This window comes from Cyprinodon tularosa, unplaced genomic scaffold (genome assembly GCF_016077235.1).
Source record: "Cyprinodon tularosa strain WSP-4 unplaced genomic scaffold, ASM1607723v1 ctg680, whole genome shotgun sequence".
Lineage (NCBI taxonomy): Eukaryota > Metazoa > Chordata > Actinopteri > Cyprinodontiformes > Cyprinodontidae > Cyprinodon > Cyprinodon tularosa.
In genome coordinates this window covers 305,868-375,319 of record NW_024039430.1, presented here as the reverse complement: position 1 = coordinate 375,319, position 69,452 = coordinate 305,868, and the positions used below count along the sequence as shown (strand labels likewise).

The 69,452-nt window shown below is 36.2% G+C and overlaps 2 protein-coding genes across 2 annotated transcripts in view; one reads left to right on the top strand and one right to left on the bottom strand.

The window, feature by feature from the left end:
• Positions 1-9,670: 9,670 nt before the first annotated feature.
• Positions 9,671-39,744, bottom strand: gnaz (guanine nucleotide binding protein (G protein), alpha z polypeptide; the record flags this gene model as incomplete). Its single annotated transcript, XM_038267674.1, has 2 exons — positions 39,396-39,744; positions 9,671-10,976 (listed from the first exon to the last, which is right to left on the bottom strand). A coding segment is annotated over exon 2 (723 nt), but the record flags the coding sequence as incomplete, so codon positions are not given.
• Positions 39,745-65,361: 25,617 nt separating this feature from the next.
• Positions 65,362-69,452, top strand: part of sppl3 (signal peptide peptidase 3) — a 37,629-nt gene continuing 33,538 nt past the window's right edge. Inside the window, exon 1 of the mRNA XM_038267678.1 lies at positions 65,362-65,849. Coding sequence (XP_038123606.1) covers positions 65,824-65,849 — 26 coding nt within the window. The 5' untranslated portion in view covers positions 65,362-65,823. The remainder of the gene's footprint in view (positions 65,850-69,452) is intronic.

The following is a 69,452-nucleotide window of genomic DNA, read 5'->3' as shown; positions in this document are numbered from 1 at the left end:
TTTATTTTTTTGAAAAGTTATTGCGCTTCGAAAAGTGTTGGCGAGTACGCCAACTTCGAGGCCTGGCCACACCCCTTTAAAATGCTGGAAAACTCAAAAAGTTTGATAAGTTTAGATCTCACATGCCTTATCTGCATACATGCCAAGTTTGAAGCCGATGGCTCACCGTCCCTAGGAGGAGTTCGATCAAATATAGAGGCTAAAAATGCAAAATCACAGTCAAAATTTGAAATTTGATCCAAGATGGCGGACTCCATGAGCATAATTTAGTATGACGTTAATTGACTTATTTGTAAGTGTGAGGACGCTCTACAAGTGTGCCAATTTTCATGTCTCTATGAGAAAAAAAGGTCAATGGGGAGGGTATTTTGAAAATTTTAAGGGGGCGCTGTTGAGGCATCTGGTTAGCAATTTTTACGGGGCCATTAAAATACGTAAATTTTCACCAGGTCTGATGCGTCTGCAAACTTTGGTGAGTTTTGGAATATGATAAAGCCTCCAAAAAGCCATTTTATTTGTAAGGAGAAAAATAATAATAAACACTACAGATACAATAGGCTCTCGCAGCAGCGCTGTCGCTGCTCGGGCCTAATCATAATAAACGGTACAGGAACAATAGGCTCTCGCAGCGGTGAGCTGCTCGGGCCTAATAATAATAATAATAATAATAATAATAATAAGAAACTTTCGAAATACAATAGGCTCTTGCAGCCTTCGCTGCTCGGGCCTAATAATAATAATAATAATAAGAAACTTTCGAAATACAATAGGCTCTTGCAGCCTTCGCTGCTCGGGCCTAATTATGGAGGATGACAGACAAAATGAGATAGCCTTTCTGGGAGAAACAAGTGATATGTAACCTGCAAAGCGGTTTTAGCTGATTCATATAAGATAAACCTTTATCAATATTTTAAGCTTTTGAATAAGTGAAAAAAAAAAACTTCTTTATTTTGTAGACTCATTCATGTGCCTATTTAAAAAGATTTACGCTGGTCAATGTCATTTAATTAGGTTACAAAACATGATTGTATTCTCTAAAGTAGGTATGTGTGAAGATGGCTTCATTTTATTTAGTCAGGACTGAAAAAAACACATTAGTTTGACCTAGAAATTAAATAAATATATAAAAACACTTCAATATCTTTTTCTTATTTGAGAAGAATAAAGAGAATTTTTCCAAAATGATGCTGCAGTCAGAGGTGATAAGTGCTAAACAGAAATAAGAACCAAACACAAACATTTGCTGCTTTATTTTCATAACCCAGACACGCCCTCTAATGCGGTTTTGCAGACTCAACTGTTGCATGTAAACCTCTGCTGCACATTCATCACAACACACCCATTAAACACTTTCACAGATGCATGCACATGCAGTTCTTATCCACTTTTTTCCCTTTACTCGTCGCAGCTCACCGTCAACAGCGCTAGGATTAGGAGCATTTGACTGGCCTGTTTCTTAGCAACAGTAACCATGACATCCGATTCATTATAAAGACAGGGATGGGACAGGGAAAATGCATCAGGGAATGAGCTGATGGGCAAATGTACTATAATTATTATGGAGCGTTTTCTTTCTTGTGTGACTTTGTGCGTTTGAACTAAACTGGTTTTGTTTTAGGAGCGATGGACGCTGTTTTCTCTTGGTGTCTCTATGCGTCTCCATGTCTCCAGATATGAAGAATGGGGTCATTAAAAATGATCACTGGACAACAAAAGGCAATGATGTGAAATGACAAAAGGGTTTTTCCATCGAAAATGTTTCACTGTCACACCATATTCAAAGGGTTATTTAAACTTTAGATTTTAATTCTCAACAAGCTATTTAATCAAATACATAGATATTTACAAAGCAATCATACATTTGTTTTAAACATTTTTTAAATCATTTACTCTAATTGTACAAATTAATTTGTACTTATGACAGGTAATTTAGAATTGACTTTTTGAACTGGACTTAAAATGTCAGAAATTGAATGTTACTTTGCGCTAAAAGAAAAAACTAAAACAAAGTAAGATGTTCATGTAATTTTGAAAAATAGAGCAAGCAAACCATAATAAAAAAAAAACATGTTACCAAGCTAGAAAAATACAAATCTACTTACTCAATACGTACCATCACCTCATAATAACAACAAAATGATTGCTTTGTGTAATTAAAATATAAAAAGTATGAATGTGAACGTTAGTAGACAAGGATGTAGCTTTGTGATACCTGTTTGTCAAAGTTAAGCTTCAACCTGGTGTTACACACAAAAATACTATCATAAAAAATTTAAATGTTAGAACTGGGGCTTCCAGCACATCACAGTGTCTGCAATCCACATCAATGAAAGAATCACGCAAAATGTGGTCTAACCGAATACTGGGACCAAAAGATTTTCTATTATATATATATTATGTAATTTTTCTTTACCTGCAAGCTGTAGAGAATATTTTACTCTATACATAATTCATCTGTATAATATCAAGTTTCATTTTTGGATTTGAGGGCCAAAAAAATTATATTTAAAATCAGTATACAGCAGAAAATGAGGTAAACAGCAGAGCACTTAAAGCGCCTGTTGCAACAACAGATTGACAAATATTTGCAGACAGCCACAAGTGTGCAATGAGTTGGTAGTTAGGAGTGATACCTATCTCCAACTGTTTTTTTTGCAAAAGGTGGGTAAAACCTCACCAGATGACCAGTCCATAAGGGCAACACAGGGACACACAACCATACATATACACACTCACATCTATCATTTTTTTTTTACTGCGGGAGGTAACCACAGTAGCCAGATTGAACTCTCATGCATGTACCACGAGAACATGAAAACTCAATGCCACCCAGGATCTTCCTCCTATAAGGTAGCGGAGAGCCACATTATGAGTGAGGGTCAAAATCAAGACCTAGGTCCATTGTGATTTCAGGTCATAGGACTTGAGTCCTGACCTCTGAGAGACCTAAAATATCTACTCCAAGTAACAACCGACCCAACGCTGTTTTACTGAGACTTACCCCAGCCTGAACCTTTATTTTTGCTACTGCTCTTTAACCAAAACCGCTGTCCTTAGTGGTTATTTTTTAACCATGGCTAAAAAATAGAAGAAAATCTTACATTTCTTGTTTAGGGTAAAAGACTTTTTTTTTTTAAACCAAAACTGAACTTTTACATCTATAATTGGACAGTCTGCTTTTGATCAGCATGATCTATTTTTATTCAGATTCAACGTATATCAGGGTTCATTCATAATATTAACTTCGAACACCCAGGGTTCACAGAGTTACTTAACTTGAAAGTAAAAAGGAAATTAGTCAGAGTATCATTTCCGAGTTAACTGATGAGTCAACTCAGATCTCGAATGACATGATAAACCTTTTTTAATAAATCTTTTTTGTCTTTATTATTTTACAAAATATTTTATTTTTATTTTATGTTTGTTTTTTTCCTCTTGTTATTTGCTCTCTTTCTGCCCTGGTTTTGCTGAGCATATTTCCTTTAAAAACTCTTTGATAAGAAAAAAGAATGATTCTGACCTAAATCGCTAAAGGTTGAAAACTGTAAATCATATACTGGTCTTATGTTTACATTTTATCACTGCTGCTTAAATTTTATCACTGCTGCACTTTAGAAATGCAAATGGCTTGAGAGCTGTACTGAAAAAAAGTTTTTTTTTGTATACATTGTGTTTACAAAATGTGTGTGCAAAATGAAAATAAAGTCTGTCTAAGTCTAAATAAACATATACAGGTATATTTCCCCTGGATGCATGCATAATACTTGATCCCGATCTAGGAAAAGTATATCAAAACAGAGTGAAGAAATATTAAGACACAGCTAAGAATGTTACATGCAGGTCAAGGTTGCACGCATCTATCCTGTGGTAGTGTCTTGTACATTTCAACCTTAAATGTTATAGCTGTAATTTGTTATGCACAGCAACATCCTTTCTAGACACCTCAATGCAGTGTTTCCCAAACTTTTCTTGCTTTGGCCCCACCCTAAGCATTTTTAACAGCTACAGAATCAATTGCAAAATTATAAATTGTAATAAATAAACTACTATCCCCTTTAAATCACAAAGCTTACACCTTTTAATTATAATTGTTTAAAGGTTTACTGTCTATTCTACTTTATGTGAAATATCAAAAACAAGCTAAATGGACTAAGTGACACTATTCTTAAAATTTTAAACAAATGTATTTCATGTACATGTCACCCACATTTTTTAGATGTTTGTTAATTTAGTGCCAGCTAATAAATATACATCTCAGGACTTTCAAAATAGCTTTTCATTTATACTTGACTATATCAACTTTGTATTTTGTGTTTTACTTTAAATTATCTTGCAAAACATTATAGAAAGGATGTGGGTGTATCTTTGGTTCATATCTTCAAACCTACGGTACCATGCTTTCCTATCTGTCTGTCTGTCTCACTCTTCAATGGGTTGAGAGAAACTATGAGTCATTTCCTTAGAAATATGTTTCTCAGAAAAATGTTGTACTGGTGAATTTTATAGTCAGTAACAGTAACTCTGCTAACTTCCCAATGTATCCACAAAAGTTACTTACTTGATAAACCTATAAGATGTCTCTTTTATATCCAGTCTTTCATAAGTAATGTTGATGACAATTAACACCTTTACCAAACAATCGAGCTAGGTGTTAGACTGCAGCTAATAAACCTTCTTTACTCACAGGATGATGCTCGGCTCTCTCACCAGAATACATCTGATTATCTTAGTAACAGATCATGCAGCTTAATCACAAAGCCTTCATATGCATGCAAGACCTTGTGCTCACACCAAAAGGAAATGGCCACTTGGATATCAATCAGATCTCTACAAAATAATTGGGCAACTTGGTTCTTAGCAAACAGACATTGTAAGCCCATGTTTTAACTTAGAAGCTCCTCTCTTTATCATTCACCTATGTGTGAATTATAAAAGTTGTTGTTTTTTTTTTCTCGCACCAGATAACTCCCGTTGCTACACGGCGCCTGTACCATCTGCTAATTCTCACAGGTACAACCTCACACTTTTTTCTGTGAACTCAATTAACACCATACTGCATTTTCTCTTCAGACTTTATTTTTATCCTATAAAACTAATTGATTTCATGTTCCTGCCTGGCACATTCAGTGTACACTGTACTTTATCCAAGTAGCTCGTAAATTATCAGGCCAGTTTGGTATTCAGCAAGGACGACTTTTCAGCTGCACTCTAGCTATTTCCAGAGTCAACTCATTGACATCAGGGTAAATCCTGGATACTTGAGCTCCTTTGGGAATGAATTGTGATATTGTTAAATGGAAAGCAAGCTTAGTTTTATTGATTTAAGTTGTCAAAAAATATCTGCTGTTGGCATTTTAATATTTGCACAACTATTCTTGAATGTACAGATAAGAAAAGTGGGAAAGCTATGAAGGGGAAATCATTTAGATTCCACAACAGTTAAGATAGCGATCACTGTTAAAATAGTTAGCCAAAGTAAAAGCATTTCACGTGATATGTATCTATAATGATTAAAAAGCCCAGATATGTTTCCACTCAAAAAAGAAAAAGAAACTATTGATATAAACACTAACTTGTGTTCTGAATCACATTTGATGCTGATGGCTGGCTTGATTCCTCAGTTCCTTCGCCTGTCTAGCTCTGCCCTGTTCCTCATCACTCATCAGATCCACCTTTTCCAGTTTCATATTTAAGCTGCCTGTTTCCCAGCCATCTGTGCGAATTTATTCATGAGCCTTTGGTGTCGAGGGTTTTTAGCATTACTATAGTGTTCTGTTTGTCTGATCCTGATCCGTTTCTGTTTTTGGACGTTTGAGCCTGCCTGCCCCTGTCTGATGTGTTAGTCTGCCTGTCTTCAGACTCTTGTTGGATTCTTCTGTGAACTGAACCTGGATCTGCCCCTTTGGATTATCCTGTCTTCCTTCATCAGCTCAGCTCTGATCTCCTGTCAGCTCTGCAGCCTTATAGTCATCCGCATCTGGAACTATCTGGCAGGGTCCGTTGAGTCTGTTCAGTTGACCAGCTGGAATCATCCTCTTTCACTGGTGACAGAAAGAACTGTCAAACCAGGTTAGTGACTCATGCATCCATAATCATCCGCCGTCAGTCATTAACCTGTTTTTCTCCGATGGATGCTCATGCCCTGGATGCCCTAGCCGCTGCAACCACTGTGGATCCGTGGATCCGTCTGTTTTGAGTAAACACTTTTTAAGAAATCCACTGTCTGTCTTGCCTGATATCTGGGTCATACCTTCTGAGCTATTACATATGTATACTAAGGATAGGTCCCTTTTTGGAATATAATAAAACTCTATACTGTAAGCACAAGAATTATGCATTAAAACTACTAGTTGTTTGCTTGAGTGCTGGCTTTTCTGAATTGTAAGAATGTGTGCTCACTTTACTAACCGAAAGCGCAACATATTGTCATTATCAGTGCGTATGAAATCGTATGAAAAGTTATGCACACTATTTCGTACGTTTTGGACGTTTTTCCTCAAAAAACCACATCAGTGCCCATGCGCTGGCAGACAGAAAAAAAAAGCAGATCCGCGGACGGACGTAAAACTGGGAAAAACAGTGCAGTCAGCACTTATTCATGTCTCTAACTACGTTGCTTGCTGTTTTATATCTTAGGGTTAGGGTCAGGTTTAGGGCTAATTGTAATTTATATTCTATATTCGTGAATGGTGCGTCAGATGCGCATGCGCATTCGACGAAAAAAACGTACGAAATTACGGTGCATAACTTTTCATACGATTTCATACGCACTCATAATGAGAATAGGTTGGAAAGCGAAGCAGCTGCTAACAGGTGTATAGCATGACTCTAAATTAGGTGCAAAAAAATTACTATATTTGTCAGGTTTGTACAAATCTTTCGTTTTCACAAACCTGTTTTAGCAGATAAAAAATCTATTAATAATTTAAAGTTTCTAAACAAATCAACTAACAACAATGAAGCTATGCAAAGCATTAACAGGTCTTTACATGGTGAAGATTACTTGTTTTAGTTTAAATCCAGGATCAGAATTGGCAAAGAAAGGTATTTAGGGGCTTTAAATGTGTATAGTTTGTGTTCTAAAGTCACTGACTTGAGTATTTTGAGAAATTGTTGGGGTAAACGCACAGAAGGACTTAGTCAGGCTTACAAAAACTGGTTAGAGAAAGAAAAAACATCCAGCAATCAGCAGGTGTGTGGATGAAAACAATTAGTTGGCCATTCAACAGGTGTTCTACAACCAGCTGTCACAAGCAAGGTTTACAAAGGCTAGTTATCCATCCATCCATTTTCCCTCACGCTTATCCCAAGCAGGGTCGCGAAGGGTGCTGGTGCCTATCTCCAGCTGTCTAAAGGCGAGAGGCGGGGTACACCGTGGACAGGTCGCCAGCCCATCGCAGGGCAACACAGAGACAAACAGGACAAACAACCATTCAAACACACACTCACACCTAAGGGGACTTTAGAGAAGTCAGTTAACCTAACAGTCATGTTTTTGGACTTTGGGAGAAAACCGGAGTACCCAGAGAGAACCCCCGCATGCACAGGGAGAACATGCAAACTCCATGCAGAAAGACCCCAGGCCGGGAATCGAACTCACAACCTTCTTGCTACAGGGCAGCAATGCTACCCACCGTGCAGCCCCATTCTAATTATACAACATAAAATTGGAAAAAGTTGCCCAGACTGATCATTCTTAATTTTAAGCTTAACATTTTCCTGATAAAGTCAGAATTTGATTTAAAACATAAAAAGCGTAGATCCAACCTGGTTCTTTGGCATGGTGGATAAAGTGCAACATATTGCATCTTAAATAGTCTTTCTTGTAAAAGCTGATACAGTCTAGTACTGTAATTCAATTCATGCTGTGTTTGAGTTATTTTCAAATAAACATCTCATCACATCCAAGTTGAGTATGTACTGAATACTGATAATCTTAAATCTTTGTACACACCTATCAAAAGGTTGAAAGATGAACCTAAAAAGATTTTTTAAATGTAAATATTTACTCTAAATCTACAGTATCAACTACTGTAAAAATCTAACAGGGGAGAAATTAGAACCAAACAGAAAACAATCTCTTTGTGTCCCTGCGTATTAGCGTGACCACAGTGGGGTTGTTTGTGTTGCAGAAGGGGATCTACAGAGAGGAAATGACACAGCAACATGTGTGTTCTACTCTCTTCTCAGAAAGTAAGACTTTAGTTTCACATATTATGTGTGACTGGGAACTTTTAGCTCTGTTCAAAATATAATAAAAAAAGTTCTGAACATTTAGAATTCAGTCTGAATTATGTACATTATAGAAAATAAAAATGTAATAAAATAAGTTTCATACAGGTAAAAAAGATTTCATGAGAGATTTACACTCACCATGGGAAGAAGTTTCTGCATAATTCTGTTTAAGCCTTTAAACATGGACTCCTAAGGATTAATTTAAACTATTTAATGTAAATTTATTACATAAATAAGACATGGGCTCACAGTTCTTGTTTTTTGGTGGGGAATTGTCCTCTAATAAAACATGAGAAATACAGTCTCAAATATATATAATATAAAAAATACATCCCTTCTTATAATTGGCTAAATGCTGCTTCAGCATATCATATGTTGCCTGGAAAAATTCTGGTGCTCATTTAAGCTGATAGGTTACCTGACAGAACTATACATTTTCAGTTGTACCCAGATCGTCACCTTTGGGAAGACCATGCAGAAGCTTAATGTTACACTGCTTTATCAACTTCTGAACTAGTTCCAACGTGTCCTTGTAGTCAGTGTCTTTCAGAGTTTTAATCATTTCACCCGCTGTCCCCCTTTAAAGGAAAACTAATTGTTGGTATGAGTGGCCAAATTCAGGAAAGACTAAGTCTAAAGTTAGACACAGAACGAGAAATGTTTGATCCCTTGCAAACCTGTCCAGAGTGACGCTCTCATATTACAGTATCAAGGTCTAAGAAGGAGCAGAGCAGTAATGCAGAATCTGCTCCTGAGTGGACATCATCATGCACTAATGACATTTGCAGCTGCCCACACAGACAACTCAAATCCCTTCTGGAGAAAAACATTACAGTCACAATGATAATAACTATTCTTGCAGAAGTCAAGGTAAAACTTGATATACTCATTAACTATAACTGTCATCTATATTTTAGTATCATCTTGGTGTTTGGTTGCTTTGCTACATAGATGCAGGTGCAGGTGCTAGATGAAGGTAGGAACTCGGTTGTTAGGCGGCCAAATCCTTACCATGATTGAATACTTCAAAAGGAAAATGGTCTCAAACACACATCTTGACGTTTTCGGGTTTATTTAAGTTGTTATAACAGGCTAAGATAATGCTTATATGGTAAAACTGTGGAAAAAGATTTGTGGACTATGTGGAAATGTCTTTCATGACATCATACATCATAATGCTTTTAGATAGACTGTACAAATGCTGCCAAGACCTGTCAGCTAGAAGAAGAATAAGCCAGAAATCTTATTGATGATTACATGTAGTTGCAGTGTAAGCAACATTTAACCAAATATTAGTGGGACTGCATGTAAGACAACATGTGATTTTAAGTATGAATGGATTTTAGAAAATAGATTTTGATCATTTTTTCATAATGAGTTTATGTGAACTTTTGACTGGAACCATAAATGAGTCCTTAACAAGAATATGTCTTACCGTTTGGTTGTCCTCGTAGAGTTTGAGGTCATAGCCGCTTAGTTCAACACAGAATATGATTGCAGTCACACCCTCAAAACAGTGAATCCACTTCTTCCTCTCTGAACGCTGTCCACCAACATCCACCATCTTAAAGGTGAGCTCCTTGAAGGTGAACTTGTTCTCCACGATGCCTGTGGTCATGTCCCGGGAGCGTAAGATGTCTTCTACAGTGGGGATATACTCAGGCGCAGAGATGCGGTCTAGGTCGTTTAGGTAGTAGGCAGTGTTATCCTCTAAGTGGTATTCGTTGGAGCGCTGAAAGCACTCCTGAACCCCTGCATCTGCCCACAGACGTTTCATCACCCCCAGCAGCTCTGGAGTGATCTCCCCTTTACTCTCAGCTGGCCCTGTGAGGGCAAAGAGCTGAACAGCGTCGTAGGCGCGGTCAGCATTGTGAAAGTCTATCTTAAGGGTTGTGAGGGCCCGGATGATGCGGGTGAGAGAGTCGATAGCATTGTATAGGATGAGAGGCTTGTACTCCTTGCAGGCTTCCAGGTTGAAGCCACCACTGTGAATGATTTTCATCTGTTTAACAATGGTGCTCTTGCCGGAGTTGCTGGTCCCCAACAGGAGAAGCTTGATCTCACGCCTTTGCCGTTGACTTTCTGAGCGCAGATGGCGGTCAATCCGCCTTGAGCGCCGAGCCGCCTCCTTCTCCTCCGAGCTCTGACGGCATCCCATGGTCCTCCACCACGTCGTTAGCACAAAGGAACTCGTGCTGGTGCTGGATGGGAAAGCAAATTATAAAGAAGAGGTGGATCAAAAGGAGGTGCTTGTGGTGGTGGCGAAGGAGTTGAAGACTAATTCTGTTGAGTGCAAAGACGCAGGGAAGGATGTAGACAAAAATCTGCTACAGATCAGTTTTAACACAAGACAGTAAATTGGCCACACAGAGGAGTGGCACAGGGGTATTCAATCTGTGATTTCTGTGTGGGCAAAACCCAGACTTGTGGGATGCCCACACAGTGCCTGGCACTGAGATTGGACCGCCTACTGAAGCCAACAGAGCTGAGGTTCATAGCAGGGGCTGCCTCTGAGGAAAAGTACTGGTGAAAGGCTGGAGAAAGATTACTGTATGTCAGCAGAGAACATGGACTTGTTGCTTCCAAATATGAATTCCCAATCACTGTCCTCCCACATGGCTCTGGTGCTGTGTTGTAACCATGCACTTTTGCTTGGTATTTAGCCTGTTGTGTTTATTCCAGGTGATAAGGAAAAAAATCTTCCTCTTCTCTTCTTAGATATTTCCCCAAGGATAGGATGCCTGCCAAGATAGACAGTGAAGAAAAATAAGTTTTTACATTCAGTTTTATACATGTGTCACAGTAAATTAGCTGTAAAAGGAATAGCTGTTGTGTAGAATCTAAGATTCATGTCACTCTAGTGTTTGACTTTTTGTATAAAACATCTTTAGTGGGTATTACAATGTTCTGAATCCATCATGCGATAGGTAATATGACAACAATAAAACATAAAATAGTTAAAAATCGGCCAAAGCAGAGAAATAATTTGATATTTTGCAGGGAATTCAAGCATTTTGATTTGTATTCCTATGTCTATGCTCAGAAACATCTGTTTCATTTTTCTATTTCTTTTCCTTTAGCATCATAAACAAGATTTAGTTTATTAATTCAATGTGATGTCAATTTCTACTCTTACAAACAGACACACTTCCAATGGGAGGAAAATATTACTTTTGCTTTAAAGGAAGTTGGGGCAAATTCCTAGACTTTCAGTACAATACAAGTCCAAAATATCAAAATAAAGGTTCTAGTTGCTTGAGTCTCATACTAGGAGAGGGCAGTAATTACTGTATATGAGATATCTCCACAGAAATTCCTGTCCTATTACTTCAATTATTTTAACAATAGTTTTGAGACAGGAGCAAACATACTATTGTGTCACTTGTCCGCTATGAGATCATGTACCTAAAAAGCAAAACATGTTTCTTCTTTCTTTTTTATGCTCTGATTACACCAAACCCATAGTATTTTGCCCAATAACAGGGTCCACCAATTAAGTTCAAGTGTGTTCAACTGTCTCCGTAGTAATGACAAAAAAGTTTAATGATTGCCATAACAAAATAGAATTTGCAATGAAACCAAATCCTGTGATAAGGCCATGAACAACACCACTATTATATGTTTTTTCTATCCACCTTGAACAATGAGACGAGCACAAGTATGAAAGTACAGCAAAGAGCCTTTAATACTGAAGGACAAAAACGGTATAACTGCACAAGGAAGCTTCACTGCATGCAGAAGGAAAAAAAATGACAAACACTGGTCTCTTCCACTAAGCTCCCTATCGTCAAAGCTAAGTAGGAAAAAGTTTGCCAGAGGTTTGCACTCTTGGTCTTGTCTATTTATCTCATTACCAGCTTGCCAAATGTTTCTGGACTCCCAGCTTTGTATTAAATGATCTACTTAATGTAATGTACTTTGTAATTTCAGGGGAGATTTTTTATTTAAAAAATAACAACGAACAAAAGGAAGCTATCTAGGACATTGATCAGATTTTCTTATTACCGTAAAAATAAAACCAACCGATTGACAAAAACCTGCTTTCTAAAATGAACAATAAAAAAGGTATTCCATCTCTACAAAGATCTCAAAATCATGTTATTAACGAAAAGGCTTTATACAATTAAGGTGTGGGTGGTTAGGTTGCACACAAGATGAATGATTGGAAGACAACAGCAGCATAATTTTATATGTCATCTTTGGTAAATAATTGACAGAAGAAAATCTTCTGGCTCCAGCAATCACAAAGCATTCTGTACAAAGCAGATGTAAGACTCCCTTTCCCAAGTAGTTATATCCCGTCTAAAAGGTTCCTTCAAAGAAAAAGGTGTATACCTCTATAGGGAGTCATCAGTTATCCCATAACCCTCAGGAATAAAGATCAGCCCATATTGTGTATATATATATATAAAAAAAAACACATAATATTGCCTGGGATATACAGGTTCCATATGCATCCAATGTAAATCAGAACATTTTGGGAGGTAAGTAAGGCACTCCCATTAAATGATTTAGTAACGACTATGATGTCTGTAAAACTGTGTGCTAAAGCAATACACACTATGATAAATAGGTGTTGTCTTGTATAAGAACAGTTTGGGCACCACATGATATTTCACCAACTTCAACTTTAAAGGGATGTGAGTGCTCAGCACAGCCAGCACTGATGAACTGTCCAAAAATGTTTTGGCAGACCGACACACAGCCTGAAAGGATTTGGTCCAGATTAAAGATTCAAATGTACTAACCCGTTTAATTAGAGGACTTACCACATTTGAAAAAAAACTTGATTAAAATCCAACTGCTATTGCAAATTACATCTAGCTGATGCTAAGAGTTTGATTCCTTTTGTGGGGGTGTTGATGCTTTGGAGATCAATAAACTGAGTACGTGGGAAATAGTCTTGTTTTGGAATTAAAAAATCCTGGGTTTTAAAGCAGAAAAACTAAACTTACGTTTTTAATCACAACTGTTACAATGAAAAACATACAGAGATGTAATTGGGACTCATTTGTAACAAAGTTAGCCAAATGCAGATGTTCATGTTTTGTCTCAGACCTAATGAAAGGGACCTGAAACCAGAAAAAAAATCCCTGAGAGTTTGTAGTATTGGTAGGTCTTTAATTTCTTTTCTGTTTTTTTTTTTTTTTGGCTTTTTATAAGGAAAAAAAAAATCTTAATTAATAAATCCTGCCTGACTTATCCCATAAGATTATCATCCACAAAGCCCTATGTAGCAGTGTCATTATTATTAGCTAGTATTTTTTTCAAAGTCAAAATATCACTACACTATCATAGTAAGGTGTAGATATATTAATTTGTATATCGAAACATATATGTTTACACCAACATCACTGCCTTAAAAACAAGAAAAATGTTTTATAGGATTTTTTTTTTACTCTTTTTGCCAGAACAGACCCTGGAAACTGAGTTTAATTTATAGAGTAACTTTGTTTACTGAGGTTAAATTATTCATTTGTTGTTGTTTCTTTCAGGATCTAAATCACTTCAAATCACTTAAGTTTTATTAAAATCAGTGACAGCATTTAATAATTGTGCATTTTAATGAAAATGCTGATGAGTCTTGTATAATTTTGAGTTAACAAAACATTTATATTTTGTGACTTTGGACTGATCCGGGAAGAAAATGCTAATGACATCTCACCAAGAAATGTTTAGCACCCTGACATAAAAAAGGACTAACTGTTATGGTTCTCCCCTTTTGAAATTTTGAGTTTTTAGTTTTCAGTTTTTGCTATCAAAGTAAGTCTGTTTTGTTGATCTTAGGTTTATTTTTCATTTTGTGTTATATTTAAGCCAGTCTTCAATTACTCTCTGTTTCCCCCTTGTGCCTGTCTCCTTTCCCCTAGCTCCCTTAGTTTCTGGAATGTATATTTCTATATTCAAACCAATCACATGATAAATTCCCTGACCTAAAAAAAAGGATTTGCCTCACTCATCTGTTTTTGGGTCGTCAATCAACCTCACCTAGGGTGGCCAGATGTCCGGCTTTAGGGCGGACAGTCCGGATTTTCATTGCACTGTCCGGCGTCCGGCGCTGCACCCAGCCGGACGTGTATTAGTCCTCCTTTACCCCCAGATTCCACATACTCCGTCAGCGCTCCGCCCCGCTCACGTACGGAGTACTTGTCTGTCATGTAAATCAATGAGAGCTGTTCCACATCCTCCGCTCGTCACCGCCCACGTACGTCTTCTCCGTCCTTCACCGTCAAAATACGGAGCTGAGCTATTTTTTGCTCCTCTCCGGTCCGTCCAGATCAAGACCCGCTATTGCAATCGCACCAAACAGAAAAAAGAATGTAGAGAAGACCCGGTTTGTCAAATTAAATTATAGTAAAAACAGATCGGTATCTAGAAATTAGAGCATAGTTTGTATATATTCCCAAAAACTAAGAGCAATTAATTAAATAATTGGATGCAGACTATTGGTGCTTCAACAGACCAGGAAGAAGTTGTGAGATTCTAGAGTGAATCTCACAACTTTAAAAGAAAATTCTTATTGCAGGAATGAATGAAGAGATGATGAGTTTGGAAGCAGAGAATAAACAGAGTTCATACAAACTATGTATGATCCTAGTTATCCCTGTTACAAAAATCCACAACAGAAAGAAAATATTTGGGCAGAAACTGAACATCTGCTGGATGATGATGGGGATTTTTTTAATATGTCAGATTAAATTAAGCGTTCACAGGTTTTATACAGGAATGAGGAACTCTAATTTAATGCTCTTTTAATGCTATTAGAAATAATTTTAATGCCATCAACAAGTATCATGTACACAAGTTATTAGTTTACATGAAATAAGGAGCTGTAAGCACAGTTCCATGACTCGTTTATATATATATATATATATATATATATATATATATATATATATATATATATATATATATATATATATAGATATATATATATATATAGATATAGATATGGATAGATAGAGAACATGGTGAAATCATCTTTACTCTCGACAGGCTGCAGCCATGTCATGAATTCCTCTTTTCCAGCCACTTTTTGCAGTTTGCATCGTCCTATTCTCTAGCTCTTTCTCGAGCTTCTTTTCCAAACAACTGCTTTATGATCAATTGCAGCAGTTCTGCGCAAATTAATCGTGTTAAAAAATGGTCACTTTTTAAACACCACAATGTATTAAATAAATACAAATGCTGGGAACCAATTCTTTTTTACATTTCTTTAATATTTTGTTCTATTCAGCTACACAAGCATCCTCTTTAAACTACTAAGAATTGTGCTATAAATGTAACTTTACCCGATTCTTATGTACACCTTAGTAATTTATTGATATGCCGCACAATGTCCTCCTTTTTGGTGCTATAGAAATGGCCACCCTAACCTCACCGCCCTTGTTGACACTAACTTCTAATTTCAAGGTTAAAATTTTGCAGCTAGGTTTTTACCATGGAACATTTAATTCAGTCACCTTTCTGAATTAATGTCACACTTTATTGTTGGTTTAGCACAGATTAAATTGAGGACATGCAATGTGTCCCTAAAGCTCTTTTTACCCATTAGATGAATAACATTGATGGCCCCAGTACTAATTTCATATGACCATTAAGAATTAGTAAACATCAACATTAATGTTTCTCAAAGGATTATAAAATCTAATCATGATATAGAGAGCATGCACAATAAATACCAAGGTCATGTGAAAAATTAATTTGTGTATAGCAAAAGTTTTAAGACAATGAGTTTTCATACTAAAATGTATATTTGTAAAACAATTATCTACCCATGCCCAGTGTCTGCTGCTCTGCAAAAAATGTTTTATCTGGCTAACATAATTAGTCACACTCCTCAGGACTGGCGTGTCAAGCTAATCTTTTTAGAAATAAGTGATCTGCTATCTGATATGTGAAATCAATCATGTGGTTAAATGTGCAGTTTACTAATGGGTGTAAACTCCCCACTACAGGAGCAGTGGCTGCATAGGCGGAAATAAATGCTAACCCAAAGAGCTTTGGCTGGCAGGTACTTAGAAACAGCTTTGCAGCCATGCTAACAAGAGTTAAAGAGATCTAAAAAAATGAATGGCAAAAATCTTACTTTCGTTTAATTGCATTTAATTTTATTTTTTCAACATACAGTTGTACTCGTGGTTAAAAATGGTGCTTTCATCGACAGCTGACATAATATATTTACTTCAAGCACATTACAGTAAGAGATTTTAAGAGGGGTAAAAAAAACTGCTTTAAATTTATAACACTATCAAATTGAAATCCTGTAAGATTAATGAATAATAAATAAGAAACCTGTTAGAATGTTCAGTAACAAGCAGGCATGAACAGAAGATACTTGCCTGTTATTGATTAGACTATATGGATAAATTCAACAATATTGACTGACGGACGGACGGCTAGTTTTCTTAATGTGTTGTTTCTGTTGTTACAGTTGGATATTTTACCAATATATTCTGTGATTGTTCCATTTACAATGAATCTTGAAAAATAATTGTATTTTTCATATATATATATATATATATGAATTAGGAATTATCCCAGTATCAAGACGTTATACTTGGAGTTTGCATGTTCCCTCTGGGTTCCCTCTGGCCCCCTTCCACTCACTTCTGCCTGACTTTGAGATTAATGGTCCTTAGATATGAGTGTGTAGTCCTTATGTTGTCTTGTGTTAAACTGGTAACCTTTCTAGGTTGCACCTTGATTTACACCACTTGATGCCAGGAACAGGCACCAGTCCCCTCCTCATGCTTCCTGGCCAGTGTTAATTTCAACTAAGGCCATTTAGGTTTTCTGTGCAGCGCTTCTTTTGATTTCTTCACTTGACTTCCCCACTCTCTTTGGCCTTTTCTGACAGATTCTGAACCATATGATAAATAAGCTAACCATATCTACCCTTTCCACATTAGCACATGCGGTTAAAACACACGAAATCAAGGTATAAAAATATAAGTATGGTAGACAAATGATGCAACTTGAATAAAATAAATATGTTTTTGGGGGAGTTTGCTCATTTTACAAGCTGGTGTTTTACAGCTTTGCTGTTGAGCAAAGCTGCAATATATGATTTTATTTTTTCTTGCTATCACAGTGAAAAATAACGAGCTGAAGTTGGCAGGTATTTTTCTTACTTTCATACAGCTTTAATATACTAGCAGAATGACTTAAATATTAAATGGGAATAAATCTCAACCATGGATCAAGTGGCTAGGATTTTTTTCTTTATTCTTGGATAAATTCGTTTTTTTAATTTTTTAAGAACATGCTCTCAAAGAAAAAACAAAACAAAATAAAATCTCAGAGGACAAAAACAGAAGAACAAAGCAATAACAAAACATCTGTAAACAAACAGAGAAGGGAACCTTCTTTAATAATTTTAGGCAAATAACCCTCCATTCAAAATAGCATATCCAGCCAAAGCAGTTCATTCCTATCATTGAATCAGGCAACCTTGGAAGCACTTTAAAGCTACTTGTATATTTTCCATGTTACAGTTTCTAAAATGTAAGTCACTTGTTTCAAAGTTTTACTTCAACCAATAAAATAAGTTTTTTTAATTTTAAAAAGATCAACAGAATAGAAAAGATTTTGAAATCAGTGCTCAGTAAAGATCACCATGATGCCAGATTAATGTTAGTATTAGCTCTATGTTGGAAAAAAAAAAAAAAAAACATGAAAACTCAGTGGGGAGAAAAAAGTTGCCCTTTTAAAATTTGTGATTTAAAGCATATTCTATTTAGTCATTCTATGTGACACTAATTCATTTGCACAAATATCAAATCTGCCCATCTGAGGGCAGCAACTTAATGCGTTTAGGCATCTAGAAATGGTAAAGAACCAGTTGACTTTTTCAGCCACAATCAACCTTTCGGTTTCTCTGAAACTGAAAAACTGAAAATTAATATCAAAAAAGAAAAACAAAATGTCTTGCAAGCAGAATTTGTGATGATTTGAAAGGTTTTGTGGATGCCATAGGTCAGGAAATAATTGGTAGGCTATTTGGAGATGACATAAAGGTAATAATAGCTTGAGTATCAAAGCATGCAGAAAACTATTACTGGAGGCATAGCATGCTGACCCTTAAGGAAAATGGGCTGCAGGAGCAGATCTTAATCCAAAAGTAATCCTTTGGCATGTGTTAGAATAGGACACTTGTATCACAGATGTGCAGCTGACAAATCTGCACCAACTACATGATATGATTATTTCCATATGGACATCAAATACATTAGAAATTGTTGGATTGTAGCAGTTTTTTTTTTTTTTAGAAAGAAAGAAATTATGTTAAACCTGGTAACAGAGGAGTTACCAGGTTTTATATAAATTATTCCTTTATCCAAAGTTATACATTTGTTTCAAGAGGAATTGTTACCATTTTAGCCTCAAATGCAAAACCTGACAATATAGAACTACAATGAAATAATTTCTCTATCAAAATGTTTGTTGCTTGGAAGAAAAAACAAAACAAAAACATTTTTATGCAGTTGTTAGTAAATGTGTTGTGCAAGTTAAATACTAAATTGTTTCTGCATTCCTGCAGCAGAAATAACATAACTTAAGGAACAATGTTATAAACTTCGTTCCAGCTATGTTATTCAATGTTTCATCCTCTGTAGAAGAGCTACATCTAATAACATTTTTGCTTTCATCTCTGCTTAAATAAAATGTTACTCGATGCTTAATGACTGAAATGACTGTTGGGTAACTTTTAATGTCAGTGTTTGCTGTCATCCACTTTCCATTATGCAATCCCTCTGTATTCTGCAACTACTTTAGTTAATTGGGGTGGGGCATTTTTCTCAGATCTGGGTTCTGACTTCACAGCTAATCAAAACAAAGCACATATTGCTGGGAAAACAGTGACCCAATGCAGTGCATAACATGCCTGCTTTTCAATGCATATTGTAGTTCTAAAGTGGTAAGACACTCTTGTGAGAATAAATTCATTAAATCCTTAGTGGTTGTCAACCCTGGGTTTGCAGTCAGTTAGCATTAATTCTGCTTTAATGACTAATAGGTACAAATGAGGCCAAATATATATTTTTTTTCATGAAAGGGATTCGTTGGATGCAGCAATTTCTTACTTAGATAACAATACAGTGGTTGCAGAGCATCAGCATTACATCAGTAATGTGTTTTGATTCAGAGAGAGCAGTTAGTATCAGTTCAGTACAATTAACCTAGCAAGACAGCCTAGTTTTAATTATCAGCCTAGAGTTGATAATTAAACTACACTTTAATGGGTTAAGCTTTAAATAACCCAATACTTACCACACACACATCTACATACATGGAATGGATTTAATCTTCTCATTAACAAAGATAACTTTACTAAATTGTTGCTGTCAAAAAGTCTTCCAATCAAACCCAGTATAACATGTATACTGAGAATGTTTACCAAGCTGAATGAAATACATTTAAACAAATTTGACCCAATGTTTTACTTCAGATATAACAGAAACATAACTGGAAATGTACCTATTAGACTGTGTAGTTCAAATGCCTCATAAAAGAAAAAAAACAGAAGAAAAAAAGGAAAGAAACAAAAAAGTAGGGAATAAATATATATGGCATGGAAATAGAATAAACAGGAATTGTTGAAGTGGTTTAAGATTTTATACTGCATACAGTATGATATATGTTTTATTATGTCTCCTTTACCTTTCCCCTAAAGTTAAATTCTCTACACACAGTCAATTAATGTCTTCATATTGTCAGATAATAATGGACTGAATGAATCAGAACAGAAGCCACATTGAAAAAACATCCTTAAAATTAGTAAAAATGCCTTAAAATAAATTTATTTACCATTAATCTGAGTATGAAAATACAATGATCTGCCAATGGAATGAGAATTTTTACCCTTAAAATAAGATAATTAGATATTGCCCACTTGGAATAAGAGACTGTCATTTTCTTTTTCTTTTTTAAAATGTAAATTGTCTAATTCCATTGGCAATTCTGCTTAATTCAAGAGAAAAATGCAGTTATTTTAGGACAAAATTACTTGTTTTGATTTACATTTTCTGCAGTGCAGTAAGCCTTGCTATCTGGCTTGTAAGTATTATTTCATTTCCATGTTGTTTTTATAGATATTTTTTATGTGGATTTTATAGCAGAAGTGAGTATGAGAGATAAAACGTGTTTGTCTAAGTCTGTCAGAGAGTCTATGTCAAAACAGATTGAAAAGTGTACCAGTTTCACAGTATATTTCTAGATACATTTATCATCAGAAAAAAAGACATTCTATAGTTTAATGGATTCAGGATTTAAAAAATGCTAAAATGCCTACTTTGTTGGTTTTTTTCCATTTGTCCTTCTATCTTCAAAAAGAAAATATGGCCATTGCAGAAAATTGTGCAGGCAAGAAGGGAGCCTACACTAATGAAAATTAAAGCTTGTTTTTCTTTTTCACACTGCCATTATGTAATTATATTTTGCAGTGAGCTTGTTTTATGTATTCCATACCAATTTTACATAATTATCTATCTTTTGATATGAACTTTTCTTGGCATCTATGTGCACAACACTTGTTGAATGTGTACAAGTGCTATACAAATGTATGGGTAATGACCTACTAATAACATGTCTTATTCTCATGCTGCCTTAAGTACGAGTTCTGTCTACACTGATGAGGGTTCAGTTATGTACCATAGTCCAAAGTGCTTTTAGTGGCTGAGGTTACAGGTTAGTTTGTTTCTGAATATTTCAGCTAATAATTATCTAACCGTTTAGGGGCTCTTATTGACTGTAAAGAGTATAACCTTCATTTTAGTACGCACATAATTTCTATCAAATGAGCACATCATTTATAAAATCGCAAGCATTGGAGAAATAATTGGGCTTAATTAAAAGATATGTATAGTTATTGATTATAGTTTTTAATAGCAACAAAAAAGTAGAAATTACACTACATTACTTACTCTAATGCCAGGATATGCATTCTTGATGTTTCACAAAATGCCCTCCATTCCTTGCATTGAGTCACAAATAAAAGTGCTGTTCACATACAAAAGCATTCTTTACCAGATAAAAACAGTATGAAGGCAGCTTTACCATGTTCCTAACGGAGCATGGTGAGATAAATGTAGGTCTTCAATAATCTGTGTAGGTCACAGTTAAAGTTGTTTTTAAGTTCTTAATTACTTATCTGACTATAGATTTATGCAAGTAATCCAGGATCTTTTCTTTTTCTCAACACACAATTATCTGTTCTATCATCTTTCCCATTTTGCATAGTAGCCGAGAGAAACAGTAAAACCAAATTTAAAAGTTTTTTTTGTTTGTGTTTTTTTTCATGCATAAAACAATATCTAAATATTTTCAATATAAGACAATAAATATATTCAAATGTTTCAGTGTGGCGAGAAAACTAAATGTTAGCGCTTCTGTTAGAGGTAGAAGGTAAATGTCTCTGATACTGTAAGAAAGAGGTGAAGATTACTCAAGTTAAATGGATTATGAATGAGGTGTGCCGGTGTGTGTGAGTGCATTTCAGCATTTTAAATGATCCGTTTGCATTTCAGAAGGATGAGGAGCTGGAGGAAGAATAATGGGCTCCACAACATTTGCCTGTCAACAACAACTGCTGTCTCATGTAATTGACCAGAATGTAATCACATTTCCCACTTATGAAACACAACCGGTATCGATTTCCACTGATCGGCCTTAGCTTTATGACAGGAAGAGTGACTAATTCCAGTCTTCTTGCTTTACTGCTAGGAAAACATGCTGCCAGCTAACACCCATGTAAACATCTCCCGATTAGTAACAGAGTGCATTACAACAGCACCAAGTGGTCATAATGTTATAGCTGATGGTCTCTATTTTACAAATAACCAAGGTAAAGCAGATAAGCAGACAGGACGTTAATGTAAGCAACATGGAGAGTGGCACCTGTGTTGGAAAAAAAACAACTAAAACCACCATCATGTTCATTGTTCCTTTAAAGATCACAATCAAAAACGTGTGTTTGGCCATTTTAATCTCTTCAGAACAGCTTGGTGCTTAGGTAATGTAGCTCTTTGATAAAGGTAGAACACTAAGGCCCCAAGGGTTATAGCTAGTTTGTCATCATCACTTACATTTTCTCCTCAGTAATCCTTGGAGTTTTAAACGCATAATTAATTAATGGAAAACACTATTTCAGGTCTGTTGTATTGATAATAGTTGAAATTATCTTAAAAAGCATTCAAACAGAAACAAAGGATCATAAAGAAATTGCTTTCTAGTTTTACTGAAATTTAGGAAAGCGGTTCATTAGGTTTTTTGTCTAAATGATGCAACTTACAAACCCACCAAAAACCAAAAAAACACTAAAGCAACAGTTTTTTATCGAGATTTGATATATTGAGATTTGATACTTTATTGCCAGAGTTTAGAAACAGTGAACTCAAAGGATTTTTTGCTTTCTTTATTATCCTCTTCCATGTAAGATGTGGTAAAATAAAATGTGGTCCCCATCAAGTCAAGTTGTTTAATACTTCCAGCTACTTTAAACCAACAGCTGATAACTATAAATATTTTATGAATGTAAATAGCAGAAGTTTTGTGTAAGTTTGTTTTTTTTTTCACTGTAATTTTCTTTTTTAGGTGTGTCATATGTTTTCTATTTTCAAGAGTGGCTGAGAGAAATTGGCCTCTGTGTACTGACGTATTTATACCCCAAGGCAAATGGAAGTCATGGGACACTAACTAAATGTTCTTACACACCCTTATTAATTTAAACCAACACTGAAATATACATACACATTTTTTTGCTGTTTTTATTCTATACACATATATACTCTAGATAGCCTAATATTTGTGAATCCAATGATTTAGTTAACTGTTTTGTTAAAAAGGATCTTTCCCAATTGAATTGTGCACAGCTACAATGACCTTGGAAAAGTGACAAGTGCAAGGGGTGGCAGCATCATTTTGGGTGTTTATTTGCAATAAGACAGAGTAGCGCACTATTGATTAGATTAGATTTGCAGAAAATGACATCATGTTGAAATACAGAAGTGACATCTAAAGACCCCTGCCTAATTGAATAAGCACAAATACCCTGTGATAATATAAAATAATCATAAGCATGCTCCAATATTTGTTCCAAAAAAGTCACAGAGAGAAAACAAAAAGGTATTTGAGAGCCAGACTAAACCAAAAACAAGTGATTTGTTTACACCCTTTCTAAATGAGAGAATGTCCCAAAATTCTACCAAAGCATTGTGAAAAGCGTGTGGAAAGATAACCTAAAGGTTTTATCCAATTTATAAGGTTAGAGGGAATTCTGTTATGTATGGATGAAAGGGATGTTAACTCCAAATGATAATAACAACCGTATTACCCGTGAACAACAATACAAAAAAAAAAATATACATATATATATATATATATATATATATATATATATATATATATATATATATATATATATATATATATATATATATATATATATATATATATATATATATATTGATTTAATATCATTATTTACTATTATGCATCTTTGTATACAGTGTATCTTTGTATCTACTGTACTTATCTTGAAGTATAAGTGCTTCGTGGCTGGAAAAAGACAATGTTTTAGAAATGAAAGGTTGTCTTTAAGAAAATAGGAATGACAGAAATTGCCAATCACAATTTTTTTTGGTAAGATTTATGCTGTAGCTTTATTTAGAGCCTAGAGTGTTTAACAGCTGAAAGGTGTGAACCAAGTGATCTTCACACGAGGAGAAGTATATGTATATGTGCTCATAGAAACTATAAGAGAGAACACTAACTTTGATCAGTTATGTGTAACCCTACAAAAAAATGAGTGTACAATTTGATGCCAGTCTCTCCCATTTTTTCTTTAAAAAATGCAATAAATCAAAATTTTGTTGTGTTCTTTAAGGGCAAATCATGTTTTTTTTTTACAGGTCAGATAATTGAATACACAGAAGCACATATTTTCAAATGATAACAAAACAATTAAAACACACAACAACTCAAAGATTTTAAATAACGTCTGGATCAAACAGTTTTAGAGATTTATTATTTATAGTTTACTTAGACACATTGCCTGAATCATAACAATTTTAATGTAAATGGAGTCCAAGTAGACAATAAATAGAAATACACAAAGGTAAAGCAGTATTGATCAACAGAGATTCTTTCTGACATAAAATCTGTCCCAAGGGGTGAAACACAAAGATATATTTCACAGGCTGTAAAGTAAACCAGATAAAATGTTTCCAAGAGTCTGCTTACTTCTGTGTGGATTTTAGACCAGAACATTAGCCTCTATTATTGCCCTGTTCCTCCCCATGTAGTCTCAGACTTTGCTAAATGATGCCAGATACTTTCATCTAGATAGACAAATAATACATTTTTTGAAAGGCTTATTGAAATTTCCTGAAGACATGTTTACTATATTTTATTGTTAACATTTACAATCTTGAATAAAATTATTGAAACATAAAAAAAATACTGTCCTTCAATTTCTTATGCCATAAAAGCAGTTTGTTAGGCAGCTTAAAAAGGTGGTACAGTTGTGCCGTTGCCAGGGTTGACAGGTTCTTATCTGAGCTGTGATTTTATTTCTTAGGTCAGTAGCTCATTTAGTTGTTCTTGAATCATTGGTGCTTGGTACCTGATATCAGGGGGGTTAATGGTGGTGCCCTCATCTGACCTTGAAACTTCGGTTACCATTGACATAGCTTGCATTTGTGAAACTGAGAAAACCGCTGCCGTTTGTGGAACCCTGAGCAACTAGGTGTTAAGGTGTTAGTTCAGAATGTGGGTATTGAAGCTTCCATAGTGCCTTTTTCATAACCACATTGGTCAGGGTTACTGGAGAAGTAGCATTCCAATAGTGCCCTATTATGTTCTCGTATCCATTGTCTTGTTCTGTTTCTGTAATGTTTAGAGAATACTTCTGCAACTGTTAATATGTATGGTGGTTTACTTTTACGGAGCAAGGTACTTTTAATTTGTCTGGAACAGATTTCTTTTAGAATTTTTTTTTTTTTAAATAAAGATTCAAAATAAATATTTTGCTTTCTAAATTATCACTTAGTAAATTTTCTGTTTTGATTTATTTGAATTACTAGTTTGCATTTATCATTTTTTTAATGGAAGGGTATGTAAACTTTCATGCACAACTGCATATAAACTTATCCTAATTTTAATCGTTTTTTCTATGTCATCAAATGTGTTTATTGGTTGGTATTCATTCCAGCTAAATTCTTTCAAAGCCTGAAAGCAATGCTGAGGGTAATTTACACACTACGCTCAAAAGCTTCCAGAAAGAGTGCATCAAAGGCTGTTACATCCTGCTGCTTTTGTGCTTTAAAACCTTATCTTAAGATGAAGCCTAAGCATTTTCCATAAAAATAATCTCTGTATCTCTGTTAACCCACATATTTCATGCCTGATAAACACATTTACCATATTTACTCTTTAATATCTGGCTGACCGTAACTTCAACAAGACAACACAGAGGGTCTGGAATTGACAGCTGACCCTTTCTTGTGATAATCCGAGTCATGTGAAGCAGAGTACATGCAAGGCAGAGATGAACAAGATAACACAAATCATGAGTATGGATGGTTCACTGAGTTTTGCAATTAAGAAAAAGGAAGTTGTGAATTACATGGTAGGGGAACAGCAGGGCACGATACAGTGTGCAGACTGAATCTTTTTGAGCTGTAATGCAGTGGAATGTAGGACAAAGTGCAGACTGTCAATTTCATGCTGTGAGACTCAGACCAATAGATCAATCTCACCTCTGTGCCAATTAACGGAGGTCTTACAGACAGAGTCTTATCATGTGAAGCTCCCTGAAAACTTCACCTGATCAAACTGCTGCTGAAAAATCCCCAAACCCTAATAATGTCTGATTTTAACGGAGCAGGCTGTCCAACCCAGAAGGCCTGTATCTGAGTGATGAGTCAGAGCTTTGTGGTCGCTCCACTTTGCGTCAGAATTATATGAGATGTAGGTCGCAGGAAAAGGGATCTTCAGCTTCACTGAGAGGCTTACATTTTTCATTTGATCCAAAGCTGACTTTGAATTGACTATGAAGTCAAAGTTACGTACATCGTTTCCTTTTTCTGGTAAAATAAGCATCATGTCATCTCATAGGATAAAATTGAGATATCTGCTGCCATTAGCATTTATTTTATATGTAAACTGCTTTCGGGAGATATTTTAGCCTGGTTAAATCTAAAAGAATCAATTTAATAAAATGATTCCAGAAAAAAATTTACTAAATTAATTAAATTAACTTTACTACTAACTACTGTACTTAGTGAACTGTCTCACCTCTGGATCTTTAAAAAACATTATAAAGTCTGCTTTGGTGGCCTTCCCAAATGAAATCATATGGACTAAGCAAAAGATACTTTAATTTCATATTTTAGCATTTAATCAGGTTTAATCAGCTTAGGGATTCAGGTTTACTACCTTCTCCCTGAGTTTCTCAGCTGTATGGATCAAGAGTAAATCAGATAAAAGTGAGAAGATATCACCATTTTTTTAAATAATTTTTTATTCATAGAAACTCGGTAAATAAATATATTCTGCTAAATTAAAATGAAGAGACAGCCAACCTGTATATAATTTTGCAAACAAAATTTTTACAAAGACACTCATGATGATTATTAGTGTTTTATTTTTGCATTATTCACCAAACTAAATGGAAATCTTCAATAAAGAAAGCACAGACAATGGATTAGGTAATTCCATGGAAAAGGGAAGGAGTGTGGTGACCGAACCTTTATGACTTATCATCTAATAAGCTATACTTTTCAGGGATCTCTAGATTATTACATTATTTTGAGCTAAAACTGGTTTATATAAAGTTTCAGAGCTTAACCATCCTAAGGCTGTCTTAAATTAGGACTTGAGATAGTCATTTGTAATCCTGATTAAAACTCTCTCTTCCTTTCTCCCAGACTAAAGAATCATGATACAGAAGTATATCCATCATTAAACGTGCTTGTTGGAATTTGTAGTTTTTAACTGAATTCTAAACTCCAGTCTTATCGTGGGGGAGATTACAGAGCTCTGTTCAAACAGCAAGGCTTAGGTAGATAAAAAGAAGAAATTTAGCTGCAAAAAGGCAAGAATGGGGGATTCTTTTGTGTTTCTGTACTGGACTGGCAATCCATCCAAGGTGTTCCCCGCCTACCACCCATAGACTGCAGGAGATAGGCACCACCCCCAGCCCAAACTGGTTTTATTACAAATGTATGAGATAGAAGAAGGGTGACGAACGACAGTGTGTCCAAATTTTTTTTTTTGGGGGGGTTTTTGTGCATTTATGTATATGCAGATCATTTCGTAATGTCCAAATGGTGCAATTTCATAAGTGGAGGATACAAAAGTGTAACATTTTACCACATGAAAAGCGGTTTTCCAAATCGTAAACACAACTTCGGCTGAAGTTTTTGTATCCCTATTTGTATTTTTTAAAGTCAGGTAAAAAAAAAAAATCTTACATGCAAAAATATCTGAAGGCATTGGTGCAACTCCACAAGATGGAGAAAAAAATTGTGTGTCCATCTAAATATATTAAACCGTCAAAAATACCAAAGGTAGATAATAAAGAAAATACCTATGCAGGTGGGCACGAGTAATGCAGTGGAATAGCAATCTTTATACAATTAAAATTTATTTATTTTTTTATAACTGAACATTTGCATATTTAATTTGTAATTTTTTTTTACTGGTTGGTCTGAAATAACTTTATTTATTCATGCATTCACTCGTAAATTTATTATTTAATTCATTCCACTCTAAGGTGATGTAGTTGAAGATAGACGAAGAGATAAACTCACAACACATGCCATCTTAATGCACTTTACAGAGCACTTTAAACATGTATATATATATATATATATATATATATATATATATATATATATATATATATATATATATATATATATATATATATATATATATATATATATATATATATATATATATATATATATTCTGATATATCAGAATCAGAAATACTTTAATAATCCCAGAGGGAAATTACTTTTGTTACACGCTCCAGTTACAGTTTTTATATATATATATATATATATATATATATATATATATATATATATATATATATATATATATATATATATATATATATATATATATATATATATATATATATATATATATATATATATATATATATACACAACCAACCGCACAGGATAATAAAGAGAAAAATATAAATTAAAAATATATCCACACATAGCTATATGTGTATGTACACATATATATAATCAGTCAAAGAGACTGGATAAAATGTTTTCTAAACCCAACTATTGCATCACATCACTAACTTTTCAGAAGTCAAAAATCCCCTTCAGACAAGAGTAAGATAAATATACCCTCAGAGCCCACTTTTTAGGTATAATTGTTACCCTGTTGCCAAGGATGTAATGAGTTGGAAATATTTTCTTAGCGAACCTCGAGCTCTAACTAAACAAACAGCTAAACATAATTTAAACACCACTTCATAGCTGAGAATTGCTGCTGGCCACGCCCATTCCTTTATTGCCATATTTTTCTAATGGCTACTTTCAACAGGATGATGCACATTACACAGATTTTAAATCGTCTAAAACTGGCTTCTTGTATTTCAATATCCACCACAATTTCAAGGTCTCATTCCAGTAAAGTGCATTCAGAGATTAACCTCCTCAATGCACAGTCAACAAATCTGCTTCAACTGCATGATATTATAATGTCAATATGCAGCAAAACACCTTGGAAATGACTCCTAAATCTTGTTGAATCTCTGCAATGATGAATTAGGGTAAAGTTGCTCCAACCTGGTGATAGCCAGTTTGGAACCACTGCGAGCTTACAGTCAAGAAATATTTCACAATGACAATCTTTAAAATAAGTTTTTGATTTATCAAAAATCTTTAGTTTATTTGTGGAAATTGTAAAGCTGATTATGAAGTTCTTATGGATCCCAACAACATTGCATGTTGTTAAACTAACTGTTTGCTTAACATGTGTAGATGCTTTTTTTATGTGTTGTCCTGTGAGGGGACTTTAAAGGAAGATTATCATGTACTGTAGATATGCATCATGTCTACACTACTTGTACACTAAGACAAACAATGACAGTCTGTGTTCTACCCCCCTAATAACAGTGGGCTGTTTACAGGGTGTGGATCAGTCAGGAGAGGGGGGGGGTGGAGGGTTCCGTTTATGCTAGATGCTTTTCATGATAATGCTCCGTTTAACGCTCCTGATCTCAATGTCTGTGTTCCCTCTTCTACAATCCACTGGGTCACACTGAGTCACAAGGCCGACCAGTGATGACAATGGCATGTTTGTGCGCAGGCTGAGCTATGGGCTGCCCATCTGATGTGAAGACATGAGATGGCTCACGGTAGACAAGTGAATACTCATATCTGTTTCCCCGCCACAAACTGCATCATGTATATCAGAAAGGCTGAAGTTACATGTCACTAATCTTACAGTAAGTGCAACCCATTCTTAAGTGAGTTATTAATTTGTGTCTCCACAGATAAGATAAATGCCTCCTTCAGCAAATGGGAACTGTGGGTCGCAGACACATCCAGGTTTCTTCAAACCAAAAGCATGATCTGTTTATCTTTTATTTAAAACATGAAAAAAAGTGGATGCAATAACCTAACTTTGATTAATACATCAATTGATTTAGATCAGAGCTGTGATGACAAGATAAGAAAATTTGTTTAAATGCTAAAAATAGATGTTTCCATAAAAAGCCCAATTAAATAATGCTATGAAAAAAGCATATTCTGCTACACTGTTTTTGTTTTTCTTTTTTTTATGAGATTTTTTTTAAGGAATTTAACAAATTTTTTGATCAGGCAAAGATAACTTACTGATTCTAGGGGATCTTTAGAAGGAGTCTGTTCCCTCTATTATGGAAAAGATCTAATTTCAGTAGAATGAGGCTAGGTTAAGAATCTTTGGCCATTAACTCATTATCTTAAGTTTATGCACATGACAAAGCAACCTGATGATCCAAAGCACATGAAGAACTCATATGGCTTTGGAAAAAAAAAAGAAGGTTTTAGGATAAGTGACATAAATTCTTGGTTTCAAATTGTTTGAACAGCTGTTGCTACCAACCGGGCAAAAATTTGTTGAAAGAACATTGTAAAGACGACCTGATTTATGTCCAAACAACATCTACATTTGGTATGAAAGTTAAAGGAGAAAAGCCGTAAATTTTCAGATCATTGAAAAGATAGGTTTGCAACGTCTTTTCAATGTCTTTTATTGGATTAAAGATGGACAAAATCAGACAGACGAAACACAGCCCAATTTTCAATAATGATTTTAAGACTTAATCAAGACTATGACAGACCGACCAGATTAAGACTAAAAAAAAAACGTCTGAAGGACGTCTGGTGTAGAGGGTATACCCTAAAGAGGCCTTTCATACCCAATAATCATCCAATGAGAATTAATCCAATTCTGCAAACAAGAGCAGGTCAAAATGCTACAGCCATGTGAAATACTCATTTCTACTTAGCCCCCTCAAACCTGCATGCCCTCAAAAAAAGCCCTTTTAATTTTATAAACTGTTATTATAAACCAATCTTAAAATGTGCTACAAATTGCCCAGAGTAGACACTTGTCTGAATCATGCACAGAGATGTAAAATCCTATAGATCTAACGATCTATGGGTAAATTTTTCCAAAGCCAACCTTGCCAGTATAAAAGGCCACAGCTAACCCTCATCTTCCCCCTCTCTCTCTCTCCACCAACGCCTTGTTGTCATATGACCGCTGTTATTTGTGTGCAATGGAACACAAAGTTTCACTGTTAGTCCCCTCTGCTCTGCCCTCTCATCACTCAGATTTGAGAGCTAGAAGTAAGGCCCTCTCGTTCTCCAGCCACAGGAAAACAGACAGGGCCCTGTGTGCAACTATCAACAACGATTAGAAAGGAGGGCAAAGAGACAGGGAGGGATGAACTGAGCCCATGTTGTTTTTATGTAACACTAAAAGATAACCTAATCCTCGCTCGTCGAAACAGCCCCCACCCATCGCCCGTCGTAAGATTTAGTTTGATTCAACAGACGGTCCTCTTCATGGAGGCTTAGCCGTTATACTGGCTTGTAAAAGTGTTCATTTTTTCAAAGAGAGATTTCCACATTATTTATAAATACAAATACAAAAAAGTTGGTATCACATTTGCTTTCACCAAGCAAGTACCTAATAGAATCTCCTGTCATTTCAGTTACAGTTTTGAAATGCATCTCGATAGTGTTCTTTTTTTTTTGTTTTTCGACGCCCAATAGTCAGTCTTACTATTGTATAGAAACTATATCTGTATAAGCTTCCATTCTCAGGCCAAAAACTCTAACTTGGTATAACTCTATACTTTGACATGGGTGTTCTAACACATGACTTTGATCCAAACTGTTGTATCATTGCCTCAACTGCTTTTTTAAAACTGTTTTCAAATGGGAAGTTCAACTCAGTCTTTTTCAGACATTTTCATTTCTGCTTTTTCAGTATTGGTACTGGGTGTTTTCAGCCCTGCTCAGGAGTTGGTATAATCAGAGATGAGTAGGGATAAAAACAGCCATTACCTGTTTTGAAAAAGCAGTAAAAGAAACATTAAAAAACTGGTGGGCCGAAGTAGAGCCAGGCCAACTGAAGCTGGTGGAAGAGCAGCATTTGACAGGCTTTCCTGTTCCTGGAAAAACCATACCAATACCATCATCAGAGTTGCGTAGAGTACCCAGAAAAATAAAGAAAATAAAAATTTGTCATCCAATAAATTACCTCAGTAAAAGTTAAAAACTACTTTGAAAAAAAAAAAAAGCTACTTAAGTATTGAGTATACAAAGATACAAAGACCTTATTTAATGTTTAGAAATGATGCAGACAGACAGAGTTTATGAGCAAGTTCGGGAATTTTAAAGACTCAACTGCCTGAGGATTAAATTAAATGTTAAATATAAAAGAACAAATTCATGACTAAGAAATATTTTTACTGAATCCAATATTTTTCTACACAAAACTTAACAAACCAATCCTTAGGGTGAACTGTATATATGTTAGGACAGTGTAAAGAACTTAACTGATTTTTTACCGTTTACTGTATGTTTACCTGATCTTGGAATAGTTCAAATTACTCATAAAGTAGTCAAAAGATTTTACAGTAGTCAAAGATTTTACTTAAGTACGAGTACCAATACTAAACCAATATTACTCAGGTAAAAGTATAATGTAAGGCTCAGTAAAAATGCTCCTAAAAGTATTTTTTTCTTTCTTTCAAAATGTAAAGTAAATGTAACGGAGAAGATGTAACTAGTAACCACCCATCTCTGACCATCATGATGCTGCTACCAATATGCTTCCTCATATGGGGGGTGTGTTCAGTGATTCTCAGTTCTCCACTATAGCATTTGCATAATATCGGTCAAGCAATTATATATCTGTCTCACTTTAGGCAGGCAAACACTTTCACATGTTTGCTGTGGTTAGTTGCAGAGCATGAAAGGGACATCTCAAAGCATTTTTTATGTAATGGCTACGATTTTTGAACAGTATTTATGAGCTTAGCCTGATTTCACAAAAATGTTCACTTCTTCACTAACCTAAAAAGCAAATTCCAGTGTTAAATATGTCGTTTCAAAGTATGTTGACTCTTTTAGAATTATCACAACAACAAATGGAGTAAGATATACACTATGTGGACAGTTAACTCTACCCTAATTCAGAGTGGGACCAATTGCATTAAGATTGGTTTCAAATTTAACTCTTAGAGTTTTGCTATAACACTGCGTACTAAAACATGTGACAGCCATTTCTGAAAATGAGACTTTGTCCCTGTACTGGCTGGGATTAGAGACTCAAAACAAACACAGATGCTGAGACAGCTATATCAGAGCAAAGGGCTGCCATATCACTCTAAGTAATAACAATCCTCTCTGGGTTTTGAAGTTTGAATGATTCATTTGTTCTGAAAATCAGCTTTAACATAATTCTATTCTTAGAGAAATGTCAAAGATTCCTGAGATAATTCTGCCCCTTCCTCCTGAGGAAAAAAATGACATCTCAGATTAATCATTTTATTAAGTAGGTTGCAGAGGGAACTAAGCTTTGGCCCCCTGGCACTTAACTGTAATAGAACTCAGCTTAATTGTCCAAGCTGCTGGTTTGCTCACCTACGAGGTAAAAAAAGGCCCCAAATGCACTGGTCTGTGACATTAAACTCCTCTGTACAGGAATTGTTTCCCCAACAAGCTACTGCCAGTTCAAAAACCCAAGTCTGTCAGTTGTGATTATGTCTCAGAGTTTAATGGGTTTGCAAGTAACAAAAGTGGTGAAATGAGGTCAACTCAGCATATGGTTTGACACACCAGAATTGCAACATGCTGTATAATACCAGTGTAACAGAAAGACGAGAAATTTGCTGATTGTTGTGGAGTAACGGTTGTTTGTGTACTGCCTGTTTCTTCACTTTTGCTTGCAAGAGCTTCAGATAGAATCTATCACGACATGGTGACAGGTTTCATAAACCCTCATGAAGCGAAGTCTAAAACATCCAGTTGACTTTTGTGGTCACTCAGGACTTATAATGTATACACATTCTAAGTAAAGAAATCTGCACTTGGTCAGGTTTTCCTTTTTAGCAGTAATTGCTGTCATATAAGCGAGGAAAAGGCAGCTGCATTCATGAGAAAATTACTACGCCCTCTGTTAGTTACACATACCTAACTAATGACTAAAATCAGGAGTCATTTATTGGATAGGATAATTAGATTAAAAAAATATGAGATGCCTGCAATTTAATAGTTTATTACTTTAAAAAAAAATAGTATTTTTATAAGTAGTGCTTGAGAGTACCATACACTACCAGCAGCCTGATATTTCCTTAAAGTCATCGGCTTGTTTACACACTGCTATGAGACGATATCTAATTTCTCAACCAGCATGTATCAAAGTCAGAAACTCAAATTGTGCTTTAATGAACTTGCGCAAGCTGATTCTCATACAATAAAGTTGAGTTCATGAGTGAAATTAAGCAATTCCATCCTCTGCACACCCATGAATGGAGGACGTGTCTAATAGTTATATAGGAAGGACCATTAAGGTTTAGGAAATTAGAATTTAATCTGGAAAAGAGGAAGTATGGGATTGCCACGTTTTGCTGGATCTTATTTTTTTTTTCTATTCTTTCTACCCAAAGATTGGTTACACACATGATGCGCCTTGCCTTTATCCAGTAAAGAAGATGCAATCCCAAACCTTGAACCTGCCTGCACCAAAACCATTTTGGTATTGATGGAAAGGAGCTAGCATGTTTTCATAAGCTCGATGCATATTCAACTCTGCTGCTCAGTATATGATTGCAATTTTCTCAAATGCTGCAGGGGGATTTCAAAGGGTTTACGATTTACTGCCAAGAAACATTGTTGCAAAAAAGGAATCAAATTCCCAAAGATCATTACCTTTTGTGTAAAGTTATTTTATTATTATTATTATTATTATTATTATTATTATTATTATTATTATTATTATTATTATTATTATTATTATTATTATTATTATCATTATTATTATTATTATTATTATTATTGTTATTGTTATTGTCATCCATCTGTCATTTTTTGTACAGTTGACATGGAGCTGCCAGTAGAGTTTTTTTTTTTTATTAATTGTTTGCTTGGTATTAGTTTACGTTAAGTTATTATTGTAAAATGCTGTTAGACCTGTAGAAAATGTGATTTCACTTTAATTTTGTAGAGAAATAAATTACCAGAGTAAAAGCCTAAAGTACACTCAGATAAACCCCTATTTAGCAGATTTTAGCAATGTAGCATCCAGGCAAGTGTGTCCCTTTACATATATTGAAGAGCCCAAGGCCCCTCCAGCCCCCTAGACATACAAAATCTATAAGCAGAAAGGAATCTAGGTTATCATTCTTGTATAAAATAGATTTGTGTTGTTTTTTCATAAGTAAAAAAAAAAAAATACACTCAACTAATGTATCTTGTTATCTATTTAATTTGAATAACACTACATCATCTTGAACTTCCAGGATTTAGTTCTCTATGTATCACTGCAGTGGAGTACAACACTGACATCCAGACATGCACGATTTTTATGCGTGCACTCCAACTTTCATCAATAGACTGCACTGGAAAAAATGCTGCTACTACCTACAAAACAAGCTAATATTTCTCTCTAGTACTCTAGAAAGTAGCGTAAGTGCTTCACGCTAACACGTGCTATGAACCTTCTCCATTCATGTGTATTAATGAAAAATATGTACATACTGTGCTTGCGATGTTTTAACGCTAAAAGTAGTTAGCAACACAGCAATTAGCGGCTGGCTAGCTCAAATGGTAGGTCACCCATCCTGCAAACAGGAGGCCTGGGTTTGTATCCCAGCTGGGGAAAATGAGCTGCCAGTGTGGGTCATTAGGCAAGATGCCTGCTGATGCCTGCTTTGGAGAGTGGCGGCCTAGTGGTTGGGGCATTGCGCTTGGAATGAGTTCACGCCCTAGTCCCACGGACTGCCACTCTGGCAAAGACCCTTAACCCCACACTGCTCCCCGGTGTCTTACAATGGCAGCCCACTGCTCCCCAAGGGGATGCCTTAAACGCAGACAGTTTATTTTGTTGCTCTGTACTAGTGGCAGTGTAATGGCAGTTAAAAAAATGCAGGAAATTAGCCAATTCCACTGTTTGTTGGATTTGAAATGGAGTCGCCTCAACAGTAAAGTCATTTTCAAAGAAAAACTCCAATTTTCATTAATACGGTAGGTAAAAAAAAAATAAAACTGAGCGTCCACAGGGTCATGCCATAGCATCTCACACTAATTCTAACTAGGAAAACTGACTTTGTTCATCTAAGAAAAGTACCTAATATATACGAAAAATTAAAGCTAAGTGAAAGTGAAAACATGAAAGTAAAAATTTCCATTATGAGTCATTTTTAAAAACTGTAAAATTAACGAAAATGAAGAACTGACAAAATAGCTGTTGGCCTTTGAGTGCTCAACTTTTTTATAAACTTACACTAAATTAAAAAAAATAACTTTATAGATGTTGTCCTGCGATGGACCCTGAACAGGTTGCCAGTGTTTCCTAGGGCAACAAAGAGACACACAGAGACATACAACCATGCACACACACACCTAAGGACAATTTAGAGGAAGCCGGAGTACCCGGAGAGAACCCAAGCATGCTCGGTTAAAATATGCAAACTCCGTGCAAAAAGGTCCCTGGGCCGGGAATCAAACCCAGAACCTTCTTGCTGCAAGGCAACAGTGCACAAAACTGCCCCACCCTGCAGCCCAATAAAAATATCAAGGACAAAAAAGATTGTTTGCATGCTAAACAGACAACATTGACAGGCCAGTGTATATTCTGGCTGCTGTGTTTCAGCCCACAGACTGTGCGTTTATTCCAGTAACTGATGTGGCCACAACATCCTTTATATGATGGCACTGAAAATGACCTTTGGAATTAATTTTGCAAATATTTCCAAGAAGGGGACTACATTAATAATATACTTGACCTCAGTTATGTATTTTTTTTTTTCTTCAAAAGTGCACTGACATGCTATTGTATTTAGTGTGCATCAAAAGCAAAAATGATCTTATTGTGTGATCCACTGGCAGCTGAAGCAAACAGTGTTTTGGATATCAAAAGCTTTGTACTGTCAGTGTAGGTTTTCTCTACAAGGAAGATTGATATAAAAAGCCTCCACTAGACATTGGCTGGTGTGAGATTTAAATGCTATGATAACCTTGAGTAAAAATGCTATGGTTTTTAGTCTCACAATATCAACACAAATATTCAAAAAATAAATGTATACCATGATCTACTTGTGGGTGTTCACAATGGTCCAGTGGTTTACCTTATTGACATGTGATGGTTTTCAGTCCTGTTTAGGTTCTACATGCTGTTACTATAGTTTTCTATAGAATGTCCCAGAGTAATAAAACATCCATGTTAACTTATTTTTCTTATCTCTAAGTTAAACTTAGGATTGAGCGTGCAAATACATGTCTTTTGTGTCTCTCTGTGTTGCCTGATGAACTGGTAGCCTGATAGGGGTTTTCCTGCATTTTGCCAAATGACTACTTGAGATTGAGACTAGTCCATCTAAAACCTTGAAGGAATAAGCATCTGCACCAGACAGATATTTTCTCTAAAATCTTTAATCAAATACAAACCTTTTAGGTTGCCAAATGTAGTTTCAAAGCATTGTTACTTTGGTAAGAATTATAAACAGGGTTCCTTTAGTTTCCATATCGCACCAATGGTAAAAAGCCAAAATTTCTCCTTTTTTTAAGGAAGAAATTATTCTGTAGTAGCGTTCTCCAATATCTGAAAAAACATTTCATTTCAAAACTGCTCCTTAAAATTGTGACTACAATATTAAATTTGATTTACCCACATTTATGTAACCTTTTGTTTTCTTTCACTACATCATAATGACCTCATCACTGCTTGTGAGCTTCATAATCATAGCTACTAAAAATTGTCAAGTTTTGGTATCAAGGGCAATGAAAGTTCATCTAAGATGCCCAAAACATTATTGGAATGCAGAATTTGCATGCAATTAACTTTTTTAACCAAGTATTGAATCCAAAGTGACATTCGGAGTTACTTTATGCCAAAAAATGCTAATTTAATAACTTTGTACAAAATGACTGAAGTTTGAAAAGTGTCAGCATCACATTCTTTTTCTCCATACAGCTAAAAATATAAAAATAGCTTTATCGCCACTTACTTTTTATCTCAACAATAAAATGACTTTAAACTGTAACATCATGGCTAGCTTTACCTTGTTGAACATTAAAATACTTTGGTTGCCAGTCTTGGTCCCAAGACTCTTTTTTTAATCAGACCTATGGATTTTACCTAGATGATTAATATTCCTGTCAAGTCCCAGTTTTCTCCTAATCAACAGTATCCCAGGAGCCTCTGTACAGGTGTCCAGTATCTCAGATTTGATGGACTCATTGAATTAGGTTGTGTATTCCTCGATCATTGTCTTGATTCATGGATGCCTCGGGGCCTTAGTTCGCCTCAGGTGGATGGATCTCTCGCCAACTCATTTCGTGTTCTTTCTGTGTCACATGCTCAGCAACGCCGTCTTTTCATCACCTTAAAATTATCACAACCAATCCTCCACCTTTCTCCCCCTCCCCACACCCTCCTACCTCGCCTTCTCATCTTTTCAATATGTGCCAAATCTTCGCTTTCCTTCTTTTCTCCCTCTTGCTCTCTGCTGCATCAACCTCTGCCCCATCTGCCTCCCTACTGTTACCCCCCTCCCCTCCAGCCCCTCAACCGCTCCCTTGCACAAGCTCTCTCTTTTTTCACCCTCTCTTGCTTTTTTTCGAACGTGTAACGCAAACACACGCACACACAGTGTACACAAACACACATGTTCTTCTGGTGCCACACAATAAATCACAACCCCCCCCCACTAAAAATAAAATACACCAAAGCTCTTGTAAAGCACAGGATTTACAGTAGGTCTATTAACAGCTGGACAAAAGTAAACCACATGGAATCTGGTTCTAGGAGGAGATTATTATTCATCGATGAAATTTTACTCCCTGCAAAAGCAAACGCCGAGCTGCACTTGCAAAATCCTGCAGATATTTCAGGGCCTGGAATTTGTCATCTTATGCCAAACAGCTCGAAAATAGTGCACCTTTGTTATCTGGTAAAGCCCAGTTGTGCTGAACACCTGATTGTGTGATGGCGGGTTTACCCTCCTACCCCCCACCTCCACCCCACCCCACTGTTTGTACAGCTTATGGCCTGGACTGATCACATCCTCGCACACACGCACACACATGCACACATCTTTACTGCATCCTCCACTTGTCCTACATACAATATTATATAAACTAATCACTGTATCCCTATTAAAGCATTCTATAAGAATCAAAGATGCTGCAGGGAGATTATGAGTCAAATTGTAATGTAAGATAGCAGCGTCCATTGGCACTGAGCTTGGAGGGTGGAGGAGGGGATTGGCCAGCCAGCCTGCCTTCCTGCCTTGGTGCCATCTCTGAATATCTCTTCAACCATTTCATTATTTTGCTTCAACAGAATGGCCACAGTGAGATCCCATGGGGTAGATAAGAGAAAATGGCACATTGAGCTTTGCTTACCGTCAACTCAAGCTGGCATCCGTTTACAAAAGGATACTGCAGACAAGCCTTGCAAGAAGAGAAAAGGCTCAGTGCAATCCACCTTCAGTGCTTCTGCTCCATCTTCTTGTCGTCCTCATATTCAGTACACACAAAAAGTACACCTCTCTCTCTCTCTCTCCCTCTCTCTCTCTCTCTCTCTCTCTGTGTGTGTGTGTGTGTGTGTGTGTCTTTCAGCAGCCCTCTTCCTCTGTCTTATAACCGTCTGTGTTCTGTATCCTCTTTTGCTTGCTCCAAGGCAGTTGAGACACTGCAGCAATGGGGGTGGAGGGTGTGTGTTTGAGTGTGTTGAAGACAGAGAGGCAGAGAGAGGGAGTGCAGGGCAGAAACAGAGGGAGGAGTCAGAGAGAGGGAGAGAAAGAGAGAGTGAGAGAGAAGAGGTCAGGATTAAATCATGAGAGTGACAGAGACGAGGGGGAAAACACACTTTGATGGCTTCAGCATCTTCGTTTCAGCTCTGATTCTGGTTGAGGGAAAGCCTGTGCACATTAACAGTTTGGCTGAAATGAAACCGCCGTCTCTTTCTTGAGGGTGTCATATTTTTCATGACGGGGCCTGCAGCAGGTTTGGTTGTGATTTCATTGATGAGTGAAAAACATGCAGGACAGAGAGAGGAGGCAGGACACAGGGAGGGAGGGAGGGCAGGCATGACGACAAAGGAATGGGAGGGGGATTGGATGATGGTGTAATGTGCTGTTTCCGTGCCAACTGTTTCTGTGACAGTGGGACCACTTCCTTTATTGCTATTGGCTATACCCAGGAAATGATAGAGGCTCGAGCAAATAGGGCAGCATACTAAGGGGTGGTTCCCCCTCCAGAGTGCCTTACCATTGTATTTCATCTTAAATTAAATATATCTACCTGAATGAAGGAACTGAGAGAACATAACGATCAGTTCCTCTTTCCCTTCACATACCACCAGTGTGTAAAGAGTCTCCTCCCTTATTTATTTTACCGAACATACTCAAATAGACGGTCCAGCAGATTGCTCGAACTGTGGTGTAATGCAATTGCCTGAACACCGACCCTAGTGTCATAAACTACGAGATAATTAATCGGCTGAAGGCCAGAGCAAGTACACATCTGGTGGGAGTAAGCACCTTGCCTCACACTGACCTTTCATCTGGACCTTTTTTTAAATATTTGGAAAGCAGGTGGTAATTTGGGCCTGTGATTCTTTCCCTGCCACAATCTTGTTTACTTTTTATTCTTTTCCACTAAGTTCTTCTTTAGGGAGATTTGATACCACAGATCCCAGTTTTGTTCAAGTCTGAATGCAGAAGTAACGACTCCCAAAACAGAGTGACTGAAACTTCAGTACTCTGAATCACATATACAAATCTACCACATCCCTATAACTATAAACAACACTAGAATTCTAAGGTAAATTTAAAAGGGTTGCTATAACAGTAACTTTAATAATACTCAAAACAAACCATAAAAAATGTATTCAGAAGCATTTACCCTATATGACCTAGCTTTGTCAACTTAGTGTCTTTAGTTGTTGACATTTCTCTTTGGAACGTCAGACCTTGGACGAGGTGCCTCAAAGATCGGAGGGGAAATCATTAGGTGGGAATTTATACTTGGACATGAAAGGTAGCTATCCACTTTGCACAGTTTCTGAGTTGTAGGTATGATAACATTTTGTTTATAGTACAGGTATGTTTGTGTATATTTAACTGCAAATGGGTGAGGGGTCGAGCTGCTATTTTGCTTGACTGGTTTTATTGTCAGTAGCTAGTCATGTAGAAATTGTCAGTTTATTTCATCTAGTATAGAATAGAAAATAGAATAGAATAAAAAATCCCTGTATTGTCCCACAATGAGGGAAATAAATTCTGGTGTTTACAGCAGTAAAACAATTACAGAAAAAAACAATGGTCACAGAAATCTGGACCTTAGAAAAGTGTATAAGAATAACATAATAGAGAATAGTTAAATAATAAACAAACATAACCCCTTACGTTTTTGCTGCAAGACACTGCATATGTCGTTATTAATGTGCTGTTTACATTCACAACAACTTATTTAAGAAACCCCAATAAAATGAGTTGAAACATTTACATTACCATTTGGAATTAATAAAGTATTTTTTATTGACTGATTTTATTGATGTATAGTGCCTAATGACCACTTAAGGCACTTAATAAGAAAAACATATCTATTTTACATTTTGTTCAGGAGTATTTTAGCTGGATACTTCACAAGCACACATAAAGGCAATATTCCATTTAATTATGTTAAATCACAGATTTCATCAAGTTTCTTTGCTAAAAAACAAAACATTTTGACAATATTAAACAAATAAATCTTAGTTGCCATTTATCTTGTTTTTTTAATGCACATATGTGATTTTAAAAGGCACCTTTTTGAGTTAGTCTTTGCAGCATAGCTTCTTTAAAATATTGCCCTATAATATACATGGCTCCCAATTTCTTGTTTGAAACACTAGAGGGTGAAAACTGATGATTTTCTTGACAAATAAATATATATAACAGGATGTAATTAAGGTGTGGCTTCTTATCATTAACCAAGAAAGTGATAGATCTTGTTGATGCAAAAAATTAGACTGCTCTCACCTGTCAGGTACAGGCTCTCTGCTGAAAACAAATTTTGGATTCTGAAATAGTTTGAAAGTCAACTCTCAAGCAAAGAAGAACACAGAGCGGAGGAAATAAAGTTTATGCCAAACCTTTGGTAGATAGTGCTAGGAGTCAACCACAGTGACTGACTCCTAGTACTATCTATCACTTTTTATTTTTTTCTTTCAGTATAATAAACTGACAACTGAGTTTGGCCTTTGAAAACCAGTTTTTGCCTTGAAAGGTTCTCAAAACTCCTCTAATGTTTGGTAAACAGGCCTCTGACTTTTATTTTTGGTCGTTTACATTAAAGGTCACTTTCCACCCATCAATGAACATTTCCTATGACTGTGAGACGAGTCTGAAAACTACTCATATCACAAAACTTCAAAGATACTTTATATGAAAGTAAACACAGACCTCGTTTATGTTAGCTGTTCAGCTGTTCCTCTCTGTAAAACTAAAGCAGCTTGTAAATGAAAGCAAATTCAACCCCATTAAGTTATTAAACACGGAGTACCTATGAGCTGCTGAACTTATTTTATTATTAAAGCACAGCAGGGGGATTCCTGAAGCTATGTGTCAGACTTCAGCAGCCGCAAAGCCTTGTCTGTTAAATAACCTAAGGATACAATTAAGCAGCACTTACTTTTGCTTCCACTTCTTTCTCAAAGCGGCCTATGTTACTCTCTTTTGACCCCTGCGTCCTCCTCAAGATTTCTCTATCCCTTTCTGATTCAGTCGTAACCTTCACCATCCCTTTTAGTCTCCTCAGGGTTGCTTCTCTCCCAGCTTCCCATCTCCCTAATCCTTAATCCTGTAGAAATCGGTCAGGCAGAATGAACCAGCTTTGATCACACTCTTAGATCAAGCTTGCTAATATTGTCAGCGCACCCGGATCCCACAGACAGAACCCGAGACCCCAGGGGGAGAGCTTCAAACAGTTGTTTCCCTTCCCCCGGGGAGAGGGCTGAACAGTCGCCAGTTGCATGTACTGAAAATTACAACATTTTACTTTTTTATATCTACAAAATTCAAATACAAAATTGTTGGTTATTATTTGGAATTGGGTGGCCACATGGGAGTGACGGCCTAGTGGTTAGGGGCATTGCGCTTGGAATCCAGAGGTTCTGAGTTTAAGCCCCACTCCCACAGACTGCCACTCTGGGTCCCTGAGCAAAACCCTTAACCCCACACTGCACAATGGCAGCACACTGCTCCCCAAGAGGATGGGTTAAATGTAGAAAGTTCTTTTTGTTGCTCTGTACTTATGACAGTGTAATGACAATGAAAAAACCTGAAAAAAAAGTACATGGTTTGTCTTTAGGTAAAGCTAAAGTACTTTTGTCTATGCCAGTTCTCCTAACTAGTGATTAAACTTTAAGCGCATCTAAAATGTCCAGTCAGACTGGATGAAGAGCAGAGCAACTGAGAATATAATTTTTCAAATTCTGCTACAGATTCCCAATTTGACTTAGAACACATGATTTACACATGATATACAAAGTCATATTACTGTTTGGTGTTGTTTTCCCGTTGGTGAGCAAACATAAAATCCAGTCATAACTGTTGTGCAACCACTAAAAGTATTTTTCTTATTATCTCCCATTCATGTTCCCATCAACTCTGAACAGCTTCTCTTTCCCTCGTGTAGAAAGAAACATCCTCAAGGCATAATACATATTTTAGTGTAGGGGTGGTAGTTTACAGTGATACACTGTGTTAATTCTCCACCACATGTATCTGCATATAGGCCAACCATTTCAGCTGACCAAATATGTGGAATTCTTTTTCCTCCACATATTTATCATCTCCCCTGTATTGCTAGTAGGAATCTTTAAACAGTACTTATTTTGGCTTTCTTTCAACAGTGGCTTCTTGCCACCTTTCCTCTGGGTGCCGAACTAGCAAATGTTCTGTCAACAAAATCTCCTGTTTAAGCTGTGGATATCTGCAGCTCCTTATAGATAGTCATGATGCATCTTTGCTGCTTCTTTGATTAATGTTTTAAATCCCCTTGCTGTTTTTTAATGTCCCTGTCTTTTTAGGTTTTCATTTTAGCCATTCTGTTTACACAGGCTCACTCTATTTTGTAATTGGATGTTCTCTGAATACATCTTTTTGCACCAGATCTGATTGAAGGAATCACTGTTGGGTTGAATTCAAATGCACACCGGTTTAGGTATTAGAAGTTGAACATTTTTAAAAACCTGTGTCCTTTTAACCGTCATCTAAGGCATCTGCTGCACAATGAGGTCTGTAAGGCTGCCTGGATTCAGCAAAGTTGTTCAGATCTCTTTGCCTACCTTGGATAGTGTTCTTACTTTTTACTAGGGATGCACAATATAATCGGCCCCCTATCGGTATCGGCCTTTATCAGCCTTAAAACTGAATATCGGACATCGGCCACCCCACCGATATTTAACCCGATATTTGATCAGCTTCTGAGTTTCTAAAGTCTAAAAAAAAAAAATACTACTTCTTCTTCTTCCTCAAAAACTTCTTTTTTACAGACTTAAAACCTTCTAAAGACGAAGGGAAAAAATATTGATACATTAAAATATCACAATATCTTCATATGCTGATATATTGCCATTTAAAAACACCATAGCAATCTCATTTACTAATGAAATATTGCTATATATCATTGTTATGCTACGAAATACCCCGAAAATTCATGAACTTTTGCCATATTTTTATATGTTGATATATTGACGCGGTATCGACCTATTTTACTAACAAAATCTCACAAGAATTTGCAAAATATCTCGAGAGTTTGTAACGGAACGATGAAATTTCACGAGATTTTGAAAGTAAAATAGATCGATACCGCTTTTTTAAAAATCTATTTGATATCAGCATATGAAAATATATTTGAGTATATTAATTAAGTGTCAGAAATGGATAACAAAACTGCTATTTTCAATGACTACTTATTTTTATCCAGTTTTAACATCAGTATCGATATCGGTTATCGGCTACATGAGTCTTAAAATATCGGCATATCGGATATCGGCCAAAATCCCAATATTGTGCATCCCTACTTTTTACCGTGCAAAAGGTGCAGAAATAGGAGCTAGGAACAAGATGTAGGAGCTGCAATTTTAGGTAATTGGATAGAGCCGATTCAGACAGCTTTCAGCCTTACAGACATCATAATGCCGCAGACACACAGATGAATGATGCTGCCCAAATTGATACTACGGAAAATAACTATAAAAAACGAACTTACACAAATGTTGTTACTAAAGCCCTCCATTACCAAACCCAAAACATATGAGGGTGAAGTAATTCCCCTGTGTAGAGCATGAAACGGGCCTTGAAAGTCAGCCCGAAACTGACCCGAGTCCGAAAGAAACAGGCCCGTGCCCGACCCGGCCCGTTATGATTGACAGCTTCGTAGAGCCCGACCCGTTTGCAGCCCGACATTTTTCAATTGTGCGCATTAAGGGCTAATCTCCGTTTCACTTCTGTAACATCCATTTTGCATTCATTTGCATTCATCGCGTATAGATCGAACGTTATCACATGATCATTTATTTGCCGCGCATATAACGGTTTAAAGCCAGAGCCCGGCCCGGCCCGAATGAAATAATAAAAAGTACAGCCCGAACCCGCCCGAACCCGGCAGGACCTCTCGGGTCCCGTCGGGTTCGGGCTAATATTCCCTGCTCTACCCCTGTGTCACACACTGTTATGATTCTGCACTTTTTGGTTATGTTTATGCTTTCTTTTTTTCACTTAGACATTCATTTATGTCATTCTGTGTTTAATTGGCTTAATTTCCCATTTTTGACATTCTTTTTGTTTTTCTGGTTGTAGTTGAGTTCTTATGTATTTCTTGTTTACACTATTTCCCCCTTGTGCCATTCTCCTTTCCCCTTGCTCCCTTCTAGATCCTTCTGACCACACCTGCTCCCAATCAGTTGATTACCCCATTCTTTGTTCTGTTTGGCATTTATATTCCTCCTTTGCAGTTACTGTTTGGATTCTCTTCATTCCTTCATTCCCTCCTTGAACTATGTGTTCACATTTTCATCTGTTCCTTTGTTCGGTGATAATTTAAATAATTTTTTTTTTTTATTTATGCTTCTGTTGACACTAGTCCTTATTAAATCTGCAAGAAACCACCTCTGCTTCCGTCTCTGCATTTGGGTCCTTCAAAAACCTCCACACAACTTGACACACACAGTACAGCCGTTTCTCAATATGCGTTCTTGTGCGTTCTCATGTGCTCATGAAACGTCTTCAGTTTCAGTCACAGCACTGTTCCAATTAACAAGAAAACAAGACTGAGAGTGGACAAAATCCCTTGATGTTGTTCTTGGTCCTCCCTCTTTACCAAGCATGCATCAGAGAAGACTTGTGCTTTCTCAAGACTGACAGCTGTCCCAGCATGCACCACGGCGGCAGCAGCTTAATGCGGAGCACTCACAGAGTAAAAAGTTTACTTTTCTGTTGACGTTGTTCTACAAAACTACATTTTTAGATCATTTGAGATGAGATTTGGGAAAAATATACTCTCAGGCTTCACCATATGTAGGGCAAAATCACCTTCCGAAAAATTTCAGATGTTGAGTGGACGTGGTTAACCAGCGGACCTCAAAGGCTAACCTCAGCCAGGGCTAAAGTTACGCCATCTGCAGCAGCCCTCTCATGGAGTAGTCGTGTGAACTACCGCTTGCTCGGATGGTGATTCTTTTTTGTTTGGAAAAACATTTATTTGTTTTGTGTTTATCTGACTGTGTTATGCATTATTCCCCCACTAAATGAAAAAGTAATAAATTATTATTATCTAAAGATGATAAATAAAAGGAGATGAAATGCAGGTCCAGGTTTGCCTTACATGTTGTGATTTTACGAGCATGCCTCTGTTCCGAGGAAAACAGATTTGTTATGAATGCTCCTGTTCTCCCATACTTCATGTGTTCTTGTCAAGGGTGTACTTGTGAATTGAGAAACAGCTTACATATCGCAAAATAATTTATTTTTCTTCAACTCTGTGAGGTGGGCTGTGCTTATACAAGCAAAGGATTGTTGGCAACTGGCAGCTAGGGACATTAGCAGGTCCCTATGCTAACTCAATGACACCAGGAAGCATACTGTTTTCCTTTCGTAGCACCTCCTAACAGTCAGCACTGTACAGATAGCATTCATGATAGCAACAGTGGATTAACTTCTACTGTGACTGAAGTGTCCTTACCAATTTCAGGTTTTCGGATTGAGCCTATGGCTTCACTTGTGGTCCATCTCATTGAGGCAGACCATTGGGCTAAAGAAGATGGAAGTCGGCTGAAACTTCAGTTTGACTTGACTCTTGTTTATTCTGTAAGGTAATAGATAGTAGCTATGCGTAGATTGTATTAGGCCCCGTCCACACGAAGTCAAAACGAACACGAAACGCTAATATTTTCCAGAACGTTTGACGTAAAGACGGAGATGTAAAATAAATGTGATTGACCACACGAATGCATGAAAACACTGCAAAATGTATGCCAGGCCTGTAAGTGGCGCTGTGGTGCCAAAGCAAAAATAGGCGAAAACAGGCAACGAAATGTTGAGAATGCACAGTAATATTTATACAACAACCAAACCGGAAAACCCCTGCGGGTCCATTTTCGTGGTTCAGTCAAATTCAGGTGCTGAACTATGTCGTCTGTATTGCTCTGTTCTTCCTGGAGATATTCCAGAAGAAGAAGATTCTGTTGTAAGCCCGACAGCAGGGTGAGTAGCATGAGCAGCTACCATTCAACACAGTACGGCGCCATTGTTGTTGTGATACTGTGTCGCGCATGCGTGTTTAGAGGCGACACTATGACGCATGCGTGTAAGAAAAAAAATGCGGTTAGAGCTTAAAGATGGAACCGCGAAAACGGCGTTTCAAAATCTTCCCACTCTGAAGGCTTAATAAAAAAAAGATCGTTTACAGACCCCCGAAACGCCAGCTTCGTATGGATGAGAGGCTGGTTTGGTGAAAAATTTGTGCGTTTAGGCCAGGGTTTGACTTCGTGTGGACGGGGCCTCAGTGTGTATTTGTAAAACAACTTTTCTATCTGCTTGCTATCTGTTCTTTGTAATACTCTGTTAAAATTATATTGTGCAAGAATTCCTGTCATCTAGCATTAACTTAATCAGAAACAGTGTCTGATTAAGCCTAATGGCAAAAGTTAGCTTTACACATATTTAGGCAGTACAATTCACTTACTTGTCAAGGAGACACATAGTAACTCTAGCACTCTCTTTTAAAATCATTCTCCTACATTAGCTCCTTCTACCTGGAGAGTGCTTGCCTGATGCTGGGGAAGATTCTCAGTGATCCAGGTCATAGTCCCCCCAGACCCGATTAAGGGGCGGACCCGTTCATCTGGTTCAATTTGATGTTTTCTAAGCCAAAACAAAGCTTTGCTTTTGGTCCACTCTCTAAAGCCTCAAACTTAACACTATTTCTGACATTTTGAATTGAAAAGGCTTCCTGGATGAGAAACAGAACTTGGAAACAAAGTTTTAGGGATGGGTTACCTGATGTTAACCTCTTTTTTATGAATTGTCTGTTAAGTTCTCTTTTCACAATCTTGAGGGTGGTGAAACCGTTTCTTGTGCTGCTGTTGCAGTAGTGCATATTTTCAGCAGCTCCAAATGACTACCACCTCTTAATCAAATAAAATAAAATTCTTGATATCATGATTATTATGGAGGTAATAATAAACCAATAATATCATGGAAATGCAGTCATCGATTTCAGGCAGTAACAATTTGCCTCATTTACATTGACCTTTTGAAACAGTGCCGATAGTGGTCCGAGCAAGGCAACCAAGATACTGTTGAGTGTAAATGGCACACAAACTGAACCGAATCGCACTAAACTAGTACTATTTCATCAGTAGGGCGCGGTTCAGTTGAGGCTTGGTACTGATTTAAAAAGAGCACATGAAGTGACTGCATCATCTCCTTACAGTCAGCCTCCGTAATCATGAAATGTCAGACATTCATAAAAACACTTGCTTCCCTACCGTGCCACAAGATTTCCAGTGATAATTCAGCTTAGTAGTGTGATGAACTTCCACGTCTGTCATTTCCTGTGTCTGTAAGCCCTGATTAGACTATTATTTGTCGTATTCACTTCCCAAAAACCGACTCTGTCGAGTAAATTCACTAAAGGCTTCCTTCCTTCTTCGCCTGACCCTGACGAAATATCACAATTATAACCCAAATAACTTTATTTGCTTGATTACCTCATTCAATCTTAGAGAGCAGTAGTACCATAGATCATCACTTGGAGGCGAGGAACCGTGCTAGTGTGATGTGTAAACGGTCGTAAAGAACCAAGCTCAGCACAGTTAACTGATTCAAGCTCGGCACAGATCGGTTTCAGAGGGTAGTGTAAATGAGGCTATTGTTATACAAGGTCCCTTAAAGACACCCCACCCCAACCCACACCCCAAACATAACAATTGGTGGTGTCATCCTATCCTATCTGAGGGTATACAAAAACAAATGTCTACAGACCTTCTCTCCACAGGTGACTTTTTTACAACTTTGAGTTGGTCACTTGTGCACAATCCTCCTAACTTATAATGAAGGTGGTGGCTGAGACCAGGGGCGGAGCTAGATGGGGGGCCAGGGTTGGCCATTGCCGCCCTTAGCCAAACATTGGCCACCCCTACCATTTTTTCCTTCTAATACAGACAGTGGCAGCAGCAATACTCTGAAGGGGAATATTGAAACTTATTAAACATTTAAACTTTTCACATATTAACAACCACTTGACAACAGAAACACTGGTTAATTATGCATATCAATATACACACATAAAAAAATTATAAATACAGACTTCATGCTCTTTTCAGAACTAGATTTTGAATTATTTGGGGTAAAAGAGAAAATTTTGTGTCTCTGTAAGTCATCTAAGAGTCTTCAGTGAAATCATAGATAAATAACTACTTTAATAATAACTTAAAAATTCAATAAATGTGGACATTAGTACATTTGAATATCTTTTTTTTTTGTAGAATAATTATTGACAAAAGTAGGTAATGACAATGTCAAATATTTTCACCCCAGAGCTCAAACCTGAAAGAATTTTGTCCACAATACTTTTAATTTACACAGCATAGATGTTTAAATATATGCGTCTATTTGTTAGCAAAGGCTGCAGGAAAGTATAGTTGGTCTTTATTTAGTAAATATTGATGTTGTGCTCGTTCGTGTTTGAACAGTGTAGATTTACCCTGAGGGTCTTGTGCCTTTCGGCCACCCCTCAATGTAAATTGGTTATTGACTGGCCACCCCTATTAGGATTTTCTGGCTATGCCTCGGCTGAGACATGACAAAATATGGAAGTTCTCCACTGGTGTGAACACTTTTCCAGGACATCTTATTCACCTATTTACAAAAATGCCCTGCAGAAGAAACATAAACAATTCATAAAGCTGTTATCTTCGCAGAAACACATCACTGGAGCTCTTTGCAGATCCACAACAATGCTGACAGTGTACTCTCATTTCCTCTCAGATCAGTTCAAAAGTGTAAACAGGTGCTTTAAATCAGCCAATCGAAGGAAGTGGTATGCAGGACCCGTCTGTAAGCAGGATGTAGTTTGACAGCTTACTGTTAAAACTTAGGCCACCTGTTTCATATTCTCCATCCCTCAACTGAAAGTGGCAGAATTACTTTTCTGTTTCTCATTATTTCGTTGTTCTTTACAGCAATAAGGCAAGGCACACAAAGAGAACTGCAAAGCTTAAGATGAAATCTGAAGTCATATGAGAAGTCTGTGGACATGAATGTGAGCATTTATAATTGATACAAATATCTACAGGCAATTTTTTAGTCATGTTTGTTCTTTTCTGTGCTGTCTACATAATTCAGATAGCCTCTAGTGACCTCTGGTGGCCAAACTAATGTGATACACAATGTATTCACTTTTTTGATATTTAACAGAACGTGCGGATGATAGAAGAAAAACAAGATTAAACAATATAATTTGGCATGAACAAAGTCTTATATGATGTAATAGCAATCTATTAAGCTTAACATTTTAAATAAGGGAAAAATATTCGTTTTTTAGATTTATCTTATAAAAGGAAAATAATTAGGCCTAATAATCTGATTCACTGGTTAGGTAAGCAGCTTCTTAAAACCCTTTATTATGTTTTATTGAATCAATATTCTCTGCAATTCTATCGGATACAAAGAAAAATGTGAGAAATCATAGTACTACAAAGTTTGTTTGGAGAGATAGACTTTGGGGATGAGGGGGATAAGCTATCAGCTTTGCTATTGGTTTTTTGTGATACCATTTTCATATCATGCAAAATATGTAACCTTAAATTTATTGCTAGTACATCCCAGTTTCATCCATTCATATTACCAACCTCTTTTAAGGGACTTGAATTCAAAGGTCTGAGTAAATTATCCAAATTTTTTTTCTTCTGGCTGACCAACTTCCTTGGCTTTTTGGAGGAGTAGAAAGAAGATCAATGTGTCTTCATGCCAGCTGAAAATCTTTTATTCTTACCAAGTCTTGGGTTTCCCCTGGGGTTTCTTTGTGGTGAGTTGTGCCCCAGACAAAGCCAGTTGCAAGCTAGATGTGTATTTCTTCCCACCTCAATCTACAGATAAACGAAAATTGAAGCCCTAGAAGTTATTCAGTTCACCGTCTGACATTTGCAATTGTATGCCTTTGTATAATATTCACATAGGGTGAGAACTGTGAATTATTAGATAAACATTTCTGTCTTTACCATGGCATTAACATAATCTACCATTAAGGTTCCTGCTCACACCTTCATAAGTGTCTAATCTCCCAAGATAGAAGGGCATGCTTTTACTTGAAGGGCCCATTCTGGGGCTGAAATATTTAATGTCCATTTTATCTACTGAGCAAATCATTTATAAATGAGGCAGAAAGGAAGGAAGGTGTAAAGATTGATGTGCAACAATGTTCCACAAGTAGTACGACAAGACAGTGTCTTTTCTTGTGCACTTGCCCTGAAAGGAGTTCCTTTATAAAACTGTGTGAACTTTACAGATTTATTGTAATATTACGTTTTCACATAACCTTCGGTTTTTGAAACAAAACAGTGCATTGTAAATAAGATTTTGTGCAAACAACTAAATTTCATGAAATTAAAGGGAGGTAACCTGCTTAGAGGGAATGCAATAAAGCCATTAGGCTAAAACCCTAACTCTTAATGCTTTCACAATCTATGATGTATAACATGCTCTACTGTTATGTTCTTTATTTCATCTAGAAACTGAAATTTGTATAAATCTGTATAATCATTGTGCATACTTTAGTTTTACATTGCATTGTTGTTTTTAACAGATAATCATTTTGGATTCACTCACTAGCATCATTCAAGTATAATTTAGTCCTTGAATAGATGAGCTGTGGAACCTACTTAATCATTGTTAAACTTGATGTGCTAGTTAATAATTGTATGTATGCTCGTGATCTGGCTATCCTCTAACCCAGCAGAGCTGGCTTTCAGCTGCTGTTGCATGCCTGTCTATGAGCTGAGATATGACTTCAAGTATAATACAAAAAAATTACCTTTATTAATATGCAGAACTAATGAAGACAAAGAATTTTTTCTCCAATCTTTAAACTGTCAGGTCAAAAGTAAAATGTTTATTCTAAAATTAGATGTCTGGGTCGCTGCATCGAAGACCAGCCCTGTGATGATGATGACATAAATAGGCAGTATATCATGCACTGTTTTCACAGGCAAACATTCTGGTGAGGATATTTTACATATCCTCTGATGTAAACTTCTATTTAGGTTTTATTCTACAACCCTGTACTTTATGCAACTTTATTGTGGTGTAAATGTTAGGTGGTGTAAGGTTGCTTAAGGTTGCTTCTAATGGCTCGTTTTGAATTCTGCTCTAGAAAGCCAGGTTTAGTGCTAGTCAGATGTTTTAATGCACACCTGAAGTCATTTCAGGCACTCCGGAGAAATATGATATATATGTTTATGTGTGTCATTACAGCTCCCAGAACAGTCTTATTGTTGTGTTGTCACATTCTTCTGACAGTACACAACATACCAGTCATCTCTTTGTCGTTTCAGTAACACTTTATTTGAAAGGGTGTGCATGAGACTGACATTACACTGTCATGAACATGAAGGAGCCTTTATGAATTTCCATCACTATCATTAAGTGTCACTCAGTAAATTATGACATTCTTAATGCAAAGTTGACGTTGTTTAAAATGTCATCTTACAAAGATATTTTTGTTTCTGCTAAAGTTGTCAAATGGCATTTAAACATTGTCAACTTTGAATTTAAAGTGTCATCATTTTCTAAATGACAAACAGTCATAAACATTCAAAAAGACTCCATCGTTGTGGCAAGTGTTATGTCAGGTTAATGACAGTGTGCGTCAGTCTTATGCACACTCTTCAGAGTGTTACTCTAATTTCTTTGTTGTTGTGTATCATGTTATGGTGTTTATGACTATGTGGATCATGAATCTGTTAAATAAAATAAATCAATAAAAAAATAAATCAAGCAGTTATCTTTTATGATAGTATTTTTTTATTTTATTTTTATTTACATTGATAAAGTAAACTTTATCATCCCCAAAGAGAGTTCTTGTTTTGCAGCCAGCAAGAACAAAAGCAGGAGAAATTCCCATAACAAAACACAGCACAGCATTCCTGGAACAGTAGGACGGACATAAATATGACATACTGTAGTTTAAATAAGGGCTCATTGTAAGAAGTTATAAGCTAGACTTACACTATAAGAGACAATTAAAAATGTAACCTTTTAATGTTGCACTTAATTATCATGTATCTCCTTGCAGATGGATGTTCATTTTCTTTAAAAATATCCCTTTTAAACCAAGATGTCAACTTAGTTCCAGTGCATTTATTAACGAAAACAATGTAAATTTTTCTGAGAGTGCGTGTTTATTTGACCGATGGCTAGGAAAATATTATTTTATGTCATAATTCACTTGTAAAGTAGAATATACATGCAAACTTAATATAAATATCCTCATTAATATAAAATTCCTTTGCAAAATGGAAAGGTTAGTGTGACGGTGAATACAGAGATCATTTAAGCAAGAAGCCCAGTTAAAACAACAGCAAACCTTTACTATTCTCTACAGCTCCGCAACATTTAGATCATCAGTAGCCGTCCAGATTCAATATACATCTAATTACCAAATAAAACACAGCATAAAGCATGAAAGCAAAATATATCACACTCACCAGAGATGCTGATCATTTATTAAAGGATATCCATCCTGCTGTCTTTGTGTAGCAAGTCTTAGTATCTCAATTTAGTATCAGCCACTGAGGCCAAAAAAATTGTTCATTATTCTAACTTCTAAATCATTTGACAATGTGAGCTACTTTGAATCACCTCTTGGTTATTCAGCAATTCTAATTCCCTCATTTGTTCTTTATTTATTTTTTTTTAACAATGTGCTACTGGAAAAAAAAAAAAAAATGTATCCCTGTTTTAAATGACTGGAAAGAGTTAGACTAAGGTTCATGCCATCAACCTTATAGTATTGTTTTCTGAAATACACTCACCGGCCACTTTATTAGGTACCCCATGTTAGTAACGGGTTGGACCTCCTTTTGCCTTCAGAACTGCCTCAATTCTTCGTGGCATAGATTCAACAAGGTGCTGGAAGCATTCCTCAGGGAGTTTGGTCCATATTGACATGATGGCATCACACAGTTGCCGCAGATTTGTCGGCTGCACGTCCATGATGCAAATCTCCCGTTCCACCACATCCCAAAGATGCTCTATTGGATTGAGATCTGGTGACTGTGGAGGCCATTTGAGTACAGTGAACTCATTGTCATGTTCAAGAAACCAGTCTGAGATGATTCCAGCTTTATGCCATGGCGCTTTATCCTGCTGAAAGTAGCCATCAGAAGTTGGGTACATTGTGGTCATAAACGGATGGACATGGTCAGCAACGATACTCAGGTAGGCTGTGGCATTGCAACGATTGGTACCAAGGGGCCCAAAGAGTGCCAAGAAAATATTCCCCACACCATGACACCACCAACACCAGCCTGAACCGTTGATACAAGGCAGGATGGATCCATGCTTTCATATTGTAGACGCCAAATTCTGACCCTACCATCCGAATGTCACAGCAGAAATCGAGACTCATCAGACCAGGCAACGTTTTTCCAATCTTCTATTGTCCAATTTCGATGAGCTTGTGCAAATTGTAGCCTCAGTTTCCTGTTCTTAGCTGAAAAGAGTGGCACCCGGTGTGGTCTTCTGCTGCTGTAGCCCATCTGCCTCAAAGTTCGGCGTACTGTGCGTTCAGAGATGCTCTTCTGCCCACCTTGGTTGTAACGGGTGGTTATTTGAGTCACTGTTTCCCTTCTATCAGCTCGAACCAGTCTGGCCATTCTCCTCTGACCTCTGGCATCAACAAGGCATTTCCGCCCACAGAACTGCCGCTCACTGGATGTTCTTTCTTTTTCGGACCATTCTCTGTAAACCCTAGAGATGGTTGTGCGTGAAAATCCCAGTAGATCAGCAGTTTCTGAAATACTCAGACCAGCCCTTCTGGCACCGACAATCATGCCACGTTCAAAGTCACTCAAATAACTTTTCTTCCCCATACTGATGCTCGGTTTGAACTGCAGGAGATTGTCTTGACCATGTCTACATGCCTATATGCACTGAGTTGCCGCCATGTGATTGGCTGCTTAGAAATTGAGTGTTAACGAGCAGTTGGACAGGTGTACCTAATAAAGTGGCCAGTGAGTGTACTTTGCAGAGGTACAGTATGTAGATGCTGTATATTACTTCTGCAACAATTTTAGTTAAGGTAACATAACGTTTTTCCAGCAACAAAGGTTTCTTTATCATTCAGCTGCATTTTTTCCAATCATTGCTTTGACTGAAAGTCTGAGATTTTTTTTCTTTTTGGTAATAGTGATTTTTTTTGTTGCCAAATCATGACTCATGCAGATCAGTGAAGATCTACCTCACGCATTTGACCTGCTCTTTTAGAATAGATCAGTACGTGGATGCGCCATAACTTTCTCCAACTAAATAAAAACAAAACTGAGGTAATAATCATCGGACCAAAGGAGGAGAGATCAAGAGTTAGCTCACAGCTTCAGCTATTACAGCTAGAAACCACTGTTTATGGTGTAAATCTGGGTCTCATGATGGACTCAAACCTCAACCTTCAGAGGCACATAAAGGCAGTTACTAGAACTACAACTAATCATGGAAACAGAATTTAGTTCCTATACTCCACCTATCTGGAACAAACTTCCAGAAGAAAAAGTAAAAGTGTGGAAAGTACTTTTAGATCAAAGTTAGAAAAACTATTTGTTTAGAACTGCCTTTGACTGTTGAAGTTAAACTGTTAACTGAGTGATCATGAGTTCAAGGTTGTGGTACAACTGTTTTATTTGTTTTACTACCTGTCTTTATCATGTTTTTATCTTTATTTGCTTTTATTCTGCTTTCATTTATCTTCTATTTTATTGTTTAACTTGTGTAAAGCACTTTGAATTGCCTTTTACTTAATTGTGCCATACAAATACACTTACCTTAAATTTAATACATTTAAAAGGCATCACTTAAATTTATTCAACATTAATTCTACCAATAAGGGTCATACCTGTAATTTTGACATTAATATTTTTTTTCTCCACTGAACAATTCTATGGCTTAGTATAAAGTATTTTTCCTCTTTGTTGTATTCATGCATTTTAGTTATAATTTCTTACATTTCTGGGAGGAATTTTGTTACAAGAACATCGTAGTTTTGCATTCAGGATGCTGATATAGGTGACTAATAAGGGTAACAGAAGTCATGAGAAAAAACATGATCAAAATAGATATATATGATTTAAACCTGCTATTTGGCATGGAGACCGACAGTCAGACTCCTCAGTACTCTTCAGTTTAATTCGCCTAAAAGGAGAACAACTTTTCACCTTGCCTCAGTCCATTTCAAATGCCTCATAGAATCAGGATCAGCTTTTTGGCCAGAAATCGGACTTTGGTTTTATAGTATTCAAACAGTAAATATAAATATTTAAACTCAGATAAAACCTCTGGTATAAGAAATGAAACTATTAATAAATAGTATCTTATTTTGAAAATAACCTGAACATGAAAAGGCAAAGGCAACTGTATGTCAGGAGACTGAACTAGATAACCACTGCTTCTCTAAATCCTCTCTAAAATCTGCTTAGAGTGCAGCTTTTTAGAAAATCATTATTTATATACACATTTCAGATTGACAGATCAGATCTCATCTGTTAAACTAAAAATTAAATACTTTAAATGTGGCCCTTTGTTTTTGTAAAAACAGAAAAAACTCCTTTTTAATAACACAACATCCATCGCTGCAACCTAACGTGTAAGATAGATAACCATAAATCTATCTCTAAGAGGGGCTTTTTTTAAACGGTCCAAAACATTATCTCGTGTTTGCTGGGGGTTAGGTCATATAACAAAATGTGGACACACCCACACATTCGTTTAAAAATGGGATGTGTGGGAGTGTCAGTTATTATTGATGGCGACAAAGATCCTTCACTTTTGAAAACTCGTGTCAAACGATTTGACTTCTAGATCAGCCATGTTACCTGCTGATAGAATTACACATATTTTTAGAAGATATTACATCTGATAATGATTCAACTCATATGCCCATGTATACTTTTGAAGCTTGTCAGTTTTTTGCTTTAATTTTGTTTACATTCTTATTTTAGAATTTAACATATAGACCAAAGCTATGTAAAGTTTCTATATAAGTTGTGTGGAGTTTAAGCTTCAACTTGTATATAGCTCAAAGAAAGTAAAAACAGACTTGTCTGGTTCTGGCATACAGAGCCTCACAAACATTTTTCACCTTTCATTCACAAACTTTAATGTGTTTTAATTGAATTTTATATGAGGACCTAACATTATCCACTGTATAAATCTTTAACTAACGAACTTCTGTCATGTTTTTAGTGTGGGGGTTGAGTGTGTTTGCTTTTCCTTTTCACAGCTGCAGTTCTCCACTTGGGGGTGTGGCTGTGTCAGAATGCTGCAGTCACACCTGACTGCAACCTGTCATTATCCTTTGTGTGCTGAAGGAGCCGTCTGACGAACATTTCAAGCCTCGAACATTATAGATATTGAGTCAAGCCTAATCAAATCCTCTTGTGATTTCTTGTCAGTTTACTAATGCTGTTATATCTCTGAACTTTCACAGATTGGACCAGAGCAAACATTTCCTTGACCAAACATTTTTAAGTGATTGCCTTACTGTTGCTCCTGAGGGGAAATGTCTTAAAGAGTCTTAAAGCCAAACTGGCACATTTCATAAGACAACTCAGGTTTATTGGTTTAGCATGTTTCAATAACATGAGATTGTGCCGTGCATGAATACAAAATAAGGAAAGAAAAAAATAAAAGCTTGTCTGGAGTCCTTATCAGCCATCATAGTCATCACATACTTCCTGCTCCGGGTTCTATGCCTACTATAAATTGAAACCTCACCCTTCCGATCAAACCTTGCACCTCACCCTGGTGACAGACTGCACCCTTTTCCAAAAGATTGATTTTAATCCTACAAAGATATAATTCAGTTTATTTAGATTCAAAAAATACTTTATTGATTAGGAGAAAAGAAATGTAGAAATTCACTGGATTTTTTTCAATGAGCTGCTGTATATGTAGATAACTGTGGCTTTTAAGGATCTGCAGCCACTTAAAAGTCCAACAACATGATGTTTAGGTTAACTAAAATTTTCGTATTGCCCTTATCGGTGCAAGTGTCTATATTTACTGAATGCACTAATGAACAAAAGGCCAAGACTGTGAGGGAAGTGAGATGATTAATCACACAAACCAATGGTAACCATGAAGGAGCTGCCATGATCTACAAATCACATGGAGAATATGTGGGCAGGAAAACCTTTAATATTGGACTCCATTAACCTTACCTTTAAAGAAAGAGTGTCAAAAAAACAACAACCTGTAAAGCCCTCAAGAAGTTCCTTTTGTAGTTTGCTGCAGGCCACAAAGAAGAATCATTCAAAACAGTAAGGTTAAGATTAAACTATATTAGTTGAATAAAATGGCACGGTACATGTCCAAAGCTTAATTCAGCTTAAATTTGTAGTAAGATTTGAAAACTTATCTTCACACTTACTCTACCTCTTATATAACTAAAGTTAAGCCATTTTGCCTCAAGGAACTGGCAAAAAAAATCCGCCTGCTTGTTTAAAGTTGGTAGAATCTAAAAAGATACAGTATAATTCTTCCATTTATCTACGTTATACAGATGGGTTGGAGGTTAATACAAATGCTCACACCAGTTTAGGACTTTTGATTTTTTTGAAATGTATTAAATATTTTCTTCCATATAACAGTTGCAGGCTACTTTGTAAGCCTGTCTCACAAAACTCTAATGCAATAACTTAAATTTTATGCAAAAGAAGAAAGTTTAAAAAAAGTTAAAACTCATATTTTTGCCAATTTTTCAAATCTGCAAAACAAAGCCGAACTGAAAAAAAAATAATAAAATTGAAGGTGTCCATTTGGAGCTTATAATTAGATAAACGGTGAACTAAACATTATACAAATAATTCGATAGTATTCCTGACCTCAATTTTTGCTTATGAATTTTTGTCTTACATATACTTCTCTGTTTTGCTAAATGGAGACCTTTAAGAGGATAACTTTTAATCTTAAGAAAAACCAGCACTTTTCTTAAATATTCTCTCAACAACATAGTAAGCATAGTTATGATGCGCACCAAATTGCATATGGTTATTGAGGAGGTTCCGTCACATCTAAATTCACTGTGACAATTATGGAACTCGTGATTACAAAGAACCTCTTTAATATCACATAACATCTGATCATCTGCTTTAAGTGTTTTGCAGTTAGTTAGCCTTTCATCGTCACTCTCTTTCCATGAACTACTTTCCATCGTTTAAATGCAAAAAAGGTACCTATGCAGCTGTTTATGAAGCTGTGATTGGATGAGTCATTTTCTCAAACCTAAACTACCCAAACTGTAAAGATTATTCCTTTTATAGGAAAGCAGTGGAATGAACTTTCCCCTAATGTTCAGGAGCATATTTTTTCAAAGTACTGCTGATTAAAAAGTAGGTGATGCTGCAGAAATGATCCCATTTGCCTTTGAATTAATTAGGCTCCTAGTTAGTGCAGTTTCTGAGAGCTGTGAGTATGGGCCTTCTTCATTATGAACAGATTGTACTTAATCTGCAAGAAAATCAGCCCCCTGCACACTTTGCTGATCACTACACTCTTTGGCTTAAAGGGAATCCCACTGACTTCCAAGTAAAAGCGGTTGGCCTCCTTATCTACTGCCCAGCCACAGATTGAGAAAAACCTAAACAGGAAGATTAATACTTTATACATGATTTTCCTTCCAACAGAACATCTTAAGTCTCCCCTGGCTTCTCAAATATTAGATATGAAAGATATAAACTACAACATTTATCTATTTTTTCTATCAAAATGTACACTAACAATAAACTATTCAAAAATCACACCAAAGAAACTCTGCTGATAAAATGATATCATAGAAGGCTAAAGGATCCAGTTGGCATATAATTTTCAAGGCCTTCAAACTTATTTGAAACTGTACAACTCTGATGACATGCATTAGGCTAACTGAAAGCAAAAGTTGGGACTTGAAAATCCTAATAACAATACACATCAACCAAAGCAATTTAATTTCACAAAATTAAATAAAATGGTAATTTGAGGTCTTTTATAATATAAAAAAAGATCATCCCAATCTGGCTGCTTCACAGGCTCCTTCTATGTTGTTAAAATTCATGCAGTGTGTTTATATATACAGCTCCAATGCTTTTCTGCAGACATGCAGAATATTAAAACACACACTGAGGAGAAAGGAGAAATTTGATCAAAACCATGTGAATAAACAGGAAAAAGATACTGATTAGTTGACGTCTTGTGTGATGTAACCAGAAGCATGTGAATAAGCTAGCTTGTTTTCAGCAGAGGTTTTAGATTTTATCTTGACTTAATAACAACAAGAATATGACATGTGTTTCTAAATGTATCAAACCATATCAATAGTGAATGTAAACGATTTGATGTAAAAAGTCTAGCTTGTACCGGCAAAGGAACAATAATGGGGACTATTTCAATAAGATTGCTTTAAAATAATATTAATACATCCACATAGTAACTGATAATCAAAAATTGTATCCAGATATAATTTTAAATAGTCAAAGTGTTGACACTAAAATCAAGTGCTGTTTGCATATTTTCGATACTGTTTATTTTAGATTTCTGGATTGTGTGCACATTTAAAGAACAAAACTTTGGCAGTCTATAAAATATGGTGAGATTTTGTTCTCTTTGGGTTATTTATTTGAACATGTACCTAGTTTTATTTTTTTGTATCACTGCAACCCTAATATAGTCCTATCTAGAGACTTATAAACAAATACATTTGAATTTCATTCAGTTATTCATGAGAAATTAGTGACATTTTTTTAAAGACAATCTAAGGGTTAATAATAGAAACCTTCATGTAATTAATTTTTAAAATACAAGTGAATGCAGTAGGAAAAAACAGTATTTCTATATTATGTGAAGCCTGTTTATTAGTTTTTGAACAGGCTCATCTTAAGCTGCTTTCTGCAGCATGGTGAGAATATCCCTGGTCAACACACAAGAGCTATATAAAGAATATATTTACAGATTTTGTTTTAAAAAAATATTATAAATATGGAACAGTGTGACTTTTGTAGGCCAGTTAGGACTACTGAAATGAATCATATTACCTAAAAGTAGCAGCAATGAGAAATCTCCTTTTTTACCTTTATTTTGCAGGACTTTCTTAAAAGTTAATACCTCTTTAAAGATTAACAGGGACATTGTAAATCCAGAAATATTTTTAGAAAAACTAGACAAGTGGACTTTAATTCCAGGCACTGGCCTGCACTTAGTTCCCACTCAGTATCAATCCAATATGCATATTCACACTTTCCTGCAATTGACCAAAAATAACTCTTAGGCCCTGCCTACAAAAAGCCAGGTTAAGGTAGCTCCCAAAAACTTCCTGGTCAGGTAAGAGTCTCATCAACATGATAAGGAGGTGAAAGCAGAAATATTTAAAACCTGTCCACTGAGATTTCTGTTATTTCTTAAAGCAAAATTTCCAATGACTCAATTAGCTGAAGAGAGAACATAAGAAAACACATCTTTATCACTGCTAAAACTTCTAACCAAATGTGCAGTTCTACCCCGACTTTGCCTTGTAAGTCTGTAGATAAGCTGCTGCTGTAGATAACATTCATTCTAAAATTTCAAATATCACTGAATTCACTGCTATATTTAAAGTGAAGGACATTTCTGAAAAGAAAAGTCTCAATGAAAAAAAAAAAAGCTTCACCATTCAGAAATGAAAAGACTGAACGCAGGTGGCAAAGACTGGAATACAGGTTCACTATGACATCCAGAGTCTTTAAAGTTGTAACTTCAAATTGAAAAACGTAAAAAAACAAGAACATTAATAATGCTTTATGTGCGACAGTCGAAAGTGTCTTTGAGTGTAGTATCAGGGCCTGTGATTAATATGTTAACTACTTCATTGAAAAATATAAAAAGATTAGAGGTGCAGTCTGCTCATCAGTATCAGATAAATTATCAATGTTGTATCCAATTAGAAATGACTTTGAATAAATTTCTCAATTTCACCAAGTAAACTGCAAATACCTGCATATAAGGAATCATATGCAAAAACTTCTTCCTGCTGCTGTCTTATTCTCTTAGCCACAACTTAACTTGAGAAAGCATTTCCTGTCATAATGTCTAACTTAACTGAAGTGATACATAAGTCAGGTGTTTTCCCCAGGGCCTAAAAACAACCGCTATTTAACAGCTGTTAAAAAAGAACAAGCTGTGGTTGCAGAACTACAGGACCACTCTCAAACCTCCTCTTAGTCATTAAGATTATTTTTTTTAAAAGCCGTTTCTGCAGTTACACACACCTTCCTATCAATGACCAGCCACTTCCACGTCATTCAGTGAGGCTTCCATAGTAACCAGAGCACAGAGACTGGTCTTGTCAAAGTTTTCAGTTACATCTGTATAAATGCAGATGTTGGAAGAACCACAGTGCTGGTATTATAGGTCCTTGGTGCAGCAGTGAACATAGTTGATGCTCCGTTTTATTAGAGCACCTGGAAAACTGGGTCTTGTAGCTATAGCAATGGACTGGTGGACATAGACTTATGTGTAAGTTGGTGACTTTACATCATAACCCACAGAATTCCCATGTGTCGTTCCCCTGGGATCCATCTTAGTGCCCCTCCTATTCAACATACATGCTTCCCCTAATTCATATTGTAATTTTTTTTTTTTAAGATAAAATACCATAACTATGCAGATGACACACAGCTGTACTTAAATTGTCCCAGGTTTACTAATTCAGCAATCTAATTGTCTTAATACTGAAATGAACTATATAAATAAACTTGGCTTGCCTGTTTGGGAAAGTTTAACGTTTATTATGTTTATTGTATCAAAGCTATTCAGTTAAATGTGAATATTTCATCAACACATTTTCTCCTCTCTGGCGTTTGTGTGGATTGCCTTGTCATCAGTCCAAAGAAATGCCTCTTTTCTATGTTGGGTCAAGTTGAATACAACCAATTGGTGAGTACTTTTAAGCTAAACAGGAAATGCAACAGCTCATGATATATACCATCCGAATGATTCTAGCAGTAAGGGAGGAGGAAGGAAAAGGAAGCTGGATGCTTCCTATCGATAGTTCATTTAGCATAAGAACCTACCAACGGTCATATGGGTTTGATAAGAAGCCGAACCACATTTTTCTCAGATAGGAAGTTTTTCCATTACTTGCTTTGTCCATTAAAAATTTTAACTAAAGACGCTCTTACTACAAAGAGCAAAACATCTTCAAATATACATAGAAAAAGTATAGCTGTTTTCTCTTGTTTTCTTTTGGCTCTGCCTGTAATCTATTAGTGGAAATCCAGATGATGATGGTTTTGCAAAGTTCTTACAGTTAATTCAGCAACATTAGACTTAACTAGGGGCTCGCCTTTGAATGTATGTGTGTGCATTATCCTTGCCTACTCCAGTTGCCTACAATGTTTAAAACATTTATACATGAATATAAACTGCATCAGCAGTTTTACACTCTTCAGATCAGAACCAATTTTTGTGTTTCAGCTATGAACATGGTTTGGACTAAAATTGATACCAACTCTTACTCACTCTGGCTAAAGCTTGTGCCATAACTATATCAATATATTCAGGAAAAGAGACCTTTAGGAAACTAACCTAAGTATTATTGAATGGTGGAGTTAGAGGGCAGCACCATGTAGTCCAGCGCTTTGCCTCCGAAGGAACCAAACTGATTAACTTCACAAAACACAGGGTATAAATATAAAAGTAAGTTATGCAGAAATATTGAAACATCTCAATACATCAGCAAGATAGCTGAAGCTTTGGCACAAATGTATGAAAGTATCTACTGTCCATCAGAAGCTTGTATAAAAAAGTACTAAAACATTTTATTTGAAGAAATTTGTAAAAGGACTTTTCAAAATCAGTCTTTCATTATTCTGGTTTTTAGCACATAAGAAAAAGTTTTTTTAATTTAACTGACCACAAATATAATTTAATGTAAACATTCTACAATGTGATTTACACCCATTACATAGGATACATGAAAATCCTTAATTATATAGATCTCTTTTAAATTTTCTTTATACTTTTTTTTTTGCTGTCCCATTTGAGTATTGAACAGCTAATTAATAAAAACCAGAATGAAATAGGTTTGTATTTAGTCAGTTTAGATAACAGCTTTCTAGCGGTAACTTCCACTCATACCAATTTGTTCAACAATTTAAAAAATATTGTATCTGTTTATATTAATACACAATATATTATGCCAGAAATGATAAATTCTAAGCCGCGTCTGTGATATTTTATCTGTTTCCATTTTTTATCCTACTTTCACTCAAAAGTGCAGATCCAATGCAGCTGTTTTATTGTTTTTGTTTTTTTATGGTTTATTATTTCCATTATATCCTCTTGCAATTAAGTATTTCATCTCCACAGATATACTAGTTTAAGAGCTTCCATAGAAGTCAGGGTTTGTTGGCTTTGGATAAAAAAAAAATGGCAATGTTCCAGTTATAATTTATATGTACACACACATATACATTTAATGTACAAGCTTCAGTGGGAGGCTGTAATGCTGTCAGATTAAAGGAAATTATTGCAATCGTTCTCAGTGGATGACAGCGTTTCAGTGCTCGTCCCACTCTACAGCTCGGCGTTAGTGCGCGCTCCCGCGGACTCGCTATAGAAAACAAAGCTAAGCGTCTTCCATACCAGCTAGGGCTGCAGACTCGAGGACTATCCGAATTTATTCTGGATACATGATCGCACAGAATATGGATCTACAGGGGGTGTAGCGTTGTTACAGACCGAGCCTTCTCGGCTGAAATGACGGCAGGTCACTAACGAAAGCGACGAAAATACCATCTGTTTAGTTTAATTTTTTTCCTCGGGGTTCTTTGTCTTGTCCACCTAACGATAGCAAAACATCATTTTCATCTCAATTGCACGAAATTCAGCTAGTGATCACTAGCTGCAGCCGGGATGTATCACCATGTTTTCACCTAAAAGAATCAGCTAAAACGTCGGATTGTGAAGCAGAAGCAGAGACCCCTCACTCCCGGGTCCCAACGGGCTGACACCTGGACCTGAATCTGTTAGCCGCAGCCGCGAAACCCACTGTTTTCGGCGATATGGCGGAGCAAGGCTACTCATCCTGGTGAGTGCGCACAGCCGTTTCGCTACCGATTAGTAGCGGCTGCCGAACATTAGCCGCTGCTAACGTGAGACGCTGCTAACATTAGCCGCTGCCACTGCCAACACAGACTACGCTCTGTCAGAAAAAAACACAAAAACAATTAAATATACACCTGTCACTCCACAAATACACCACTGTTTTCATTCCCAATGTATTTATTTCCATGTACGAACACGTATAAACCAAATTATTAAATGTAACTATATTTCCGATCATCTGGGTAGCTAGCGGTGGCTAATGCTATGCTAACTTTATTCAACTGCGGTCAAACCGAATAATGTTATTCAATAGGGAATGGAAACTATCTGTGTTGTAAATAGAATGGAGTGCTATTTGGGTTTGCTGGTTGCATATGTGATGTTTTTTTTCCTGTAAACACGATAGATTTGACGGAAAAACACGGCAGTATCTGCTCAATAAATGCAGGTTCTTAAGCTAGCGACTTAGCTGGCTAGCATTTTTTTTTCGTCGAGCCACTGCTCACAATAACAAAGGTTATGCTAATCTGGCATCGCAGTCGCAACAAAAACTTCAAATTATCTACTATAAAAGGTCTATGGTTTTAAATTTACTTTGTTTTTAGATTTGATACGAAATATGTCCCAGTTTAGCTGTTGGCTGTTTTGATTGAGATTGTTTAGGGAAGTGTAGATTTAGCAAATTAAGTAAGCAGGGAGAGTGATGTTTCCAAGAATACATAATTATAAACTGATTTATCGATCAGTTGATTAATGTCGCTTTAATGGTACAAAAGGGTTGAGTCTGGGTATCTTTGCTTCCAATAGTGACAAAAGAAAATCAGAAATTACTTTACAAGACTTTCCCATAACCTCTCAATGATCACTAGTATAATATGCAGCCTTCATTTACAGACTTTATTTAACCAGAATTGCCATTTTAACTAAATATATTTTACAAGAGAGAGAGTAAGTCAAGTAGGTCAGCCAGAAAAATGCATCCTAAAAAGTTAACAAAATACTGTCCTATCAAAAGTTCTATTTGTTTACTTGAAAATATTTACACAAAGATGAGGCGGATTGCAACAATTTACCATATTGACTCATTCAAAATAACAACAGCTGGAAGCAGAAGTTTGGATGTAAGTTTCCATTCAAATCTGAGGGCTATCTTGCTCAATTCAGTTCTTGCATTTTTGAACTACAGTTGCAAAGTGATAATTTCCTATTTGCATCCTCTTTTTCCATTGCTTTTCAGCTGAACAGTTTTTAAGATGTAGCTGATTTTATTTTTGTACTCTGAAATTTTTTATTTACAGTGTATAACAAAACAGAGGTTTTAAGGAAACGTACTGTTTCATAATCCACAACACCTTTACGTTTTACAGTATGTATGGCTTAACATTCTGTTAAAAAGATGCTTGAGAAGGTGTTGCTGGTTGGGTGGAACTTGATGTTTGCACCCCATTCACCCCTGTCTGCCAGCCACATGCATAAAAGGCTGCAACACTATTCCCTCCTTCCAATACAGAAAAAAATGTGACTAGAAATATTTCTGTCCATAAAAAACACACAGGAAATCTTTATTAGTACCTCTTACTTATTCCAGGGGTTCCAAAATCATTCCATGCAATGGCCCCATTAAAGTTTGACTAACACATTTGTCAGGTAAAAATATAACCTGACATATATTCCAAACCGTATTATGTTCCCTCAAAAATTATCACAAGTTTTATTTTTAATAAAAAAATGTACACAATAGTGATGACAATGTTTAGAAAATATTTTATGATTATAAAAACATAATTTTTTTCAGGTGTCTTTTCTTTTTTCTTTTTTTTTCTCCATATTTTTCTCTAATTTTTCTGAGCCCCTGTCCCCAGGGGCAACTGCTCCCACTTTGAAACTACTAACTGGTTCTTTGGTAACACTGTTTTAAAACTGCAGTTGGAATGCAACAGATGGTAGGGAGAGAGTCCTTCTACAAGTTGTTTGCCTGATTAGAGAGCCTGACTAATTACTGCTGATATCAGCTTAATATCAGGGAAGTTTGACAGTTTCTCAAGCACAAAGGGACTATATTTGGCACAGTGAGGTCTTGAGAATTTGTACACTACTTTCTTTTCATTTTTCCTGTAAATTCTTTGTGCCAAAATATGAATAAATAAATTAACTGAAAATGTTTAATTATGTAATAGTCAGTGTTATGCAGGCTTTTAGCTTGGAATATTTCATAGGTTGTACACCTTGGTGTACCACATCTTCAGACTTTGCGCAGCGGCACAAGCTACATGGGGTTGAATGACAATTGTCCTTCCTGGTAGGGGACAATATGCATGGGGTGGCTAATATGGAATATAATCCTTGCTGGTCTTGGAATTGTTAACTGTCAGATTTGGAATTCAATTCTTTTAAGCACACTCACAAAAAAATATATCTAGTACATATTGAAAGAACAATAAGAAAGAGAAAAAGAGTTCTAAATTGATACCTTACTTTAAATTAATATTGCTGGAAATCCCTAGTAATTCCAGTTTGAAACCAGTGATTAATAATTTAATGTTGTTAGTCTTTACCACAACATTTTATGCAAGTCACATTTCTTAACTGATTGCTCTTGAAGAAGCTGGAGATTGCTCTCTCCGTTCTGTTCCTCTCTTATTTTTCTCCAAATTCACAAACTCCTTATCAGTTATGTTAAAAAAAGATTATATAAATAAATCGTGGTCCGCAAACATCCTTATTCACATGTTCACTTTCCCGTTGTATGTTCACATTTATGGACTGCATTTAAAAATGTCAAACATTTTCAATTCAAACTATAGATATGAAATAATACACTATAGGAAAAAATGGCATAAATCATATTATAGGTCATGAAATCAGTGTCAGTTTGGTCTGTCAAAGAGGCTGCCTGTAGGAATATTAAATGTCCAGCAGGTGTCAGTATTCAGTGACACAGTATGGATACAATATCAATACAGTTTGCAAATGTGTCGAAAGGCTTCATGACGCCTCATGAACCCATCACTAACAGACAATATTGTCCCAAGGAACCAAAAAAAACTCGTAATCAACTTGTCAGTTGATGAGTTTTCGTAAACTTTTCAACATTTCAAGCCTACGTGTTTGCAGCGCAACGTAATAGTCCCTAGGGCTATTGGCTATTCCACCAATAACAGCGCCCCTTCATGCTGCGTCAAGCTGACATACAACCAATAGGATGCAGCTCTCATGATTCGCAAGATGTGAACTTAACGCGAGATTACACCGGATGGTGAATTTTTAACATTTGAGCGAAGTTTCCGTTGGGAAAACAGGCCGTACAACTTATCCTTTTTCAGTAAAGGCCATACAGGGTACAGTTGTACACATGGCTAGCTAAAAACCTTGTGTTATGTTTAGGCCTGTGACTAACTATTATTGTAATAATCGAATATTTGATTCCTAGATATATTAATATATTATTTCTCACAAAAAATAATTTCCATATCCTTCCAAAATAGAACATTTGGACTGACAGAGCTAATAAAATCATACAAAATGTGATGCATCTTTTGTGTTTTCTTAAGATATTATCAATAAACAAATAATTGTGCAAGTTGGT